Here is a 72,089-nt window from a genome sequence, read left to right on the forward strand (position 1 = left end):
GTTGAAGTGGATTATGTTATCCTTGTCCATCCTGTTGCTTGTCATTCGGCCCACCCCTGTTTTATCACTTACACTATCACCCAATGGCCCGATCATAAACCAGCCGTAGACTTGTCATTCTACACCCTGGAAGAAATGTAGGCCTAATATAGTGATATTGGTACAACTGTAATATAATGGAGAACTTTAATAAAAGTAGCCCTACAGTGCCATCTTGTGTATGGAAAAAAGGACAGCAGGGTTCACTTTCATCAGCAGTTTTGTTAGTTTTCACTCCTACCTACTTAATTTATAAAGCATCATGATGTAATATGTATCTATTAACTGTTTCTATGGTATTTATGAACACTCTATAATTGATTAAGATGTGCATAGAGTCTTTCCTTTCTATCTTCCAGACAGTTATTTGCCTTTTAATTTAAACAGACATAGTGTATCATAAAAAAGCAGTACGTCTCTAATAGTAGGCTAGGCTACTGTTCAAAGAGCACTGACTGTTGAACACAGCTAACATGGGTCAGGCCGGGCCGCTGGGTTCTCTGTGTTACTGGATCAGGCGAGTTCTCCTTCCTCTGAGAATCACGTGACTGTGAGTAGCGTGCCACAGCCCCAGCTCGCACTGCGCACCCGCCCCTTGAGAGGAGGAAAACAACATGCGCTAGACAGGAGGCTGGAGGAGCTTCCTCTGCCATGATATCATCAGCATGGTCCTCCTCTTCCATGAAGGACTGAGGAACAATACTCATTGATAATATATGTTTATTATTACCCCTGTATAAATGTGTATGACATGTACACGTGAATTAAGGAAAAATACAACAGGGTACCTGACCAATATACAGTATGAGAGCAAAGGTTGTTGGTGATGAACTAATGATACTATAACCTTCCCAAATACCATCACCGGACCCTCATATTAAAATGCATTACATCCATATAGGTACAGGCATTTGTTCTATTTGACTTTTTATTTAAAAAAATATATCTCATTATATGAACAAATAATAAACATATTAAACATCATTATTATGACTACCTATCAACTGTAGCATTTTGATAAATGAGTATTATCCACTAGTTATTAGTAGCTTAGTCGCATATGTAATAGTTGACTTATAGTAATAGTATTCTGATAGTATTAATAACGTTAGTAGTAGCCTTATAGTAGGCGTGTAGCCCTAGCGCGTAGAATCATTCATAAACTACATGTGGGCTATCCAAATGTCCATATACTTTCAAGTCGCACGCGTTTTACCCCAGTCCAGCTACCAAGCACAGAGTGATCATAATAAAGACGTCACTCTCTAACTGAGCCAGTGAAGTGCGCAGCTTTTAACTGTACAACTTCAATTTCAGCATGCTTGCGGACGACATAGGAATCTTCGGATCCCATCGGCGTGTGAACACAAATACACGGACCCTATTATTTACTCCGCGTCTGTAGCGAAGAAATCCGTATTTTATGGTGGATTTCAAACGGGGAGTTGAACGCTTTAGTGGCGAGCTCAAGTCGCTACAGATAAGAGGACACGAGGATCCTTAAAGGTATTTCTAACTGCGACACTGTATCAAAACTGAACATGTGTGCGAGCATCCCAGAGAAGCGCATTAGAAATATCACATTATAATGTTGTTGGTTGGGCGTAAAACTAACATAATTGAAATGGATAGGCGATGCATCAACGTATGTGACTTCTGTTATCGACTGTTGGTGTTGGATTCTAAGGGTGTAGGATTCTAAGGCTAATGTCTGGTACGGTTAATACGACTCATTTGCCCTGAAAACGAAAAGCCTTTACGCAGCGCCACATTTATGTTGCTTCTCACCAATCCCACAGCATTTTTGTGGGATAGGGTTATAGAATTCTGCAGAAGAGGTTATGAAATCCTGGAAAAGTGTACTACGCACTTAGCTGCTCTGTTTTCATATTGGTTTTCAGAAGAGAAACGCCCACTTTTACTGATGTTGTATGTGTAGGGGAGAACGTGTTTTTCAGACTGCCATTTAGTCTGGGTATATGACAAGTTAGACGTGCTTGCGGTTTCACCTTATTATAGGTTTTACTTTATTATTATTATTGTATGATTCCGTTGTTCTAGTCCCACATGATAAGATTACGAATGGCACATTATAGCGCTGACCAGGATGCACTGGAAGGTGTTTTTTTAAAAGCCTTTTTAATGCAGTCCTTGGTACTTTTGAACAGAAGGGGGCGGTGGTTCGCTCACGCACAAGCATGCAGAAGTTTGAGTCATTCGTGTGTGTGTGTGTGTGTGTGTGTGTGTGTGTGTGTGTGTGTGTGTGTGTGTGTGTGTGTGGGTGGGGGGGCTGAATCACTTCTCTTACGGGAAGCTCTTGGAAAATTACTTTTCCAATTGCCATTGATGTTATCACATTCCAGATCCAAGTAAAAGGTATTTTTGGAGTTAGGCACAACCAATTCACACACCACATTCACACGAACAGTGATATCCTCCTTTAACACTACTTCTAACAACACAAAAATTGACCCTTAAGAATTGGTGAAATAGAAAAGTGTTCTTTAGCATGATTGACCAGGGCACTTCCATGTGTTTCGTCTTTGTGTCAGTGCCAGTAACTCCAGTCATTTCTATCATTGTGCAGGACCATGGAGAAGGCCCCAGAGGCCCCTGTCTCAGACCCAGTCCCGGCCCTGATCCCAACCCCAACACCTTGTCCTGCCTCCAACATACCCTCCCGAAGCCTGTTGGAGTGGAGGAAGAGGGTGAAGTCTGAGTACATGCGCCTCCGTCAGCTGAAACGCTTTAAAAACGCAGAGGAGGTCAAGGTAAGGATAATGAGAGGGAGAGATTGTGTGTATAGGTATTACAAACTCTTCTTACATTTCCTGTCTTTTCCAGGCCTTGTTCATGTCCAACCGGCAGAAGATAGAGGAACGTACCAACCTTCTGAACGAGGAGTGGTCCAAGCTGAGGATCCAGTCAGTTCCCCTGTCTACCCCAGGTGGAGCGCTACCCGGCAAAAAGGTGAGAGAGACAAAAGGATAGAGAGACATACAGTAGGAGGCGACACATCACATTTTCTGGCCTATCCAGACAAAGCAACGATTTCCTGTGCCAGTGAACCTCGTAGCTGCGCTTGCAATAGCTCTTATGAAACGGGAGAGCCTAGCAGATGCAACAATAGCAGTTTCATCTCGCATTGATGTTCACAGATGGATTTCTAGTTTCAACAGGAAAAAAATCCAAAATAATTTTGTAGAATTGAAACAAGTCCACTTTCTCTTGGTCACAGATGGACAAAATCACTTAGTGCTTAAATATGAGGTTGTAACGACTCTGCAGCAAATACTTAAATGCATGTCATTTTGTCTTCGATACATTTAATTGAAATACTTTAGAATTCCTTTCATTCCTATGGAGGACTGCTCCTACTGGGGAGTGCCAATATGGCCGACCGGTGGCTTCAAAGCCTCTCAATGGCCAATACAGAGCACCAGCAATCCAGGAGTTGTAGACATTGTTGGTCTGCACACATTTGAACGGTGTCTCTGGTTTGCCCAGAGAATGTGTGTATGATCACATTTATTTTAGAGTTATAAGAAAGGTGAAATCTTACAGTGTCGTTTATAATTTGACTGTTACTATATTTAGAAAGCATTTCAGTAATTCCAAGCCCTATTGTGCCACTTTTGTTGAATAGGAAAAAAATGATATCAGATTTTTCATAATATTTGTGCTATGTACTTGAGTTTGTGTCCTCAAAGGGGAGTACACCTCGGCAATTTATAAGGTTAGTTCTAGACCTTTCAACATTTTTGCAGCACTACCAGTTATTATTTATGGCCATCTCATGAAGAAGATTTACTTTTGTGTATGTGTATTTAAGGGGAAAACTACATTTTGGCCAATAACTAGCCCTTTATAGCCCATTCTGACTCCTGCCTCACTAACGAGGCCAGGGTCTGCTCTCCCATCAGGCCGACAGGACCGTGATGTTTCATCCCTTTTCAGGGAGATGCTGAGCTGCCAAAAAAAGGGTTCATGAGGCTGCCTTACTGAGGTCAATAACTAAACTTTCTCAGAACCTATGATGAAAACAGCCTGGAGGCAGACAGAGCAGCATCTTGTATTCCTGAAACTCTCACTATGCTCTTCTCTAGTGTCTTGGTATTTGTTTCCTAGTTCATTTCAGAGTAGTGTCAGTGGATATTGCATTGTCTTTATTGATTTGGGTAATAGTAGCCTACCTGTTGGTTATAATCCAGTGCTGGTCTGTCCTCCTTTGTCATACTCACCCATCTGTCTCTGGTCCAATCACAGTTGTGCATGGTGGAGTTTGGCTTCCCAGCGTTTAAAGCTCAGGCGGTTGCCATGCGGCCCCTGACGACCGTGGCAGGAATCCCCTTCATGTACTCCTGGTCCCCTCTGCAGCAGAACTTCATGGTATGGGGCTTTCCCGACAACACACACACATTCAGTATACACTACCGGTCAAAGGTTTTAGAACACCTACTCATTCAAGGGTTTTTCTTTATTTTGACTATTTTCTACATTGTAGAATAATAGTGAAGGCATCAAAACTATGAAATAACGCATATGGAATCATATAGTAACCAAAAAAGTGTTAAACAAATCTAAATAGATTTTATATTTGAGATTCTTCAAATACCCACCCTTTGCCTTGATGACAGCTTTGCACACTCTTGGCATTCTCTCAACCAGCTTCATGAGGTAGTCACCTGGAATGCATTTTAATTAACAGGTGTGCCTTCTTAAAAGTAATTTTTTTGAAATTCTTTCCTTAATGTGTTTGAGCCAATCAGTTGTGTTGTGACAAGGTAGGGGGGTATACAGAAGATAGCCCTATTTGGTAAAAGACCAAGTCCATATTATGGAAAGAACAGCTCAAATAAGCAAAGAGAAATGACAGTCCATCATTACTTTAAGACATGAAGGTCAGTCAATACGGAACATTTTCAACAACTTTGAAAGATCCTTCAAGTGCAGTCGCAAAAACCATCAAGCGCTATGATGAAACTGGCTCTCACGAGGACCGCCGCAGGAAAGGAAGACCCAAAGTTACCTTTGCTGCAGAGGATATGTTCATTAGAGTTACCAGCATCAGACATTTCTGCCCAAATAAATGCTTCACAGAGTTCGAGCAACAGACACATCTCAACGTCAACTGTTCACAGGAGACTGTGTGAATCAGGCCTTCATGGTGAAATTGCTACAAAGAAACCACTACTAAAGGACACCAATAAGAAGAAGAAACTTGCTTGGGCCAAGAAACACGAGCAATGGACATTAGACCGGTGGAAATTTGTCCTTTGATCTAGAGTCCAAATTGGAGATTTTTGTATCCAACCGTCATGTCTTTGTGAGACGCAGTGTGGGTGAACGGATGATTTTCGCATGTGTATTTCCCACCGTAAAGCATTGAGGAGGAGGTGTTTTGGTGTGGGGGGTGCTTTTAACCAGCATGGCTACCACAGCATTCTGCAGCAATATGCCATCCCATCTGGTTTGGGCTTCGTTGGACTATCATTTGTTTTTCAACAGGACAATGACCCAACACACCTCCAGGCTGTGTAAGGGCTACAGTGGGGGGAAAAAGTATTTGATCCCCTGCTGATTTTGTATGTTTACCCACTTACAAAGAAATGATCAGTCGATCATTTTAATGGTAGGTTTATTTGAACAGTGAGAGACAGAATAACAACAACAAAAAAATCCAGAAAAACACATGTCAAAAATGTTATAAAATGATTTGCATTTTAATGAGGGAAATAAGTATTTGACCCCTCTGCAAAACATGACTTAGTACTTGGTGGCAAAACCCTTGTTGGCAATCACAGAGGTCAGACGTTTCTTGTAGTTGGCCACCAGGTTTGTACACATCTCAGGTGGGATTTTGTCCCATTCCTCTTTGCAGATCTTCTCCAAGTCATTAAGGTTTCGAGGCTGACGTTTGGCAACTGGAACCTTCAGCTCCCTCCACAGATTTTCTATGGGATTAAGGTCTGGAGACTGGCTAGGCCACTGCAGGACCTTAATGTGCTTCTTCTTGAGCCACTCCTTTGTTGCCTTGGCCGTGTGTTTTGGGTCATTGTCATGCTGGAATACCCATCCACGACCCATTTTCAATGCCCTGGCTGAGGGAAGGAGGTTCTCACCCAAGATTTGACGGTACATGGCCCCGTCCATCGTCCCTTTGATGCAGTGAAGTTGTCCTGTCCCCTTAGCAGAAAAACACCCCCAAAGCATAATGTTTCCACCTCCATGTTTGACGGTGGAGATGGTGTTCTTGGGGTCATAGGCAGCATTCCCCCTCCTCCAAACACGGCGAGTTGAGTTGATGTCAAAGAGCTCCATTTTGGTCTCATCTGACCACAACACTTTCACCAGTTGTCCTCTGAGTCATTCAGATGTTCATTGGCAAACTTCAGACGGGCATGTATATGTGCTTTCTGGAGCAGGGGGACCTTGCGGGCGCTGCAGGATTTCAGTCCTTCACGGCGTAGTGTGTTACCAGTTGTTTTCTTGGTGACTATGGTTCCAGCTGCCTTGAGATCATTGACAAGATCCTCCCGTGTAGTTCTGGGCTGATTCCTCACCGTTCTCATGATCATTGCAACTCCACGAGGTGAGATCTTGCATGGAGCCCCAGGCCGAGGGATATTGACAGTTCTTTTGTGTTTCTTCCATTTGCGAATAATCGCAGCAAATGTTGTCACCTTCTCACCAAGCTGCTTGGTGATGGTCTTGTAGTCCATTCCAGCCTTGTGTAGGTCTACAATTTTGTCCCTGACATCCTTGGAGAGCTCTTTGGTCTTGGCCATGGTGGAGAGTTTGGAATCTGATTTATTGATTGCTTCTGTGGACAGGTGTCTTTTTTTACATGTAACAAGCTGCGTTTAGGAGCACTCCCTTTAAGAGTGTGCTCCTAATCTCAGCTCGTTACCTGTATAAAAGACACCTGGGAGCCAGAAATCTTTCTGATTGAGAGGGGGTCAAATACTTATTTCCCTCATTACAATGCAAATCAATTTATAACATTTTTGACATGCGTTTTTCTGGATATTTTTGTTGTTATTCTGTCTCTCACTGTTCAAATAACCCTACCATTAAAATTATAGACTGATCCTTTCTTTGTCAGTGGGCAAACGTACAAAATCAGCAGGGGATCAAATACTTTTTTCCCCCACTGTATTTTATCAAGAAGGAGAGTGATGGAGTGCTGCATCAGATGATCTGGCCTCCACAATCACCCGACCTCAACCAAATTGAGATGGTTTGGGATGAGTCGGACTGCAGAGTGAAGGAAAAGCAGCCAACAAGTGCTCAGCATATGTGGGAACTCCTTCAATACTGTTGGAAAAGCATTCCAGGTGAAGCTGTTTCAGAGAATACCAAGAGTGTGCAAAGCTGTCATCAAGGCAAAGGGTGGCTATTTGAAGAATCTCAAATATATTTGTATTTGTTTAATACTTTTTTGGTTACTATATGATTCCATATGTGTTATTTCATAGTTTTGATGCCTTCACTATTATTCTACAATGTAGAAAATAGTCAAAATAAAGAACCTGCATCACATCCATAGGGCGGCGCACGATTGGCCCAGCGTCGTCCGGGTTTGGCCGAGGTAGGCCGTCATTGTAAATAAGAATTTGTTCTTAACTCACTTGCCTAGTTAAAAAAAAAAATAATAATAATAATAATGTTTTCTAGGTGGAGGATGAGACGTTCCTCCATAACATCCCCTACATGGGAGACGAGGTGTTGGAGCAGGACGAGGCCTTCCTGGAGGAGCTCATCGACAACTATGACGGTGTCCATGGAGACAGAGGTGACCTACCTACCTAGACTAGGGATATCATCCTTTCTGTCCTGTTTCGATTATGCACACTGTCAGCCTGATCTATCACGGAGTTATATTATTGAAGACGTGGGGGTTAGGCGTGCTCCAGGATGTCATCGGTACAGTACGTGCGTTGCTGTGTGCTGCTGGGGCAATCTTAATTGTTTAGGGGATATGTGCTGACGTATATTGCCTGATGTCATCAGTAGGTGCTGACATGTTGACTGTGTGGTTTGTCTCCCAGAGGGAGGGTTCATCAACGACGAGATCTTTAAAGAGTTGGTGGAGGCCTTGAGCCAGTACTCAGACCAGGAGGAGGAAGAGGAGGAGGAGGAGGAGGAGGCGGCGGAGGAGAAAGGGGGGAAAGAGGAGGAGGAGACAGGGGTGAGGAAGAGCAATGGGGAAGGGACTGAGGAGGCCAAGGTGGGGCCCACAGCCTTCTTCAGGAGGAAGAGGAGGAGTGTCATAGAGGGTAAGTGTCCTCCAGAGTCTTTTGACTGAAAGATGTAACCACAATTAACACAGTTGTTCATATCTCCTAGATGTGATTGGATGCTTATCTAACAAAAGGCAATACGTGCTGTTTTCTATATGAGAGTCACTGGTTTTACTATGCTGGACTATCTGAAGTGAAAGTGCATGCTTATTTGTATTTGCTATAGACTTGTCCTCCTACTCTTACCAGTGGCATGAGAGAACAGCGGGTACAGGTCAGGTTGATCACTGTGACTGTACTGTACCCCATGTTGTACAGGAGCCAGCAGGTCGCTCTGTCCCAGCACGGTGGCACTGCCTGACATTGTTTACATAGACTGTCCCAGGGACAGACAGGGTGGATGGGGTAACATGTTTGGTCATAACACCAATACAACACGACCAGGTTCTGGTTACAAGGCCCTTTGACCTCTGGCACATAGAGAGCACCAGGGATTATGGGAACTGGTGGGGGGGGTGACACTCACATAGAGAGATACTGTGGCATCAGACACTGTCACTCAGTGTCAGAACACATCAGTATGATAAACACCCATTGGTACTCTCTCAATACACAGAGCACATGGACAAACAGTCCTTCTCAATAGGCTCGGGACTTTGCTATCGTTCCAATATGATTGCTTACATGGCAAAAAGTGCAAATACAATTACATCTCAATGGGAATTTGGAACTAGAAAAGGGGTGGTTGAGTTGCTAATTATCTTCTCTTTGCTTTTCTTCTCACTACCTTCCTTAGTGAGGGATTTGGCTGCCAAAAAGAAGATCCCGCATGATAAGATATTCACGGCCATCGCCTCAATGTTCCCCTACAAGGGTACGACGGAGGAGCTGAAGGAAAAGTAAGAAAAGTGCCCAACAACTGTGCTGTGCTTAGCCGAGCGTTGCTTAGTGTTCACCATGGAGATGGGAGCTCGCAGGGACATGCTAATAATGCTCTCTGCCTTCTCTTCTCACACTCAAATGAAAAGTTGTTCCATCCCCGTCTGAAAGGCCTTTTTCTTATAAAATACCGCAAACTAAACACTCTCATCCAAATCCACCTGCAAATGAGCATAGGCCAGGGGTCGGCAACAGGGCCCCCCAAAGCTTTTAGTAAAACAAAGAATAATGATGTTTTGTTTTTCGTAAAAAAGAAAAGGACTGTAAAATCACCAGGAATTCAACAAAATATTTGTTTCATTTAGGAAATCTGTTCCCAAGTATTCCCACAAAAATAAAATTTGACTTGATCGTGTCTCAATGTAATCAAGGTATGAAATTATTGTTATTTCCAAATGCAATTTCTTTTTGGGCTTAGTTGTGGTCTATTTGCAATGTACAAATTATTAGAATTATGTTCCGGCCCCCCAACCATCCGCTCCGACAAAAATCGTCCAACGGCTGAATCTAGTTGCCTACCCCTGGCATAGGCCTACTTGAGTCAGAATACAGCTACTTACTGTAGTTTCCCACTTCTACTGTATATCATGCCATATACCATGCTCATACAAAATACAATCCTAATACAAAGTTATATTATGCATGGTAAGGCTATGTTTTGTTTTATCCCCTTCTTCCCCAAATGACACCTCCCTAGGTACAAGGACCTCCTGGAGCCCCCCAGCCCGGTAAAGCTGCCCCCCCTCTGCACCCCTAACATAGACGGGCCGTTCGCCAAGTCTGTCCAGCGGGAGCAGTCCCTACACTCCTTCCATACGCTGTTCTGCAGGCGCTGCTTCAAATACGACTGCTTCCTCCACCGTAATGTGTCCTATGGGTTTACTCTTTTCTTTCAGTTTCTGTATCTCTCTCTAACTCTCTCTCTCTCTCTAACTCTCTGTGTTTTTAACCTATTGACATCTGTCAACATGTGGCTTTTCCTCGATTTTTGTTTTTCTTTTTTCTCTCTGTCTCACTCGGACTCTCTTGGAATCAACACATCTCTAGTGTTATAATAAATGCATTATTACTAGCCAGGACAAACATATTTTCACGAGTTCACTAATATCATCAAAATCAATGAATCGTAGCATGTTTTTGGGCTCATTCAGTAGTTTTTACCTGATAAAGTAGAATTCAGTTTTAAAATAATTTTAAAAGTACCGTTTGTATTCCTTGAAAAACGTTGAAAATGACACTGTTGCTGCTTCCTATTGTCATGGCTTTTTGATTTATGGCCGAGTGTCAAAACACGGGTTTTAAATGTCCAAATTCATAATCAATATGCTGAAATACTTGTGATATTTTGAAGACCAATACATAAAAGTTACACCCTACACACATGTTCAGAATACTTGTATTTTGCTAAATGGTTAGTGCGTTGGGCCAGTAACCGAAAGGTTGCTGGATCAAATCCCCGAGCTGACAGGGTAAAAATCTGCCGTTCTGCCCCTGAGCAAGGCAGTTAACCCACTGTTCCCCGGGCACTGAAGACGTGGATGTCGATTAAGGCAGCCCCCCACACCTCTCTGATTCAGAGGGGTTGGGTTAAATGCGGAAGACACATTTCAGTTGAATACATTCAGTTGGACAACTGACTAGGTATCCCCCTTTCCCTAAATTAGCACCTTACAAACTGCACACGTACTAATATTTACCGAGCGGTCACTCAAGAATGCAATTGATTAGCTTGTCCTACTGTAATCAATAGCGCACGCATATTAATCACTCACATCGATATCGTATTGAACTCAATAGAACTGGGACAATAACCGTGGTGATATGTACCATTAGCACTCTTCTACCAGACGAACCTCAATGAACTTGGGTATACAACATATATATGTCGAATGATGACAACCTGTCGTAGCCATTTATCAACGTATTTCTCTGTGAGAAAATGATTTTGGTAGATGGCCAAAGCGGAAAAGGAAACACTTTTTGGACTGGATAATTTCAACAAAACACCACCTCATCATCGGTTTCCAATAGCAATAGAGGTTGGCTTTCATTTGAATGATAGCTTAACCCTCAAATCCATTAATTCATGTAATGCCAGAGCGCTCAATTCTTTTCTAGCCACCGTGGTCTGAAAATGACAGCTGCGTTCTAAGTCCCACTAAGGACTGGCGTGTATGACAAAAACAGTGGCAGTGTCCAAAATATCTGATTATCAGCTGTTGTCAAACACACGTTGGTCTCAAAATGATTCTCTTCCTCAATGGTGTGCAGCGAATTCTACTAGATGAAAACCCCAAATTACTATGACATCCTGGCATTTAAAGCATTCAACATTTAAAATACTATAAAACGTTCTATTTTTGCATACCCAAAATGCCTACTATTTAGAACGCAAGTATGGGTATTGATCTGTTTTAAGCAATCGATTTTGTGAGATCCTGATGACTATAAACTGTAATACTAACATCACCCATCTGAGATAAAAAAGATGTGTATTTCCTGCAATTCTTGTGTGGTTAAAAATGTTACTATGTGTAATGTAGTAACACATTCTGTCCACCATTGGGAAATTAGCATAATGTAACCTAATTAAATATGTCAAAGTAATTCAATATTTTAATATATGATAATAGTACATGTAGCAGACACACATTTTTACAACAATGACATATATTTCTTCCTACTCTAACCATGGAGAGAATTGATATGCTCCTAAGCACAATTTAACCAGGCGCTCTAGACTATAGTGTCCATAGGGTCTGTGCAGCAGGCAGAATGTTTTACATCCCTAGTATTAGTTCTACTAACATACAGTATATTGTTACTATCAGTATACTAATAGTATGTGTCTTTCCAGCTTTTCACGCTACGCCCAATGTTTACAAAAGGAAGAGCAAGGAGATTCGCATGGAGACAGAGCCCTGTGGTCTGGACTGCTTTCTGCTACAGGTGTGCTCAGATCCTCTACATGTCCTCTGTGTTTAACTGCCCGACAACAGACAGACAAGCCAATGATGACACTCTGATCCATTCATCCCTTCTTTAACACTCTCCTATCTCTTCATTTCTGTCCCTCTCTTCCTCTCTCCCTCTAAAGAAAGGGGCCAAAGAGTTTGCGGATCAGGAGATGCCCCGCTCCCAGAGGTCCCGGCGGCGGCGGCGACAGCCACGCCCTCCCAGCTCCAGCTGCCCTGGCCCGTCAGGCACCACTGAGGAGGCCAAGGAGGTGGATAGTGACCACGAGACCACCAGCTCCTCAGGTAGCTTGGGGAAACACTAGCATTATAAGGGACAAGACAGACCAACACAAACGTCAGCGGTGCGCAGTAGAGCACCTGCTGGGTGTCGACAAACGGTGGCGATTCAACATGTAGAACCGTTGGAAAATGAACAGAAAATGACGACCGATGTTCTGGGGTCAGAGGCGATAGGACGGCCACCCACTGCGCACGGCCGATGTTCATGTTAGTCTGTCTGGTCCGTAAGTACTTTAAGAGACAAGTATGGGAAAGACTAGCTTCTAAAGTACTATTCATAGGTTGCACCTTCGTCACTCGATCGCATCATGCATCTAAAGTCAATCTGGCGACATCAAAATTATGACAAAAGGTTTTTCTTTATTTGCCTTCTTTTTTAGTTGCATTGTATTTCTAAGCCACTGTAATTCCCCAGCTAGCAATGAGGAAGCGGTCCTCTTCCAGGCGTTCGGAACTGATTGAATTGGCCCGGTGTCGGACTCGGCCCGGAATCAGAATGAATGACTGCCCAGAATTGGCCCAAGTACATCGGGCCGTTTCCATCTACCAGAATTCAACCGACTTTGCCGGCATCTTACCAGAATCCCCGCAGAAGCAGCCCGATGCAAATGTGAATAAATGTATACAAAATTACCCGATTTTAGTAATTTGAAATATTACTATTATACATTTTATACATACAAATTATACCCATCCACAAAAAAAAAAAATTGTGTCTGGTGACCGTGTCAGCATGCATGCGCCTGGCCCGCCATGGGAGTCGCTACAGCGCGATGGGACAAGGACATCCCGGCCGGCCAAACCCTCCCCTAACTCGGACGATGCCTGTAGCAACGCAGTCTGCACTACGATGCCGTGTCTTAGACCGCTGCACCACTCGGGAAGCTCCATCCACAAAGTTTTTAATGCTTATCAATTGCCTTGCATAAGTATCAAAATACTAAAATACTACACAGGACTCATAAAGAATTTTAATTAAATGTTAATTGTATTTTTTGATCACAGAAACAATGAGAAAATATGGAAAAATAAATAATGAAATATTAATTCTATAAAGGAGCCCGTGTAATCATCTGCCAAAGAGTAGCGTCAATTGGCCCGAGGCCCCAAGTAATACATTTGGACCAGATAACTCTCACCGGAATCGGCCCGAGCTCAATCCCCGCATCCTAGCCATAAGCAATACTGGCGAAGGCGGACTCTCAGTCGGAATCTGCCCAGATCCACTGTGCTAGCTGGGGCACTTTTGAGTACATTTTCATCAGCGCTCATTGACAATACATTGAGTAGGATGCTCAGTTGGGCATCAGTCCAAAACGAACGTTCAAAACAATATTGTGACGAAACATGCTACCATGAATAGGAGACTACCAGCTTCCTATCTTTTTAGGTGGGAGAAGACTAATGCCTCAGCTGCTATGGTACTACAGTATATCTGTCATACCTCAGTGTATTAATGACAGAATGGCTCGACTAAGTTCCCCATGATGCTCATCTGCCAGAGTGGTTCATGTGTGCTGAATGCAGTACATCAGAAAAGAGAACATTGGCCGAAGAAGATTTTATTTTTTTAAACCATTCACTCGCTCTCCAAACACAAGAACCCAACCACGGTTTTCAGCTCCAAAACCAATAGATTCTTCACTCAGCCTCTCCCCCTGGTTTCCTCTTTCTGTTGACAGATTCATGTGGAGAACAGTGGGAGGGAGAAAGCACAATCTCCTCAGGCTCTCATTTTCTCTGTCTTAATCATTCACTCACTCTCTCTGCTGTCTCTCTCTTGCATTCAGTTTGGAAGGAACTAATATCTGTACTGTGATGTCACTGCAGCTCTTCATGTTGAAGACAGACGACTGAAGCTGGTGGCCCAGCGGCCGTCCCCTCTAGCTCAAATCATGTGTAAAAACAGATTGATGAGCGGACTAATAAGCGTTCCCCAGTCATAGCATGTGGTCACAGTAACACAGCCTTGAACCTGTTGCCAAGCAACATGTTGCTCTCTGCCTTTGGCAGTGGGTAGTATGTGCATGAGTCTCAAATCCCCCCCCCCTCTGTGCGTGTGTCTGTGTGCGTGCGCATGTGTGTGTTTTTGCGTCCGGTCAGAGAGCAACTCTCGCTGTCAGACCCCCACCAAGCTGTGTCCGGGGGAGGAGCAGGTGGAACCTCCTGTCCAGTGGAGTGGGGCTGAGGAGTCTCTGTTCAGAGTGCTGCACGGAACCTACTACAACAACTTCTGCTCCATCGCTCGCCTCATCAGCACCAAGACCTGCAAACAGGTGAACCACCAAGATCCTACACCCACCGGATGTTCATATACTCTATTGATACGCCAGTTAAAGCAAGTCTCCTGGACAACACGCAAATGACCGAAACACATTACAGACTAGTACGAAGTGGTGCTGTGACTGTGTTATAGTGTGTTGGCATTGATACAAGTGTCGTAACACATAATACTGTGTGGGAAATTGGGATGATTACAAATGGAATGTAAACAACACGCCGAGTCATAAATTAGGACTTTTACGAAATGTACATGACATCTTTGTTATTCTCAGAGACTCTGTTACGGTCTCCGGGCTCAGACGGCTTATAGCAAACGGATCCCTTCCGAGCTGAGGTATTGTGGGGATGTTATGTGTCTCTACTATGGGGGTGTTATGGGAGTATTGTATGGGGAACATATTAGGCCCTCTGATCAGATTTACAAAGCTATTGAGAGACACGTTCAAATCCTCCAAAACAAAACAGAGAGACAAAGACCGAGAAACAAAGAGGGCAAAGCGCGACGACAGAGATCCGCCACAGACATCGCAAAGTAGCTTTGCCCCCTGCAGCAGCAACCCGGCCCCCAACACAACGCCAGTGTGACTCTATAGCATGGCCCTGTTACCCCTCAGAGAGCCTGTGGTTTGGCTGGATAGAAACACCGCTGCTACGAGCTTCCCAGTCCCTCCCTCTGCGTAATGTGTGTCTGTCTGTTTTAGGGAGGAAGCCAAATCTGGTTTTGGCAGGCAGAAGTGGTTTGGGGCTTTGCGGGTGTGTGTGGGGAGTGGGATGGCGGGGAGGTGTGTGTGTGTGTGTGTGTGTGTGCGCATTACGCTGAGATGGTGGTGGGTTCTGATAGGGGAGGAGAGGGCCGGGTGTTTTATGGAGTAATCACATACAGCGATGCGCTTCCCAGCTTAATTTGAGAGACACTCAACTACACAGTGGGACCAATTCCAGAACCACACAACATTCTGCATAGCTGTGTATAGTTGCCTCATATCTGTGTGTATGCGTGTAGTGAATGCGTGGACAAATAGGCCTGCATGTGTGTGTTTAATGTGTGTGTTCCCTCTCTTCTTCAGGTGTATGAGTTTGCTGTGAAAGAGGTCCTGATCCATCGTGTTCCGTTGGAGGATGGTGGCAACTCCCCTCAGAAGAAGAAGAGGAAGCACAGGCAAGATGGCCGCCGACTTTTACGCTCACGCACTCCCAGTCCCTGTTGCAGCATGACCTCATAGGAATGTAGTGAGAATGGACCCTGATACACAGATCAGTGGGAGAAAATGATTAAACCGTGCTGAAAATGAAAGTAACTGCTCTTTTTCAAATACCTTTCTACAGAAATAGACATGATTATTGAAAGTGTTTTTCATTTCTTTCTGTAGGTTATGGGCAAAGATACAGCTCAAGAAAGGTGAGTTCTTCACTTGACTGAAGTATTGAAATAGTCAAATTAACATTGTCAAATGCATTTCTTATACACTAATTAAGAATGATGTATCTGCTCATTGTATAATTAAAGCCTTTGTCCTCTCTAGATAACTCATCCAATCAGGTGTACAACTACCAGCCATGTGACCACCCGGACCACCCATGTGACAGCTCCTGTCCCTGTGTGATGACCCAGAATTTCTGTGAGAAGTTCTGCCAGTGTGAGCACGAGTGTGAGTGTCACCTTACCCAAACACGCATCCACTGCTACCACCATGTCCTAACACACACACACACACACACACACACACACACACACACACACACACACCACTTCCCAACTCGGAGAGACCATTTGCAGAAGTCCAAGACATATCAGTGTAAAAACAGCCATATTTCAACACGTACTGAACATTCCTTCCACTAAACTGGCTGTGGTAAATGTGTACAACAATTACCTGTACTGACAGCGAGAGGTTTCACAGCTCAACTCTGTAATAGGAATGTGTTCACAGGACAATTCTGTTGAAGACTAGCTCTCTTTTACTCGGTGGATAAAAAGGCCCTTTTGACAGGCCATAATAGACAGTGGAACAGTGTGTAAGACGATCCTACTCCTCGCTGTGTGTTCGCAGGATAAGCTGTCCTCTGGCAGGCAGGGTTTGGTTAGCTGCATGGGCATCTGTTCAGCATGGGGCCGTGTTCACAATGCTCTGACACATTCATCCCAGGAGAAAGGAGCCAGAACCGCTGGGCCCACGCACTTCCACAAATGGCCACAGGGCGGAAGGAAGGAATGTTGAGAGAGAGCTTGGCTCTGAATTCACAGCTTTGGCTCATTTTGTGTTCTAATAGAAATGCAGTTCTCCCTCCCCTTCCCTGGTTCTGACAGGAAGCAGCGTATGGAGGGTTTTATGATTGAGCTCCACAGCCCTGGAGAGGAATCAAAGAGATGTGACAGGCACGGTGCCTGAGCTACAACATCCATCCCTACATTTATACGAGACAGACCGCTATGACTGAACACTGCTCGGTGATGCACACACACGGCCACACAAACTGTAGGGAGGAAGACTTAGGAAGGAGGAGAGACAAGACTAATGCTACTACTCTGGTTATGGAGTATTGTCCTCCAGCTAAACCTGTTGGAGAGGAGAGGGACATTTAAGTTGTCTGCTGCTCGTTTTCCTTCTTCCTCTGCCCGGAAGGCTTTCCATTACTCTCAGCACAGCTGTATTTCAGCATAGCTGCCAGCAGAGGTCAGTGATTGATGAGTTACATTACAGAGCAGCAGATTTTTTACCGTTGAGGCAGCGTTCATTAATGAAAATGCAGTTGCCGTTCGCCACACAGCCACAGAGAATTCTGTTACAAAATAGTTCTCTAGTCCACTGAGGCATATAACTCATACTGCCTCTCTGTTACCGCAGTATGTTTCTATGCTGTTTCTAAAAGCGACTATAAACCTCTCCGCTGAACGTTCCCCTGTCTGACTCTGAACACTACCCTGGGGTGTTATGATGTTCTCCAGGCCAGAACCGTTTCCCAGGCTGCCGCTGTAAGACCCAGTGCAACACCAAGCAGTGTCCCTGCTACCTGGCGGTGAGGGAATGTGACCCAGATCTGTGTATGACTTGTGGAGCCGCGGACCACTGGGACAGCAAGGTAGTCTCCTGCAAGAACTGCAGCATCCAAAGGGGGCTCAAGAAGGTAGGCCAGTGGGTCATGTTCCAGTCCAAAGGAATAGAAAATAGAAGCTGGTTTTACAGGTAGCTTGATAGCTGATGATGTGCTGTATCTGAATTCAGGTCAGAGTCAGAACCCATATTAACATGCTTATGACTTGCTGAGGAATAAAAGGCACAGTTGTATTATTCCGGTGTTGTCTTGTCATTTTATGTAAATGTCAGCCAACTTTAACCTCTGACCTCTAACCTCTGACCTCTCCAAGCACCTCCTGCTGGCCCCCTCAAATGTGGCAGGGTGGGGCACCTTCATCAAAGAGTCAGTTCAGAAGAATGAGTTCATCTCGGAGTACTGTGGAGAGGTGAGGCTACATAAAACTGTTGAACGTAGCTTTCGTTATCATGTAATGGGGTATAGTTGGGCGTGGGTTTTATACGGTATCAGTATGCGTTTGTATGAACGTCTTTGTATTAATGTATAAAACATTTAGTCTGACCATCACACTCTGAAACTGTCTGTGTCTGCAGCTCATCTCGCAGGATGAGGCGGACCGACGGGGGAGGATCTACGACAAATACATGTCCAGCTTCCTCTTCAACCTGAACAATGGTAATAATGACTCTTCAACACTCTGATGACGCACAGTTAACCCTTTAAAGGACATCACAGTCGCTGTGTTCTGTGATCGCTGAGCCGACACTGTTCCTGTTATGTCTCAACAGACTTTGTCGTGGACGCCACAAGGAAAGGGAATAAAATCCGATTTGCGAATCACTCGGTGAACCCAAACTGCTACGCTAAGGGTAGGATCACATAGAAAAATTCAACGCCTGTTTTGTGGGATGATTTGGTTTGGTGACGTGTACAAATCCGTGATGTGATGGCTGTTGTTGTTGCAGTGGTCATGGTGAATGGAGACCACCGCATCGGGATCTTTGCCAAACGGGCTATCCTACAGGGGGAGGAGCTCTTCTTCGACTATAGGTAGAGCCATGTGGCCATGGGAACACTGGAGCCTTCGATACAATACGGTATCGCAGTCCTTCTTTGGTTGTCTCTGATATTTGTGGGATGACTTGCAATTTTTTTTTACACTGATCCTTCACACTGTCCTGACTCTCTCTCTCCTGCCCCTTACAGGTACAGCCAGGATGATGCCCTGAAGTATGTGGGAATAGAGAGAGAGGTCGACGTGGCCTAGCATTAACCTGCTGCATTTCAACCACCCGCACTGACCCCTTGCTGACTGACCCCCTCCCCCGCCACCTGGTAACGCTTCTGCTCCTCCCCACAGTACCACAACAAACAGAAGCTCTGTTGGCCTCTGTGAAACATTCACCGTAATGGAGGAGAATTACAATCCCCAATCTATGTTACTGACTAGTCCCCCATTGACAACAGTGCTGAATGGTTTTCTTCTCCCTTGGTGACAATTTCCTTGTGCTACCACATCAGTGATATCACTTCCTCTCTGTATGACGCACTTCCCCACTGCTTTATCACTCACCTAGCGAAACTGTGTACGTGAAGCTTCTGGAACGAAACAAGCAATTAGAATGGCAACAAAACCTACTATCTACAGTATATATTCAATGTATCGCTTATACTGTACCATCAGCCTCACGGCATTGTTGTTATTTTCAACAGGAAAACATGCTGTGTGTTATTCTCTCTGTATTTTTGTTACTGTACTCACATCTATTAACTATTGCTTGTCCTCTCAATGAGCAATGCTAGCTTTTAGCCTACAGTGTATCTATTAACAGTGAAAGACAGCGCATGTGTTGTCTTTTGGTTTAAAATGAACTGTAAGCACATTAGCAAGATAATTAGCTTTTATTTTCAAATGCAGCTCTATGGAGGAACTCAGTATCCTGTCTTGCTAACTTTGCTGTTACTCAGAAAAAGCCTCTTCCTGGTAGCTTTTGGAGGCAATGCTAAACTCATGATAATGCTAAAGCTCTGTATCTGACCTGTCTCTGTGGCTATAGCATCAACACCACCCCTTCATACATAGCGAAATAACTTTCTGTGCATTTATATCAATGTTCTTCAAAAAATATGCCGTACCGTACGAGAAACCGACTAACTGAATGTGAACTCTGACGTGGTGGTTGATGGGAGATCTCATTCCTCCTTTAGTTTGACAACTAGTCACCTGTGCCATTGGTACTCAGTGATATGTATACTTTATGAAGAATTTGCCATTCAGTTTACATGAGCGTCAGCTCTTCTAACTCCAAAAAGACTATATTCGTATATAAGAACCATGAACACTATAGTCTTCCCTGAAAAAGCTGTAAGTGCCAAATGAATCTAAACTGAAAGAGAAGGGTTGTCATTATGATGTTTGTACTGTATATAATGGACAGGACTGTGTTACAGGTAACCATTTTACGGTTATAATCGTCACGGGAAAATAAAATAGGAAATATAAGGTTTTTTGACAATTTAAATTTTCAAGTGCCCCACCTGGATGTTGTGTACATATAACCATCCATCTGATCATGTTGTCACACTTTATAAAAGTGAATTGTGGAACTGACATCCAGGTCTGATATTCACCCAGGATTTTATCCTTAAGTCCAAAACATTTACACCCATGACAAGATGAGATCTTTCTGCACGGAGGTGACTGAAACAATATGGAATTTATCGTTATGTACAACTTATGCCTATGAAAATAAAACTTTTAACTTTATACATTATTACAATATGCATCTTGTCGTTGAGTACCATTGTCAGTCAGAGATAATTCTGGTTTCCTCCAGGGATTAAATGTGGAAGTGGGGGAGCGCTATTTGGGGGGGGTGGGGGGCTAGGATGAGTCAGGGTTGAACATACCCTAACCTCAACCACAACCCTAAATGTATCCTCAACCACAGCCCTAACCCTAGCTTCTTGTCCACATCCTGGTTCAACACTACCCCTAACCTCAACCACAACCCTAAATGTATCCTCAACCACAGCCCTAACCCTAGCTTCTTGTCCACATCCTGGTTCAACACTACCCCTAACCTCAACCACAACCCTAAATGTATCCTCAACCACAGCCCTAACCCTAGCTTCTTGTCCACATCCTGGTTCAACACTACCCCTAACCTCAACCACAACCCTAAATGTATCCTCAACCACAGCCCTAACCCTAGCTTCTTGTCCACATCCTGGTTCAACACTACCCCTAACCTCAACCACAACCCTAAATGTATCCTCAACCATAGCCCTAACCCTAGCTTCTTGTCCACATCCTGGTTCAACACTACCCCTAGCCTCATCCACAGCCCTAAATGTATCCTCATCCACAGCCCTAACCCTAGCTTCTTGTCCACATCCTGGTTCAACACTACCCCAAACCTCAACCACAACCCTAGCTACTATATCCTACTTTACTCTTTGAATACCATGAGGTGCTGGAGCTTGGCTTCAGGTAGAACCAACTTCATTTACCCACTGGTTTCATCTGAGGTGTTCCAATTTTTCTCTATACCAACATGGATTTATTATGACTGTACACCAGACAGACACATTGTGCCTTTGTTAACAGGTAAAGGGAAACTACACCATTTGAATTTCCTTCAGGATTCTTTATTGATGTGTCAGTTTGGTTTTGCTTTGATTAACATAGTAATGGTCATTTACAGTGAAATTATTACAAAACAAAACCAACATAACAGAAAGGGAGAAGAAAAAAAAATCCACGATTTCAGTGTAGTCACAAACACAAAGTCCTGCAGTCGGTCACCACCTTCAGCAGGGTTTTAAGAAACCTGAAACATCTGGTTTTCAGGGAAACAGTATCTTTAACCTAGCTTCTTTTCCCCCTGAAAACCAGATGTGGGGACCCCGCTCAGGCATTTATTTTACACCTGCTACATTAGGTCATACAGTCACTAACTGTCTGGTGCCTCCTCTTGCAAGATTCTATAGGGTAGCGACCCACAGAGGGGTCTGATCCTCTTAGACTCCCCTGCCTGCTCCTCCCTCTAGCCTGGCCCTAGCTCTGTCTCTAGGCCACTCCTCCACTGTAGGGAACAACACTAGTCTGTCATATGATGACACCCTGCTTGTAGGATGGACAGAATCCTCGTCTCCTTCAACCTTGTGCTCACTCCCTCAACCCCTTATTCAATTTGAGTCTCCTTTACACAGAGAACCTTAGCTGCTCACCCTGGCAGTTACCCTATAGGGATGGCCAAGTTTATCCGTGGCTAAGTTGATATTCCACTATTAGAAAAAAAAGGTGCTATATAGAACCATAAATGGTTATTTGGCTGTCCCCATAGGAGAACCCTTTGAAGAACTCTTTTTGGTTACAGGAAAGGGTTCTACCTGGAACCCAAAAGGGTTCTCATATGGGGACAGCTGAAGAACCCTTTTTTCTAAGAGTGTAAGGTAGGGAACTTGCTATAGACTGCCAATCGCACAGATCTAAGAGCTGAGGGTGTCATACAGTGTAGTCAAGTTTGTGGTCATACGCACATCCTTAAAAATGCTGATATTTTGACCTGATGAAGATCCGGTTCGGATCGAAACGTTGTCAATAAAGCGATGAAATGGGGGTCATAAACAATGTTCTGGCCTTCCTGTTCTTTTCAGTGTAGTCCCTGATTACCAAAAGCTGTAGAGCAACATCCGAGTAGGGAGGAGCCTGTCTGGACAGCACCCAATCACTATCTGCTCACTGTTCTGCTATTGGTGGACGACAACAAGTGAGTTGGATCATTCACATCATCAGTGCAGAGACTATCCTCATCATCAGTAGGGAGGGTTAGGTGACAAACAGAACTGTGAACACACAAACCAACACGTCTACTGTACATTCAATCACACACACTCCAGGGACCACGCATGGATGGACTAGCTAAGGTGTGGCATCGCAGTGATGCTAGGCAGGATGCGCATGTACTGTGGTCCATTTCAAATAAATGCATCGCAGCGTAGACATTTACATAATATATCAATAAGTCGACTATTTCCCTAAAAAGACTTCAAAGCACATTTGACCCAGGTTGTTGACTGGTCTAATATGAGCTCTGTAAGACGTGATTGTCCATCTCTGTACAAAAACACATAATTACTATTTCTCCAGAGGTGGAACATGTTACTACTCTAATGGCCCAATGCTAACATTTATACTATTTAAAATGGTACATTCTTACAAGTATGGCTTGGGAAAAAGCCAGGCATTGCCAATTCTATATTATAATTGATTGTAATTGTAATGCTTTTTACCATCTTGTCTTAACCGGTTGTCCTCTTTAACAGGCTAAACCAAAGATGTTGAAATATGTTCTGTGATGTTTTCAACTGAAACATCGGGAGGGTACTGTATTGTCCACATCCTGAACATGTGAGAAAGCTATGCTGAATAGTTTTCTGTGTAATGAGTGTACATACCATACGGCGCACACACAGAGAGGAGCAGAGCAGGTCTTGCTGCAGAGCCTGTCCATATTACAGGGTCATGATTAGGATTTACATTCAAACCTCTCAGCCTCCACTCATTTTCAACTGTTTCATACAAACCATAGGAATAAAAAAGTCGATAAACACCTTATTCATATATTCACGTGTACATATTACGTCTAGGATCCTAACTGCTGCAAGTTGCTGCGAACGGAACAGACACAAAAAATATCTTTAGGTGATCTGAGCTGGAAGCGTCTGATTTTATTGCATTTCATTGCAAGGTGCGATCATCATGCTCTATATATGCATAGCTTATGATTTTCAAAATGCTCTTATGTTTTCTCTCTTTTTTTCCTATGATGTATTACTGCTTTAGCTTCAAAGGGCGCTGGGTGATGATGTCAGAGACCTAAGCTTTGGTTACCACGCCACACATTACATGGGTCCAATGATGTTTCACCTACTGGGAACATCTTCCCTGACCGTAAACTCACCCACCGTCTAACCTGAAATCGTGACTTTCCAGACAGGGAAATATCATTGGACCTAAAGGAAGAGAAGCACCATAAGAAGCACCTACCCACTGGGCACAGACGTCAATTCAACGTCTATTCCACGTTGGTTCAACGTAATTTCATTGAAATAATGTGGAAACAACGTTGATTCAACCAGTGCCCAGTGGGTAAGAAGCAACAGCGGCGGGGGCGGCACAGCACAGTACTGTCCTACAGAGCAGTCAGATGCAAAAATAGTCTAGTGTGGTGAGAAGAAGTACAAGACTGGCATTGACATTGTTGTGGTCCTCTATACAATATGCCAGAGTGTGTGTTTGCATGTCCGGATGTTCATGCGGAGCAGCTCTTTTCCTGAAAGACATTTGTAATGATTCCTGACCAGGCTGGTCGACAGGGCTGCTGTTGGTAGGGGCCCCTCCACGCCGGGGCCTCTGAATCTGAAATAGCACCCAGATTTCGGCCCCATGTTCACTAGCTACTGGAAGTCAAACAGAAAACGAAGCTTGGAATGAGGATTAATAGCAATAAGGAGTCCTGTCCCTGGTTCGGTACAACATCTCCATTCCCTTTTCTGCAGTGCACCAACGGTCAGTCTCACACTAACATGATAGCACTACCTTTGGGAAACGGCAAACTACCACGGCTTCTTAGCGCTACCCAGCCATTTCATGTTACTCTGGGGATTCTGAACAAGACTATGGCGATCGTCTTATATTCCAAGCCAAATGTCACATGTATTCAGTATGTTTTGTTGGTCGTACATGACTGCTTAATTGATTGGTTGGGAATCGGTTAGGAATCGCAGAGCATACTGCAATTGGCCAAGCTGCTATCTAATGAAACTAACCATTAATACATGTTCCTCTTTTGTATAGGTATGCAATTTCATAGGCTGCAATACAACAAATATATGTTTATATGCCTTCCGTTATTCTTTAGATATGTCATCTCAAAGCTTAGAGCTCCATGCTTTTTATAGTTTCTTCAATTGGTGTTAAGCAGGAAATACTGTTTGCAGATGCCAGATTGTGCTTGTTGTTGTTGTTGCTGCGGTTGTTGTTGCTGCACCGTTGCAGCATCTCTCTGCGGTGGATCCTGGCTCACTAGTCAAAGGATGGGGCGAGTGGGATAGTTTGGATGTCTTCATCAAAATGGCTGCAAGAGTGGATTGTCGGAAAGAGTTACACAGTAGATGGCATTGATCTATCAAGTGATCTCAGTAACAGACCTAAAAACCAGAAGAGGCTGCTGAATACGTGTTACTGCATGTGAAATCTAATTCCCTCAGTTTAAGTCTCAAATCCTGAATGAACTCATGGGGTTATTTCTGATCTCGTTTTGCTCAGTCGAGGCACTTCAGTTGGTCAACCCTTCAATACAGTGTGAGCTTGGTCGGTCGTCACTCACACAATACGGGCTTGATTTGATCTCCGAAGCCTGCAAAACTATGAACCCATTACAAAAACAACACTACGTCGAGCACCAGGCTTAAGATAACACATACCTGGGGAAAGGAAAACAAAACCGAAAAGTAAATCAAAAAGTTCAAGGAATTCTAAAACATAAACAGGTATTGTGGTTGTTGTAAGCCCCAAAACCGCCCCACTTCAATCCCTCCCACCCCCTCCTCCCTCCCACCTTCCCAGCCTGAGGTTAGTCACTCCGAAAGTCTTCTTCTATCTCTGGAAATCGCTTCTTCTCCAGGGTCCCTGTCAGGGGCCTGGAGCTGCTGCCTCCAGGGGACTCCAGGAAGTTCTTGGGCTCGTTGGTGTGGTAGCTGCCCTTGTACCGGTACAGATAGATGTAGATGCTGTACAGACCTATGAACAGCAATATCACGGCCGCAATGACGACAACTAGAGAGAGAAACACACACAGTCAAGGTGTGGTTAAAAAAACGGTGTGTAGCAAACAGCTGAAAATCCATTGTTCATCACAGTAGGGTTCTATGACTCACGTTGGAATTGCCACTGTGAGAAGATATACCTGTATCTCGATGGATGATACAAATATCCCTTTCAATCAATATCATTATGACTCAGTTGGTTCTCTGCCAAACTAACTTAACTTCCCTTTAGAGACAAGAGGTATAATTTCTTATACAGCCATATATTGTTATGAGGGAGCCATCCATCTCAAATGATGTCCAGTAACTGGAGGTCGGCAAGGGGACAGCAGGACCGGCCCAGACATCAGAAATCAAACTCACACGTTCTGTGTTTCCATAACACCCCTGCACAGATTTATCCAGTACATTAAGCTGAAGCATATATCTGTGATGAATAGTGGAGGGAGGAGCAGCTCTAAATATAGTTGATCCGGTGAGGATCTCAGACAGGGATAGAGTACAGACTACAGACTCTCTGAGCTGCTGTCTAGTCCTGGGCTTCCTTCGCCTCTCATATTCAGCAGACACAAGAAAATATCCTTCTTACATTCCAGCATTTGTTCTGGTACATGTCACATTTTTTGCTTTTATCGTGAGGACGTAAAGCCTATTCTGGAATCTGATGGTCTCAGATTTTAGGATTAGGGGATTTTAGGAAAATGAAAATGAGAATTTCAACTACTGCCGATCTGTGTCAGTAGGGGAGAGAGAGAGTGAGCAAAAGAGAAAGATAGCGAGAGAGAGAGGTAGCAAGAGGAAGAGAGAGAGCGGGAGAGAGAGAGAGAGGTAGCAAGAGGAAGAGAGAGAGCGGGAGAGAGAGGTAGCAAGAGGAAGAGAGAGAGCGGGAGAGAGAGAGAGAGAGAGAGGTAGCAAGAGGAAGAGAGAGAGCGGGAGAGAGAGAGAGAGAGGTAGCAAGAGGAAGAGAGAGAGCGGGAGAGAGAGAGAGAGAGGCAGCAAGAGGAAGAGAGAGCGGGAGAGAGAGAGAGGTAGCAAGAGGAAGAGAGAGTGGGAGAGAGAGAGAGAGGTAGCAAGAGGAAGAGAGAGAGTGGGAGAGAGAGACAGAGAGAGAGAGGTAGCAAGAGGAAGAGAGAGTGAGAGGAGGTTTAATCTGAATCTTGAGGTAAACTAAGGTCAGGACTCACAGATGGCAGACGATAGATGAACACTTATACTTGTAGATTTCACAAAAATCATCAAAGTATAGTTTCATGAGAAATGATTCACATTATTGTGAATCGTAAGCAGTAAAGACTTACCTGTCAACCAAAACAGGCCTAGGTCATCGTGGATATAGATGTATTCTGAAATGAAAAAATACATCAATTATGTTATTATGGGGAACTTATACTATCATCACTAGGTCATGATTGCTGATGGGATATGCAGTCCCATGTAAAATAGATCTACTGATGGCTTCTGGGATATGTCGTCTCACCTATAGAAGTGAACCAGTGGTCCGCCTCCCAGGGGACATAGCCATGGACAGGAGGGAAGGCCCCACAGTTAGACTCGGAGACGAAGCCCTGCACGGTGACCGGCGGTTCCGTCTCGTTCGGCCGGAAGAGGGTCTTAAGAGGGGCGTAGATGTTGTACCTCACCCCAGATATACAGCCCACCAGACCAGGACTGTTATGCCTCTGGATCTCATAGTCAATGTCACCCACCTCTGAGGGGGTTAGAGAGAGGGACGGAGGAGTTACAATGTGCACATCCACCTCAACTAATTCCCAAACTTACAGTGGGACAACTGATACCTTACTTCCATGGGTAACAGTTTATTTGGATAGTCCATCTGTAGATGCTCTACAGACTATCTACTAATCCTTATCTTAACCCTAAACTTAACTCTAACCCTAACCTTAACTCTTACCCTAACCATTATTCGAACCCTAACCTAAACCTAACCTTAGCAAGCAGTTACTTATCAACAGATAGTTTGTTGATAGTATGACCATCTGTAGAGCACCTACAGATGGACTCTCCGGACTATCCAAATAAAGTGTGACCAAATCAATTCTCAATAGGAAAGCAGAAATGTTTCAGCTGGGGGGGTGAAATTTAATCTTACCCATCACTCTCCCCAGGAAGATGTTCTTGGGCGAGTCAAACCTGCCGTCCTCCACTAGGGTGATCTTCTCCACTATCGGCTCCATGTAGTCCACCTAGGAGTTACACACATCAACACAAACACATTGATATTCACACACAACCATAAACATGTCAACATGAACAAATAAGTCAAAGACTGAAAATACACAAATGCACACCACTTACAAACCAAGTAAAGTGGTACCAGACAATCCTGATTTGTGATTGACTTTGAAACTGTGGTGAAGGAGGTAGGTAGTGTTAACAGGTGTAGACATTGGGGTGGAGCATCAGCGCACCTGTGTCCTGATGGTCCTGTTGTGTCTGGTTATGTTGACGTAGTGGGGGTATCCATCTGCCAGGTTCCTGAAGGACAACTGGTACTTGTGGGTAATCAGCCCCAACCTATACCTCATGTCTAAGGTTCCTGTGGAGGGAAGGTGCAACAATACACTCCACAGTTCATAATGTAAGGCATTAAAACATATTTCCATTAACTATTGTGAGGAGTATGGCTTGCGGCTGCTTCGCGTGATGTATTGTCGTCTCTACCTTCTTGCCCTTTGTGCTGTTGTCTGTGCCCAGTAATGTTTGTACCATGTTTTGTGCTGCTACCATGTTGTGCTGCTGTCATGTTGTGTTGCTACCGTGTTGTTGTCATGTTGTGCTGCTACCATGCTGTGTTGTCATGTGTTGCTGCCATGTTGTTGTCATGTTGTGCTGCTACCATGCTGTGTTGTCATGTGTTGCTGCCATGTTGTTGTCATGTTGTGTTGCTACCATGCTGTGTTGTCATGTGTTGCTGCCATGTTGTTGTCATGTTGTTGCTACCATGCTGTGTTGGCATGTGTTGCTGCCTTGCTATGTTGTTGTCTTAGGTCTCTATGTAGTGTTGTGGTGTCTCTTGTCATGTGTGTTTTGTCCTATATATGTATATTTTTAAATCCCAGCCCCTGTCCCCGCAGGAGGCCTTTAGCCTTTTGGTAGGCCGTCATTGTAAAAAAGAATTTGTTGTTAACTGACTTGCCTAGTTAAAGAAAAAAAGTGCAGTGATATATTTTTGTCCAAGTCCTATCTTGCTTTGTGTTTCCACTCAAATAAATTGGATGACTAAAGAACATACCACAGGAGGTTGGTGGCACCTTAATTGGGGAGGACAGGCTCGTGGTAATGGCTGGAGCGGAATCAGTGGAATGCCATTCCATTAGCAACCTTCCAGACATTATTATGAGCCGTCCTCCCCTCAGCAGCCTCCTGTGGAACATACAGTAATCCAACTTCAATCAGTGACAGTAAAATCTTCATTCAAAAGCCAGTTCAATTCGAACCCTCTCTGCCTTGAATCTTAACCATAATAACCCATAATGTTAAAGTGCTCCTCCCTGCTGAGCGTTCCTACCATCTTTCTTCAGGATGACAGCCATGTAGTCCTGGACGAAAGAGCTGATGTAGAGCAGTACAGCCGGCGTCTGGAAGGTACTGAAGCTGAACTCTATCTCATCACTGGTGTCGTTGTAGCCCAGGCTGAAGTTGTGGTAGTGGGGGTCCAGCCAGTTAGCCCACCACTCCTCATTGGTCGTAGGCTTCTTTCTGATGTTGTAGCGCAACCATGAGCCTATCTCAAAGTAGGCCCCAATGTCTAAGGGGGTACAAACAGGATCAAGTTGAGCTAAATGCCTATTTCTATTATGACACTTTGTGGTTATCGTCAACACTGTCAAAATAAATCAAGGTTTTTGTTACTGTAACCCAGTGTGCTTAAGGCAGTCTTAGTGATTCTGGGGCTCCATGAAAAACCGAGGTAACCCAACCTGTGTAGAGCTCACCTTTGTGGCAGTAGAATCCGTCGAAAGCAGTGTTGCCGCAGTCACAGGTGTAGGCTGCGTAGCCCTCGATACACTGGGCGGCGTTTCGACACGGTATGGTCGCGTTCAGACACTGGCCCGTACAGTTCCGCCGTATACCCTGTTCCTCATTCGCTTTGCCTTCCAAGTCAAGGGTTACACCGTTCATTCGTAACCCTCGGAGACAGCCCAGGAATGGCCACAGCGTGCGATTGGCTGCGCCTGGATATATTGAGACACCATCAGTTAATCATCACATTGTAAAGTTTAGCATTTTGGATTAAGACGAATAAATAAGTGTTCGTTATAAGAACAACAAAAAACCATCTGTTTCCCGTGCTGTAGTGCTGTTGACACTCATAGGACTGGACTACATCCACCAATGGGAGAAGTCCAAAATCCTTGTGGACCACCACCCTGCCCTCCCCAGCCACAGCAGCCAGGTGACGTACCCACGAGGAGAGGGTGGGTGAACTCCATGGTTACAAAGGTCTGGCCAGGGAAGCGTCTCACAGCCCATGGCTGGTAGTCCACCTTGATCCTGGCCAACTTGACGTTGAGCTCTGCCTGGACAAAATGCCACTCGTTGTCGTTCAGAGGCACCGGCGAGCGTAGCGTCACGTTGAGGATGCCGTCTCCCACCATGAATATGAAGACCAGGTTCTGGGTGGCTGGGAGAAGGATGAAGGAGAGACAAACCAGAATGAGGGATGAAATATATTATAGAAATAAATACCTGCAAAATATTGATAATATAATTTCTAACCCTTTTCATTCATCAAGTTATTATAAGTTTCACTGCAACAAAACATTTTGAAAATTGTAATTCGGAAATGTTGTTTCCTGCCTTGGTCCTATGTGGCTCAGTCGGTAGAGCATGGCACTTACCGTGCCAAAGGTTGTGGGTTTGATTCCTGCTGGAGCCACCCATATGTAAATTGTATACACGCATGACTGTAAGTCACTTTGGAGAAAAGTGTCTTCTAAATAGTGTATATTATATGAGTAATTTCCTGTGATTCACACTAGGTAATCTGTGGTTATTTACTGTTGAGCTCAATGCGTATGAAGTTACGGAGCCAGTCGTCTGAGTTCTCCAGGAAGACTCCGTGGGGGCGGTAGGTTTTAAAGTGGAAGGAGATGTCGACGGTGCTGCCTGGCCTGAAGGTGGGGAACTCGATGTAGGTGGGCTTGGTGAACGATATGGTATTCCAGATGCTCCCTGTGAGTACAAAGAGGCCATGAGATCCAAACCAGAACCTCGATAAACAATCATTTGACAAATTATATACCGCAGAATGGATTTACTACAACTCACTGTCGCCGTGGCAACGTAGGGGCCCGAGGCTGATTTGGGCCTTTGACCCTGTCCTGTTGGTGTCCCCCACCACCACCTTCCTCACTGGGAGGTGGTCCTTCCACATCAGATAGCCCTTGTCTGAGTACCTGCACAACAGGTTCCATTTGTACAGTAATGTATATCAATCTATGGAAACACTTTTCTAAAAGTTATAGAAAAGAGTATTTCAAATCCTTTCTCTCTCACCACTGGCGGTAGTCAGCGTCACAGTTACAGTGAAACCTGGCGTCAGTGCAGGTCTGGTTTATAGCACAGCCACACTTCCCACTCTCAGGGAAAGCCCCGCCCCAGTACTCATGACTCTCGTTATTTCGACCAATCCAGAAACTGTACGGTCTCCCATCTGAATGACATGACGATAGAGCAAAGTAATATGATTATTATGATTTAATCATTGAAACGTTCTATGATATATATACAAATAGGTACAGATTCAGGTGCTTTCAATAGCTACCTTTGCCCATAGGCCCTAACCACTCCTACTCACTGGGCGTGTTGAGGATGCGTGACTTGTAGCAGGAGTAGTCGATCCACTGTTCACAGTACATGGAGGTGTTGGCCAGTGCTGTGACATCGTCCCAGGATGCATTCCAGTAGTTGACGTCTCCTATGTAAGGACGGTCCACCGTGCTACCGGTCACCTTGATGCCGTCGATACGGTCATGCATCACTATCGTCCATGCCTTGTCGGCTTTGTCAACAGACAAGGAAGGGGTTGACATTAAAGGGTAAAAATGTATGATTGTGTAAGAGAGAGAGAGAGAGAGAGAGAGAGAGAGAGAGAGAGAGAACCAGCGAGAGACAACGTGAGAGGAAAGCACATCTACTACTGAGGAATCTGTTTTTGTGCCATGCTGTGTCCAGAGATCTGATATTATCACAGACAGCTCTAACGCAGTAGACCCTGACTAATCTAAGGGATTTACATGGAACCTACAGTATTAGGTTTTGGTTAATTGGATTGGATGGAGAATACTCTGTCCCCACAACCAATTACTGATCTGGCCCCAAACTGGTTCTCCACTGTCCTTGTTGGAGTTCATTATTACATGATCAACATCCAACAGATGGCCCTGCTGTCTCCTCTGCTGCTGCTGTTGCCTTTTCATTCCTCATGGAACATCGAGTCAGCATTCACCTCAACCTGAACACAGTTTAATATCAGGGTCTCTGCCTCAATATGTTCAATAACAGTCCATTTCTGAAAGGTACTGTAAGCACTGACTACCGTTATGTTCCATATGCACCATGGAGTCATGTTGGTCAGATGGTATAATATAATTGAATACTAGTACATTTTATGAATGTAGAAAATACATTTGAAAAGCCAGTTACTCACATTTCATCGTGCAGTACACCTCGAATGGTTTCAAGGGTCCGCTCAGGTCCGGATCTATGGTGTAATTCCCTGACCAGGATTTGCCCGTAAGTCTGTAGGCCTCACACGACTCTTTGTAGACCGCTGTTGGGGAAGAGAGAAGCAGAAGTAGTGTTTTAACTTACACCAGCAAGGTTTTAATGACGACATGGGTCCGTCTCACACTACATTAGTACTCGCAAACAGCATTAGGCTCTCTCAGGAAATACTCACACATATGGCACACCTCCCCTTTGTAGCCTGTGTTCTCACACAGACATATGAAGTCATCCCAGGACTGGATGCATCTGCCCTCGTGTTCACAGGGGTTTGGAGTACATCTAGAGAGCATACCATGCAGGAGTGTGGGTAAAAGTGAAATGGGGCATGTACAGTGCATTCGGAAAGTATTCAGACCCCTTGACTTTTTCCACATTTTGTTACGTTACAGCCTTATTCTAAAATGGATGAAATGATTGTTTTCCCTCAACAATCTACACACAATACCCCATAATGACAAAGTGAAAACAATTTTTTTTACATTTTTGCAAATTTATTACAAATAAAAAACAGAAATACCTTATTTACATAAGTATTCAGACCATTTGCTATGAGACTCAAAATGAAGCTCTGATGCATCCTGTTTCCATTGATCATCCTTGAGATGTTTCTACAACTTGATTGGAGTCCACCTGTGGTAAATTCAATTGACTGGACATGATTTGGAAAGGCACACACCTATCTATATAAGGTCCCACAGCTGACAGTGCATGTCAGTTCAAAAACCAAGCCATGAGGTCAAAGGAATTGTCCGTAGAGCTCAGAGACAGGATTGTGTCGAAGCACAGATCTGGGGAAGGGTACCAAAACATTTCTGCAGCACTGAAGGTCCCCAAGAACACAGTGGCCGCCATCATTGGAACCACCAAAACCCTTCCTAGAGCTGGCCGCCCGGCCAAACTGAGCAATTGGGGGAGAAGGGCCTTAGTCAGGGAGATGACCAATAATCTGATGGTCATTCTGACAGAGCTCTAGAGTTCCTCTGTGGAGATGGGAGAACCTTCCAGAAGAACAACCATCTCTGCAGCACACCAACAATCAGGCCGTTATGGTAGAGTGGCCAGATGGAAGCCACTCCTCAGTAAAAGACACATGACAACAAAAGGCACCTAAAGGACTCTCAGACCATGAGAAACAAGATTCTCTGGTCTGATGAAACCAAGATTGAACTCTTTGGCCTGAATGCCAAGAGTCACGTCTGGAGAAAACCTGGCACCATCCCTACGGTGAAGCATGGTGGTGGCAGCATCATGCTGTGGGGATGTGCAGCAACGCTCCCATTCCAACATGACAGAGCTTCAGAGGATCTGCAGAGAAGAATGGGAGAAACTCCCGAAATACAGGAGTGCCAAGCTTGTAGCGTCACACCCAAGAAGACTCAAGGCTGTAATCGCTGCCAAAGGTGCTTCAGTAAAGTTGGGTCTGAATACTTATGTAAATGTGATATTTCATTTGATTTATTTTTTGCTAAATATTACAAAAACCTGTTTTTGTTTTGCATTATGGGGTTTTGTGTGTAGATTGATGAGAAGAAAAAATTATTTAATACATTTTTTGAATAATTCTGTAATATAACAAAATGTGGGAAAAGTCAAGGGGTCTGAATACTTTCTGAATGCTCTGTACACTAAGTACACAAAACATCTCTTTCCATGACATAGACTGACCAGGTGAATCCATGTGAAAGCTATGATCCCTTATTGATGTCACTTGTTAAATACACGTCAATCAGTGTAGATGAAGGGGAGGAGACAGGTTATCAAAGGATTTTTACGTCTTGAGACAATTGAGATATATGGATTGTGTGTGCCATTCAGAGGTTGAATGGGAAAGATAAAATATTTAAGTGCCTTTGAACAGGGTATGGTAGTAGGTGCCAGGCGCACCGGTTTGTATCAAGAACTGAAAAGCTGTTGGGTTTTTCACTGTTTCCCGTGTGTATCAAGAATGGTCCACCACCCAAAGGACACCCAGCCAACTTGACACAACTGTGGGAAGCATTGGATTCAACATGGGCCAGCATCCCTGTGGAACGCTTTCGACACCTTGTAGAGTTGAGGCTGTTTTGAGGGGGAAGTGGGCGGGAGATGTAACTCAATATTAGGAAGGGGTTCCTAATGTCTGGCATACCCAGTGTATTTTGTTCGTTATACGGTAACAAGAAAACATTATTTGGGTGGTGAGAGAGTATGAAAGGACATGAGAGGGTTGAGAGAGGATTAGGTCACTCAATATCTTTCTCTCTCTTTCTCTCTCTCTCTCTCTCACACTTTTCTGTAGTCCTCTGGCAGGTTTTATTTACTGTATGAGGGAAGATTTAAGGGCTGTGGTCGGCTCTGATTGGGGTGGGCTTTGTCTGCAGCCCCTCAGCCCTTAGCATCAACTGATAAATTACTGTACAGGTCTTTCGTATAATTTACACATATTGGTCTCAATATTGATTCTCAGGGTCACTAAGGGTGTTTCCACACATAGTTTTAATCTATAGTTCGAATCAGAGTTTGATTATTTGTTACATTGTATTTTTTCCATTTGGTCAGGTTGGTTTCACATTGGGGAAAAAAAGCTCATGTTAAATCCATCTATGATTATCATGAAGCATCACTTGTGTGACCCAATGTTCGTATTACTTCCAACAACATGAGGTAGGAAACAGCGCAATAGCTGATCTAACTGTATTGTGAATAGCCTTTATTCAGTCGCCTGTAGGCCCGGTTTAGCCCCCGTCTCCCCTAATCTGCATCGGATGCACTCATAAATGTATTGCTACTGACAGAATGTTTCAGAGATACTGTATCAAGTTATGATGCTGTGTGCATTTCATCAAATACTCGCAGTCAAACAACCAATAATACTGCATAACTCCTAAATTGAACTCTGGTGTGTTTACCACCTTAGTTCGGATAATTTGGTCTCGTGTGAATACTCTATCTGCACTAGGGAAAACACTAAACAATGCACCGTGGTTCGCTCAAAAAGAGTGGTCTCGGTCCGATTAAATTTGTACCACGGTGCGGTTCTTGCAGGTGAGAACGCAGTACAGACCAAACAGGAAAAAACCCAGTCGGGCAGTATTATTGGTTGTTTGACTGTGAGCATTTGATGAAACGCACCCAGCATCATACTAACTTGAGATATTTGAAACATTCTGTGAATACCAGTGCATTTATGAGCGCATTCGATGCAGATTAGGGGAGACGGGGGCTATAACGGGGATATACAGTAGGATACTGAATATAGACTATTCGCGTTGTAGTTAGAGCGGCTATTGCGCTGTTTCCTGTTGTTGGAAGACCAAAGCGAAAATAATATGAAGATTGGGGCACACAAGTGATGCTTGATGATAATCATAGATGCATTTTTGTCCAATCAATAAATGGTTACATGGACACGTGGTTTTGGTTAGGAATTTTAGTTTGTTTGATATTTGGCAATGTGAAACCAGCCGAGCCAAATGAAAAGAATACAATGTAACAAATTAACGAACTCTGATTCGAACTATACATCAAAAACTATGTGTGAAAACACTCTGAAACACCAGGAAAGCAGGAAGACTCGGAACCACCAAGGTTGACTGCTCCACATACATAGTCATGCTGATACCCTCGTGAAACAGAGAAGGCACTGAGAAAGTATCCTAAATCATAAAGCAGATGAATATGTAACATACTGATGTAAGCATGTGACAGGAATACAAACTAGTACACAATGGTTTTGAACACAATGGTCTTTGCACATGATTTTGGAGAGAAATTGGCGCTCCTCCCGAATCTTTTTCATATAAAAGGAGGGGAGAAGTGGAGGAGGAGAAAGGAGTGATTGTAGAAAACTGTGGACTGAAGTTTAGTGTTACATGTGATGGTCTTACATTGACATTTTTCTAAAATGTTGATCTCGCAAACGTTTTGCAGTGAGAGAGGTAACATGTGGCGTGGCCATCAACATACTTTATACCGTAACATGGATCCTACTCTGATGTAAATAATCCTCCCTGTCCAGGCAGGTGCATTCAACTGAGCATAGCCCCTGTCATCAACCGGTAGTAAATCTCCTGGAGGTGTCTGAGTGTTATAAATCCCACGTCTGCCATGGGGGCTGAGATGAGAGGCCTTCTCAGAATGATTAATCCCTATAGCAATGAGCCGTGACTCCTGTAGCAATGAGCCTTGACTCTGTCTGTCACATTGGTCCATCAGGCATCAGGATTCCAACACTATCTCTGTACTCCACTGATATTACAAGGCTGAATATAGTGTTTAGAATGCATCCAATCAGTTTACCCATGGATTCATCATGGATACTGTATGTAACCTTTGCCCTTGTGCTACTACTGTCTAGCCCAGGCCTGGGGAAAGGCCGGGCCCGGGGCGTGTGCAGCCCACGACCTGATTCAATACGGCCAGCGGAATCATGCTCAGATAACGTAAAAAATTTATTTGCGATAGTAAAGTTTTGAAAAACGTATTTGTTATTCAAATTAAAAGCCAATGAATACTCACCTTCTGTGTAATGATTTAGCTCCCACCGCTTGTAGGACATTTATTTTGAAGGCACGTATAAATAACGACTGCAAGAGGACAGACAGTGACTGACAGGCTGACACACACGTCACAGTTACAAATAGTAGCTAGCTAGAAATTGTGAAAAAATGAGTTTTTCAAAGATTTCAAAGAAAAGGAAAGTAGACAATGAATGTAGGGTGTTTCAGCAAGAGTGGACATCGAAATATTTCTTTTTTGAGGTATCAGGGAAAGCTGTGTGCTTAGTGTGAAAAGAGAGCATCGCTGTTTTGAAAGACTACAACTTGTCCCGACACTTCCAGACGAAGCATGCAGAGAAATATAGGAATATGTCTTCTGAGCAGAGGGCAGGTGTATCGAAAGTTGCTTTCTCAGTTGCAAAAGTAGCAAGGACTTTTCACAAAACTGCATTCAGCAAACGACAGAATTGCGAGAGCTAGCTATGTACTGTCCCACAAAATTGCTAAACATAGCAAGCCATTCGCTGTGGGTGAATTCATTAAAGAATGTTTAATTGACTCTGCAGCAATACTTTGCCCCGACAAGAAAGATCTGTTTTAAAATGTTTCCCTGTCAAGACGAACATTGACACGGCGTGTTGAGAACATCGCAGAGAATATGAAAAGCAGTTGAAGGCAAGGTAAAGGATTTCACCCATTTCTCCTTGGCCCTGGACGAGAGCAGTGATGCATGTGGCACGACGCAGTTGTTGATATTCTTACAAGGCATAAGCCCAGACTTTGAAATTACAGATGAGTTTGCTTCAGTGCAGTCAATGAAGAGCACAACCACAAGGAATGATTTATTGGAGGAGGTTAATAAGTGTGTGGCAAAGCTGGGACTGAGTTTTGAAAAGTTATCCAGTGTGACCACTGATGCCCAAACTTGACAGGAAAAAACATTGGCCTTTTGAAAAGGATACAAGATCAAGTAGCTGAGCTGAACCCAGATCAGAAGATTATTGCATTATTCATCTGGAGGTGCTCTGTAAATGTGCTCTGAAAATAAGCCATGTTGTGGATACAGTCATTAAAGTGGTAAACTTCATAAGAGCAAAATCTTTAAACTGCAAGATAAAGAATGATTGGCTGATTTTGCCTTCACCATGGACATCATGGCCCTCATGAATGAACTGAATTCCAAACTAAAAGGGAAGGGCCTGTTTGCACATCAGATGTACAGCCTTGTCAAAGCCTTCAAGGGAAAATTACTCCTCCTGACCTGCCAAGTAGAAGCCAATAATCTCACCCACCTTCTGACACTACTAGTCTGTTCCCTATCAGATGACCAGCGGGAGAACTATATATCGCTGCTGCGTGCTTTGAACGGTGAGTTTTCTTGTCGTTTTGAGGATTTCAAAGTGTTGGAAAATGACATGCTGTTGGTTTCCTCTCCTTTCACCTTCAATGTGGATAACGCTCCCACTGACCTGCAACTTGAGCTTATCGATCTTCAGTCCGATGCAGTGATTGGAGAACTATTCAAAACAATGTCACTGACTGTCACGCCCTGACCTTAAAGCCTTTTTTATTCTCTATTTTGATAGGTCAGGGTGTGACTTGGGTGGGCATATCTAGGTCTCTATTTCTTTGTTGGCCTAGTATGGTTCCCAATCAGAGGCAGCTGTTTATCGTTGTCTCTGATTGGGGATCATACTTAGGCAGCCCTTTTTCCCACCTGTGATTGTGGGATCTTGTTTGTGTGTAGTTGCTTTCTGCACTGCATATAGCTTTACGTTTGTTTTTGTATTTTGTTGTTTTTCCCAGTGTCATTTTTATTAAAAGTAAAATGTACGCCTACCACGCTGCACCTTGGTCCAGTTCTTCAGACGATCGTAACACTGACGAGGTTCTATACATCTCTTGATGAACAAAACTTTCCAAAGATTTTGAGTCATGCTCAGAAGATGTTTGTACTGTTTGGGTCAACCTATGTATGTGATCAGACATTTTCAGTGATGGAATATAACAAGGCACAGATCATCTCTTACTGACTCTCAGCAATCCTGCGTATAGCGACGTCAAGCTATACCTGACTTCACTGCTCTAGTCAATGCCCTTCAGAGACTTCACTCCTCACACTGATTGAGTAGTTTAAAAGTAATGTTGAGCTCACTCTCTCTGTCTTGTATTTTTGTGTATACCCGTTAACCTGTTATGGCTAGGGGGCAGTATTTTCACAGCCGGATAAAAAACGTACCCGATTTAATCTGATTATTACTCCTGCCCAGAAACTAGAATATGCATATAATTATTAGCTTTGGATAGAAAACACTCCAAAGTTTCTAAAACTGTTTGAATGGTGTCTGTGAGTATAACAGAACTCATTTGGCAGGCCAAAACCTGAGAAGATTCCATGCAGGAAGTGCCCTGTCTGACAATTTCTTGCCCTTGTTGATTATCTCTATCCATTACAGAGGAACTCTGCTGTTACGTGACACTTCCTACGGCTCCCATGGGCTCTCAGAAGGCGGCAAAAAGCTGAATCGTGGCTTTGCAGGCTCTGGTTGAAAAAAAGTAGCGCGTTTGGGTAGTGGCTGGTTACAGTACTGTGAGACTCAGGCGCGTGCCCGCGTCGACCCCATGCTATGTTTTCTTTCGTCTGTTTACCTAAACGCAGATTCCCGGTCGGAATATTATCGCTTTTTTTACGAGAAAAATGGCATAAAAATTGATTTTAAACAGCGGTTGACATGCTTCGAAGTACGGTAATGGAATATTTAGAAATCTTTTGTCACGAATTGCGCCATGCTCGTGACCCTTATTTACACTTCGGATAGTGTCTTGAACGCACGAACAAAACGCCGCTATTTGGATATAACGATGGATTATTTTGGACCAAACCAACATTTGTTATTAAAGTAGCAGTCCTGGGAGTGCATTCTGACAAAGACAACAAAGGTAATCAAACTTTTGTAATAGTAAATCGGAGTTTGGTCAGGGCTAAACTTGGTCGGTGTCTAAATGGCTAGCCGTGATGGCTGGGCTATCTACTGAGAATATTGCAAAATGTGCTTTCACCGAAAAGCTATTTTAAAATCGGACATATCGAGTGCATAGAGGAGTTCTGTATCTATAATTCTTAAAATAATTGTTATGTTTTTTGTGAACGTTTATCGTGAGTAATTTAGTAAATTCACCGGATGTTTGCGGGGGTATGCTAGTTCTGAACGTCACATGCTAATGTAAAAAAGCTGTTTTTTGATATAAATATGAACTTGATTGAACAAAACATGCATGCATTGTATAACATAATGTCCTAGGGTTGTCATCTGATGAAGATCATCAAAGGTTAGTGCTGCATTTAGCTGTGGTTTTGTTTTTTGTGACATTATATGCTAGCTTGAAAAATGGGTGTCTGATTATTTCTGGCTGGGTACTCTGCTGACATAATCTAATGTTTTGCTTTCGCTGTAAAGCCTTTTTGAAATCGGACAGTGTGGTTAGATTAACGAGAGTCTTGTCTTTAAAATGCTGTAAAATAGTCATATGTTTGAAAAATTGAAGTTTTCGGATTTTAGAGGAGTTTGTATTTCGCGCCACGCCCATCATTGGATATTGGAGCAGGTGTTCCGCTAGCGGAACGTCTAGATGTAAGAGGTTAACAAGAGTTCTGTCCGTGGTGCTGAATGCACAGTGTACTTTTCCCTCCGTGTAGTTCATTGCCTGTTTAATAAAGAAAATGCCTACCAAAAGGAGAACATGGATGTGGTTTATTTCTGTGCATGTTAAAAAAGTAAAATAAGTAGCATATCTGGACGTGATTTACAGTTGATATATCTGTCAATACAGTCATACACATGATGTATAATCCTGTAATATGATTCTGGCGCGCAATGGCAAAAATATATTCTAATCTGACCCTCCATGGAAAAGAATTGCCCAGGCTTGTCCTAGCCTGTTGCAAACAAACCATTTCACCGTAGTATCTTAGTCTGTGCCCCTCTGCAGACCTCCTCCTCCGTATATATGTCTCTGATGCCCCCCTCCCTCTGCTCTGTCACTGATGCCCCCTACCTGTCAGTGATACCACAGGTGATGCCCCCTACCTGTCAGTGATACCACAGGTGATGCCCCCTACCTGTCAGTGATACCACAGGTGATGCCCCCTACCTGTCAGTGATACCACAGGTGATGCCCCCTACCTGTCAGTGATACCACAGGTGATGCCCCCTACCTGTCAGTGATACCACAGGTGATGCCCCCTACCTGTCAGTGATACCACAGGTGATGCCCCCTACCTGTCAGTGATACCACAGGTGCCCAACAACAGTTCAGCGTAGCGTCCCCAGCGTCGCTGCAGGATGATGTCGATGTCCACCGGCTCGTTGTCGATAAAGATCTGCTGCATGCAGCCGTGGAAGTGGTTCAGCTTGGTCTCACACTTCCTGATCGTGTTGTTAGTCTTCGGACACCCTGGGGATCAAAGCACAGAGAGAGGTGTGAAGATATGTTCCTATTGGGTTGTCATTTTGATAATGAGAACATCAAAATGGTGGCTAGCGGTTAAGAGCGTTGGGCCAGTAACGGAATGGTCACTGGTTCAAATCCCCAAGCTGACCAGGTGATAAATCTGCTGATGTGACCTTGAGCAAGGCACTTAACCCTAATTGCTCCTGTAAGTCACACTGGATAAGAGTGTCTGCTAAATGACAAAAAAAGTCAAAAATTAAAATTAAAAAAATATATAAAACAAATGATGTAGATGAACAGTGTTCTGGTATATAAGAACAAAAGTAGTGCACTATAAAGGGAATTGGGTGCCATTTGGGACGTACCCCAGTTCTGGTCAACAGCTCACTTCCAGTGGTTGCTATGTTGATGTTGGGAACAGTAAAGTGAAGAGCCAGAACAGGTGTGGTGAACAGCTCACCTCCAGTGGTTGCTATGGTAATGTATGTTGATGTTGGGAACAGTAAAGTGAAGAGCCAGAACAGGTGTGGTGAACAGCTCACTTCCAGTGGTTGCTATGGTAATGTATGTTGATGTTGGGAACAGTAAAGTGAAGAGCCAGAACAGGTGTGGTGAACAGCTCACTTCCAGTGGTTGCTATGGTAATGTATGTTGATGTTGGGAACAGTAAAGTGAAGAGCCAGAACAGGTGTGGTGAACAGCTCACTTCCAGTGGTTGCTATGGTAATGTATGTTGATGTTGGGAACAGTAAAGTGAAGAGCCAGAACAGGTGTGGTCAACAGCTCACTTCCAGTGGTTGCTATGGTAATATATGTTGATGTTGGGAACAGTAAAGTGAAGAGCCAGAACAGGTGTGGTCAACAGCTCACTTCCAGTGGTTGCTATGGTAATGTATGTTGATGTTGGGAACAGTAAAGTGAAGATCCAGAACAGGTGTGGTGAACAGCTCACTTCCAGTGGTTGCTATGGTAATGTATGTTGATGTTGGGAACAGTAAAGTGAAGAGCCAGAACAGGTGTGAACAGCTCACCTCCAGTGGTTGCTATGGTAATGTATGTTGATGTTGGGAACAGTAAAGTGAAGAGCCAGAACAGGTGTGGTGAACAGCTCACTTCCAGTGGTTGCTATGGTAATGTATGTTGATGTTGGGAACAGTAAAGTGAAGAGCCAGAACAGGTGTGGTGAACAGCTCACCTCCAGTGGTTGCTATGGTAATGTATGTTGATGTTGGGAACAGTAAAGTGAAGAGCCAGAACAGGTGTGGTGAACAGCTCACTTCCAGTGGTTGCTATGGTAATGTATGTTGATGTTGGGAACAGTAAAGTGAAGAGCCAGAACAGGTGTGGTGAACAGCTCACCTCCAGTGGTTGCTATGGTAATGTATGTTGATGTTGGGAACAGTAAAGTGAAGAGCCAGAACAGGTGTGGTGAACAGCTCACCTCCAAAGAAGTAGCGGTCCCCTGTGCGGACAGTGAAGGGGTTAGTGATTTTCAGCGGAGAGCCCTCCTCCTCATCTATGGTGATGGACAGTAGGTTGTCCCTGGCTGCTACGTCTACCGTGTGCCAGAAACCGTCATTCAAACGGTAACCTGATGAGGAGAACACACAGAAACAATATTAAAACAGCTTTAGATGTAGTGAATGAGCAATCAGTATGAATGCAACATAATACAGTATTCATTTGCCAAAGCTGCATCTTCTACCTTCTCAACAAATGTTCTGCACATTACTTATAATTTATAGAAGGGTAAGAATTTATTAACGAGGCAGGGTGAGTTCAGTTCCATATTTTGGCTCACCTGCTGCGAACTGTAGTTTCTTCTTGCCTGGCTGAAATAGTGTGACATTGACCTGTCCCTCACTCAGGCCCAGCTCCAAGGCTCCCAGGTCGTCAGCGAAGCGTGTGAACATCAGCAGGCCTGTGTAGTCCCAGGAACGGAACTTAAACTTCACAAACATCCGAGGCTTCCTGAAGAACCCAGGCACCTGTAGGTAGTTGTTGGGCCCGGCGAAGGTCATGGGTTTCCACAGGATGTCACGGCACGCGTAGTGCATTTTCTTCTGAGAGAAAAAGAATACGAGGAAGAGATAATTGCATTTACAACAAACTACGAAGAAAGATTAGCAACATCACTGTAGGTCACAGGTAAATCGTGTGTGTGTGTGTGTGTGTGTGTGTGTGTGTGTAGGTAAACGAGTATGTGATGCAGAGGTGAAGTCTGATGAGAAGCTACACCTGCCGAGGGATGCGTATCTCAGGCTCCTGGTCCTGGGCCATGTTGATGACGTTGATCCCGTTGATGAAGACGTTCTCCAGGCAGCCACGGAAGTTAGGAACCTCTGGGAGGTGGGGCACATTGGGCTCAATCACTCCGCCCACATACATCTGGGAGAGTACCAGCAGAGGAATGAATTAGATAAATGTACCCTTATGATCAATGGAATATTATACTCAAAGTCACACATTTATTTGTAGGTAGTTTTTTTAAAAACCTTTATTTAACTAGGCAGGTCAGTTAAGAACAAATTTCAATGACGGCCTAGGAACAGATCATGTGTATATCAACAAAGTACACCCTGAATGACTAGCAGGCGCCAGGTAAATAGTAGGCTGATCTCTGTCTACGACCATTGACCCCTTCAATGACCACTTCCTTCCTGTCCTTATGGACCACTGTCACAAGCCTGACTCCAAACTCTCCAGGCCCACTACCTTCTAATGTTCAACAACAAAAAACATGTCCAGACACACTTTAGCGTCTAGTTCTACGACCAACCTGAGTGTCCAGGTCTATGTAGGTGAAATCTCCTTTGCTAATGGCCGTCTCAGTGTGGGCGTCCACTGTGAAGTTGACCTGTCGACCATAGCGCTTGATGGTGACGTAGTGCCAGTGCTGGTCATCTAGTATGTTGCCAACGGTCATTGTGGTCCGACCGTCCACCTGGTTGACCGTACTGCTTCCTTTGATAGGAGAACGGAAATGAATGACGTAAGAATTAGATAGGATGATGGGAGTACTGCTGGGTAAAACTCATTCAATAATCAAGTTCGCTATAGTTCAAGCTATAGCTATACTGTATGCCGTTTAGCAGATGCTTTCATCCAAAGCGATTTACAGTTACGCGTGTATACATTTTTCTATCAATGTTTCCTTTGGAGAAGGTGAAGCTGAAGTAATGGCTATACCAACCTGAGTTCTCCTCACAGATACAGAAGCCTAATGTCTACTTCAGCAGTAATGGAGGATTGACAGGGATATTCATGCCCTGTTTTTCATCCAGTAAAGAGAATTCAATCTAATCTAGGAAACTGAACCCCTAAGTCATATCCCAGTCTATCAGATTGTATAATCACCCCACAACATGAATATTTATGTTCCATTAAGCATTTCATTGTATCCTGTATCTTGTGTTTATGACAATAAACAGATTGAATTTCCTTTGACTTCCTTTTATTCGATTTGATCCTTCACAGACCAACAAGTCAGAGTGCTTCTTATCTGTCCTCCATCCATGGCATACAGCACTCTGACCTGTTTAGAGTCTCTGCCCAGCCGTACCCCACGCATTCCAGCTCCTACCTAGTCCGATGGTGAGGACGAGGCGTCCTTTCCTCAGCTCCAGGGTCAAGATGTCTCCCTGGACTCCCTCACTGTGTAGCAGCAGCCCGTCCTGCTCCAGGGTCTTAAAGTTCACGGCAAAATGGTCCTGCAGGGTCCGGAACCTCTTCCCTGGGAACATGTAGGCCACCGAGTCGTCCCCGTTCATCTGCATCACGTAGGAGTCTGGCCGAGAGAGAAGGGGAAAGTGGTTAGATGTTAGAGGTTGAATGGCACATTTGTGATCCTATGAAGATTAAAATGGTTGAGAGGCTCAAAAGCGTTCCTGTGATATGGTGTAGATAGATGTTTGATAGATACTGTTTGAAGTTGGTCTCATTGAGTTGTGAGGGTTGACTCAATTGACTGTTGAGGTTAGTTACTGACTGTTAACTGTGTTAGTTGCATGACTGTTGAGTGTGCTATCTTGAGATTTCAGAGAAGACTCCTACAGCAAATTATAGTTCCAATGATTCTGGAAGATGTCCTTACCGTAAGCACAGCCAAACACCTCCAGCCTGACGCCAATCTTGCCTCCGTTCTCTGTGTTCCACCCCAGGGGCAGGAGGCGGATGTGTTTGGCTGTGAAGGCGTAGTGGAACACATTCCTCTTCACCTGGTGGTAGTTCCAGTTCCCAGGCATCGTCTGTGCACAGCAGAGAGAGAGAAAGAGAGAGAGAGAGCGAGAGAGAAATAGAGATAGATGGGGGGAGAGAGAGAGAGAAATAGAGATAGAGAGAGAAGAAGAACAGTTATTCATTCACTAATAAACAGATGAAAACAGATTAGTGTTGTCAGACTCTCTCACTGAGGGATAATGTGGTAATGTTGTCTCTACTTACTGTTACTCTGTGGTGAACATTTCTAAAATGAACATGAAATCAAACAACACACTGGTTGAATCAACGTTGTTTCCATGTTATTTCAATACATTTCAATGAAATTACGTTGAAACAACGTGGAATAGACATTGATTCTTTGAATTTTAATGACTGTTTTTTTGATCTGACAGACCTCAACCTAAATGGATAGTTCACTCAAATGTCATAATTTCATAACAGTCACTCCTAGCCAGTAGACAACTTTCAAGCTGATAACAAATCATAAATCATTTGAGTAAATTATCCCTTTAAACCCCCCACCCCCTCCCTACCGAGTTCCCTCCTTTCATAACGTAGGGTGTCCAGGCATCAGGGCGGTCACCATAGAGAAGGGTGTACTTGGTGACCCAGTCATAGGAATTGAAGGTGCCCTGAGTGGCGATGGCCTGGATGCGGTACTTCCTCTTCAGATCAATCTGCAGCCAGGGCTGTCTGTCCTGGGGGGACGGGGACCAGCCACTGCTTCCTGGAGGAGGAACGCAACACACACACACACGTCATCAACCAGAACTCACACTCTGACTTCATTACACACAAAACACACACATAGATATTGGCAATATTCACACACTAGCCATGCACACACACACACACACACAGACACACACACACACAGACACACACACACAGTTCTCATCACACAGAACACACACATACTGTAGATAATAGGCAATATACACAACATAAATCATCCAATCACATACACAACACCAAATAGTCTACATAAAGACATAAACCAACAAATGAATCAATGAAGTAGAAAACTAACCATACAATTTGGCAAAGTTGGCCGAGTACAAAAAGTGATATCTGGAAGAGGCCAAGAAGGAGTTGGCATAGAGCGAAGATACCAAGGGATCAACACATTCATCTAGAACAAAAGATGAGAGAGAAGAGGCGGTTAAAGACAGAGATTACAGTAATACTCAGACTACACAATACATCATTCTCCAAAACCGTTCAAATCACATGATAACATCAGGGATTTCAGCTGAACAGAACCCAACATGTCGAGTGGTGCCTCTCCTCACACAGATAAGGGACAGACGTTGGATTGCAACTAATTAGGCACTGCATAATCTGTCCTGTAGCTGGGCACAAGCTATGAACATTCAAAAAGTCTGATTGCATTCAGAGGCAGGAAAACAAAAGCACAGACGAATTAGGCCTCTCTGTGGTGTGCAGTAATAACCCTTCCAGAATATGACCTCCCATCTGCACAGTGCATGGTGCAGTCATCTGTACTGCTACAGTATAAAATGGCTCCTTAAGAACAGGTGGAGCTATACTGATGAATCTAACCATCAATCCTCCCAGATAAAGATCCAGAGACCTAACTAATGTCTTTATTTCAGCAGTAATGGATGGGGGATTGAGTCAGGCATGAAATCAGAAGCCAGTAAGTATTTTTCCACTGTGCCTGTGAGATGAATGATCGTTATCAAGAAGAGAACCTCCACCCGTCCCCTTTTTATTGAGCTAAAGAAATAAATGGAATATGCAGAGGGCTTTCAGCTTTGCAAACACATTTGGAAATGAACAGTGCGAGTGTGTGTGTGTGTGTGTGTGTGTGTGTGTGTGTGTGTGTGTGTGTGTGTGTGTGTGTGTGTGTGTGTGTGTGTGTGTGTGTGTGTGTGTGTGTGTGTGTGCGTGCGTGTGTGTGCGCGCGTGCGTGCGTGCGTGTGTGTGCGTGTGTGTGATCACATACATCTGTTTTCCATGAACTACTATGCAGTTAATGAACGGCGCTACTGACTGAGGCCTTGTCTGTCTCTCAGGGAGATAGCTGGTGTTATTCTACGGGTGCCTAGTGGACAGATAGCAGCAAAATAAATCAGAGGCGTTCCCTCATCGCCTCATCAACCGTCTGTCTCATCCGCCGTCCCCCCCTCCTCGATAAATACCCTCAGCAATTAGGAATCACTATAATTCTGCCTAATCTTGTCACTGGCACAGATAAACCCACTATGTCCTCGCCACGACCACTAGAAAACACTGCCTTATCTTCTGCAATGTCATAACATGTCTGTTACTCCTCCGCCCAGCTCAGAGTCATGTAGATGGGTAGAAAAGGAATAGATAGAGGGACAGTTGGACAAACCGACTGAGAAGATGGAGAGAGAAAAAAATACAAAGACAAACCCAAATCTCACAGTACAAAACCTGGGGAGGCTAAAACAATGCCCCCCCCCCCCAACCCGCATGTCTTGGAGTAATCCTCTCTGTGCCACGGTTGTTGTTTAAAACTAGTTTCACCATTGTAGCTTCTATTAATACAGCGTTCTCTGAGGTCAAACCGATGAGGGAGGGAGACAGGGAGCGACAGAGAGAGGTCGAAACCAAGGGAGACGTTTGCAGAATTAGTATTCAGCCTGCAGAGGGAGGGAGGGAGGGAGGGAGGGAGGGAGGGAGGGAGGGAGGGAGGGAGGGAGGGAGTAGACTCATCTATTAGAACACCTCTTGAAGAGGGAGAAAATAAATGGAGACAGGAGCGTCGGAGCGTAAGAGCTCAAACAGGAACAACTATCAGGGGATAACCTCAGCTGAAGAATTAAACCTTATCTCTGTACTCTCCACACTACCCCACAGTACTCTCCACACTACCCCACAGTACTCTCCATACTACCCCACAGTACTCTCCATACTACCCCACAGTACTCTCCACACTACCCCACAGTACTCTCCACACTACCCCACAGTACTCTCCACACTACCCCACAGTACTCTCCATACTACCCCACTGTACTCTCCATACTACCCCACTGTACTCTCCATACTACCCCACAGTATATGAGACAGCATCATTGAACTGGTCAGGAAGAGAGGTCCTTGTCACAACGGTCATTAGTACACTATGCCACTCACTCTGAGCCTAAACACCTTCCATTTCATTTCCCACTGTCAAAACAGCTCAATCTGTCACGGGACCTTCAATGCTGTCATCCAAGGACAAGTCCATTCAGGTGGAAAGAAATCAGCTGAGCCAGAGACATGTGCTGCCTTTGACCTTGAGTGTTATAGTATACGGTCTCTGTCTGGGTATCTGAGTCTGGACTGGGTGACCTTTCTGGCCATGTCCCCTGATCCTCTCCTGCAGACATTACAGAATGAGAACTCACTGTTAATGAAGTATGTGATGAAGTACAATACTCTGCTGCCTGTAGTTTGTTAGTCAAGTCAACAACAAAGCCTATAACTAACCCTACACTAATAGAAGTTCAAGTTTACTTCCAGTTTAAGGTACATAACTTCCAGTTTAAGGTACATAGATTTTTGTTAATTTCTGTGGCGAGCAGTGTAGAGGGTTGTGTGGGGGGGGGGGGGGCAGTGCCCCTGTGACAACAATGTTGGACCCCCTTGTGGCCCCCCTAAATGTGGAGTATGAAATAATTTTTACGTAACTAATTTTTGCTATCGTACTTTTTTTTACATCCGTTATTAGACAGTGGCAACGATGATGATTATGAACATGGTCTTTTGCCTGCTAATGCCTGCAATGCAGTGAAGAAAACTATATGACAACAATAACGTCTAATGTAACTGGCCCCTCTAACAGTACAACTGGCCCCAGCTTTGCCCCCCCCCCCCAGTTGAAATGGTCTAGAACCGCCACTGAGTAAAGACAGAGAAAGCAGAGAGCCAATAGGACTGCTGTAGGTTAACCCAGGGCTTGCCACTCAACGCCCACCCCCGACTGAAAAGATGCTCTTCTCTCTTCCTCTCCCCCCTCCATCCGACTCCAAACCTCCCTCTACCTTCTTCTCTCTCCTCACATCACCTATCCCTCCATCTCACTCAGCATGCCTCTTCTCTCTCTCTCTCTCTCTCTCTCTCTCTCTCTTGAGCCAAAATCATGAGGGAGAGCCTTACCTAACACCTTCCCTCTCTCTTCCTCTCATTTTATCTCAAATACCTCTCGAGTGGGTGTCGCTGTGTCGCAGTTACTAAAGGATGTACCCAGAGCTTATCCAGAACATTCCACCCCCCTCTCTCTTCCTCTTCTTCTATCTCTCTCTCTCTCACTTTCTTTCTCTCTCTTCCTCCTCTCTCTCTCTCCCTCTCCATCTCTTTCACTCTCACCCCCTCTCTCGATCATGCTACTTCTCTCTCTCACCCTCTCTCTCCCTTTCTCCTACCGCCCTCTCTCTAACTCCCTCTATCTCTCTCCTTCTCTCTCTCTCTTTCTCCAACCTCTCTTCCTCTCATAAATTGTATTTAAGGGCTTTATTGGCATGGGAAACATATGTTAAAATTGCCAAAGCAAGTGAAGTAGATAATAAACAAAAGTGAAATAAACAATACAAATTAACAGTAAACATTACACTCACAGAAGTTCCAAAAGAATAAAGATATTTCAAATGTCATATTATGTGCAAATAGTTCAAGTACAAAAGGGAAAATAAATAAATGTAAAAATGGGTTGTATTTACAAAGGTGTTTGTTCTTCACTGGTTGCCCTTTTCTTGTGGCAACAGGTCACAAATCTTTCTGCTGTGATGGCACACTGTGGTATTTCACCCAATAGATGTAGGAGTTTATCAAAATTGGGTTTGTTTTTTCGAATTCTTTGAGGGTCTGTGTAATCTGAGGGAAATACGTGTCACTAATATGGTCATACGTTTGGCAGGTTAGGAAGTGCAGCTCAGTTTCCACCTCATTTTGTGGGCAGTGTGCACAAAGACTGTCTTTTCTTGAGACCCAAATCTGTCTACAGCCGCCTTTCTCAATAGCAAGGCTATGCTCACTGAGTCTGTACATAGTCTCTCTCTCTCTCTCTCTCTCTCTCTCTCTACACCAGCACCAGGGGTTCTCTCAGTCCATCTATCATTAAGGGAATGGCTTGGCTCAGTTGGCTATAAGTGTGAAGAGCTGCTGCCGGCTTATCAGAGATGCTGACGCATCAGTCTAGTGTTACTGTGGGGTGGAGAGACTGCAAGGGGCTGGGGCTGTCTGGGCTGACACATCACAACTGCTGTGCATATTGAAACAGCCTCCTCCGGACACATCATGCAGTGGTCCATGATAAATGACGTACAGTGTGATGAATATCTCTGCTTTTTCATGTATGGTTAGGAGCCAAGAATCCTAATGTTAAATGCCAGATTTTTTTGTATTGGGGTTGTGTGGCACACAGAGTGGAAGGCAGGTTGGTGCGTGTTAGAGTACAGACTGAATTATTCATAGCCAAAGTCAGGCCTCACAGTGGGGAGTGTCTGCCTGGCGACACGGAGGACAGAGGGAAAGTTAAAAAAAAAACTAAATATGAAAGACATCAAAGCCCCAAAAGATCTCATATACAGGACCATCATCCCACAGCCTCCTGCATCTGTCTAAGAATAGAACAGAACAAGGTTTCCACACTGGTGCACCTCTATCCTCCATATCAATTCCCCTCACTCACTCACTCACTCACTCACACTCACTCACACACAGCCACACACACCACAACACACAGCTAGTCTCTGTGAGGACTGGAGATGCATGGGCAGCACACCAAGACGGAACGACACACATCAGTGCGCACACACACAAACAGATATATACACATTTTCACAGTAATAAACACATACATGCACACACGCCACAGGAGGCTGTTGAGGGGAGGACGGCTCATAATAATGGCTGGAACGGCGCAAATGGAATGGAATCAAACACATGGAAATCATGTGGTATTTGATACCATTCCACTGATTCCGCTCCAGTCATTACCATCAGCCCGTTCTCCACAATTAAGGTGCCACCAACCTCCTGTGATACACACACACACACACACACACACACACACACACACACACACACACACACACACACACACACACACACACACACACACACACACAGCAGGGCAGCTGCACGGGCGGTAGCATAGTAGGAGTGTTCCAGCAATGCTGTGTGATAGCCCCACCCCAGATGAGGACGTCCCAGGAATGGAGTCTCCGCTCTAATCTGACTCAGTTCCACTGTGTACCTCACATCCCATCCACAGCAGATGTAGAGTATATGCCTGGCTGCCTGCCTGCCTGACACAGCCTGAGTCGTGGGCACTGCCTCATATGCCTGCCACCACCCAGATACACAGGCCGGCAGGCCAAACTACAGGGGGTAAATCACCACAACACCATCACAGTAAACCTGTCAGCTTCCAAACACCGTGGTGTGATACTACACCCCTAATAGCCAGTACTTACAACCAACTTCCCTCAATACTGAAGGCATACAGTAGTAACACAATAGACCACAGAACAAAATGCCAAATACTCTACTGGTATAAACACATCTAGAAAAACTGACCAGTGTGGTTACCCCAACACACACACGGATTCCATAACACCACCTAGTTACCCAAAATGGAATCCATGTGAGACCACAACAAAAAGTACACGTCGCACCACATGACCATAACAAGTGTTCACAACATATTTATACAACCAAATGTACCATACATGGACATACAGTACAACTCACCACAATATCACACCCAAATGCCCCAGATATTTCATTCCCACCTTAATCAGTCTATCTGATAGTCCAGCAGCGCAGGATAGCCTGCCTGTGTGATCCTCTTACAGTAGGCTAACACCGCCACAGCACCAAGATGGCACTGGGGCACTAAGTATTCACTAGTAATCACTAATACAGCCTAGAGAGAGAAAAACAAACTACCTGCCCTGTTTACTGTACTGTATGCACTGATATGAAGTGAAGTAACAATGTTTTTCAGAAGTTTAGACCTTTACATGGTACATTCATATATCATGGTGTCAGGTGGTCCTAGCCCCCCCCCCACCTCCACCCCCCCCCCTCTCTCCCTCCACCCTACCTCCCTTTCCCTCCTCCTCCACCCCACCCTATCTATTAAAATACTGCTTGGTGAATCACACTGCTGCAGCCTTTAATTCAGATCTTCTGAGGTAATTGTTTCGACAGTGATTTATGGAAAAGCACACCACCAAGTTTTTCTCCACATGCATCTCAAATCCACCTCCCTACGACCTTGCATGTTATACCCTGCTGTACAACCACATCAAACGCGACTATAAAAAAACGATATACATCATTGATCACGGAATTCCTGTTAGAATTTTTTGCCGCGTCATGCGTGTTCCTAGATGAAGGGGACGTTTTGCTCGCGTACAGGTGATGAGCACACACTCTGCGAAAGTACTGCAGTGGGGTGGTCCCGCACGCAGCAGGCAGGTTAGGATACGGCTCTAATCATCCATCATCCATCATCCCACAGAATCCTGCAGCTTTTACAGATAATAAACCACATTTTCAGAGCCATCATTATCACACAGTTTGGGATGTTCTCTACGACACAGTGGTAATTTGGCATGACCGTTACAGAGTGTTAGAGAGGTGGGCGGGAAATGAACCATGCGAAGCAGGAAACTTGCACGCTGGCGCGAGAAAGCACTGCAATGCAGAAAGCCCAGTACGAGACTGTAACCGCCGCGCGCCCTCAGCCCGCAGGAAACATGCCACTTGACTTTCCTCAGAATTCAAAGCAAAAACATATAGAATATGCAACTGTGTAAAACATAGCAGCCATCGTTAACCCTTATACAATGTTTTGATGATTATTGGTCATTTTAAATCAGATGTTCTGCCCTTCAAAGATTAGATGCACCTATTGCCCAGAGGTTTTGGCCACTTCTTTCCTGATTCACATTTTTACAATGAATCCCTTTTTATGTCAATATTGTTATCAATATGCTGCATATACAGGCTTAGGCTATTTAATTAATATGATAGCAATAGGCTAGCGAAGGACAAGACACTGACAGAAATGACCATTACTGTTTCACAAGACTTACGTGATGAGCATTCTTGAACACCCCAAAATAAAAGGCTTATGCTCAATATTTTGCAAATCATCCTTTACAGAGGACACGCGTTTCCGCACATGCTATGTTAATTAGATCGTAGATTGTGTTCTCCTATCCACAGGGCACGGTAGCATCCTTTCACCCCCCTTTTCCCAACTTTAACTAGCGCAGTTTCAACTCCTCTTCCCGGGATCTCGGGTAGCCTCTGCCGGGGCGGGGACGCGCATCAGTTACTGGTGCTGATGCTGCGCTTCACCGAGACCGCGCACTGCTAGGCTATATTTTATGTAAATTGTTTTCAATTAAGGTCACATATAGGGGACACATTTCCAAGTGATCATTGTGATCACTTTGTGGATGTGAGATACTAGCAACGCGTGCTTTGACACTGTGACTTCAGTGGGTCCTCCAGAATTCCGCGTAGTTTTGGTCCAGAAGAAGGAAGGTAGGAAGGAAGGGGTGGGAGAGAAAAAAGAAAAAAACTTTTTTGTCCAGCAAGCTACTTCTGTTTCCCAGTAGATAATTTTAACGCTATACGTTTGACTTTGTCGTCAATAGTTCCGCAAATATACCTAGTCACTAGCTTAGTAGCCTAGGATTTATGCGATTCGTTTTACCGTCGTAGAATAAGGTTGTTCCTTTCCCGCATCGTTACACTCGTATACCGCTTTGGTTTGGCATCTCCCATATTCCATCAGTGGGCTTGGCATGCGGTACTTCTCACGGCCTCGCACTGGTCATAGGCGCACTGAGCCTATCAGAGAGCATCATCAATTTGGTCAAAAGCCTCTTACTCCCCTGAGACCAAAAGTCTGACAACGATTCTGACTCTTATAATGTCTGCCGTTGCTCCCTAGTTATGTGGTCGAGAATAATACTGTGCTGTACAAGAGAGAGGAGCCTACAGTAGGCTACACCACAACCAGTTATGTGGAGGACTGACCTTGACCTACAATAGGGCCCTGAATAGGTACCAACAAAATGACAAGAGACTGATAATGTGTGGCCCGGGTTAGTGACTGCCAGTTTGTGGTTGATGCTGAGACAAGCAGAGGCAGAGAGGATAGGGTGGGGGCGGGTTGGTAAGATTGACTGGGGGATTTATCTATGAAATGCGTGGCACACTGGCCATCATATCAGATTGGCATTTTGTAATCTCTCTGCCTCCACCTCCCCCAGCAATATCAAAACATACTATATACCTTTGGAAATTGAATATATGAAGCGTATACTCTCTAAGAAGATGAGGAGGAGGAGGAGTAATGGTCTAGAGGTGTTTTTCTTCCCACTAATTGCTTGTATATAGAATAATCATTGTGGTTTTAAAATGCATGTCACATTGATTGGATTGGTTCTCTCAGCAAAGCACTGGTTGGTCAACAACAGTGAGAAAAATAGAATGATTGGCCGTACGGCCAAGGTAGTTTAGAAAAAAATATAAAAGTCAGCAATGAAAAAAAATAGCACACACACAAACACACACACACGCACACACACACGCACACACACACACACACACACACACACACACACACACACACACACACACACACACACTAGAAAGTGTTAATTTCTCTCATTCACACACAGGTGTATACATTCAGGTTGGGGTCAGGGGTCAAACTGAATGCAACATCCATCTTGATTACCATCTGTTTCCAGGGTGACCTTGACCTGTCTCTTCTTACAGTTTGTTGTGACTTTTTAAAACTCTTAGTACAGAACTCCAAACTGTTAACATTTGTAACACAGCCAGTCTTACATTCAAAACCTTTCATTGTGCATTCATTTTGTTTGGAGACATCTTTCACCTCACAACCATTGATACAACATAGAAGTTTACTGTGAATGTAATGAGTACATTCGTTTAATCACCAAAACACAACATCATGATATCTTCTCAATGCAGTTATTTTAACAACCCGTTAGCAATAGCACAAATGTAAGATAAATGTTGCGAAATTGCTATTTGAATGTAGATGCTACGGTACTGTACATTACAGTACATTACACTGTTTTCACATTAGGCAATACACTTGTACTACCCATTAAAAGTGACTGAACATCACATTTCCATAATTTATATCCCATGTGTGATCAAAGGTGTGATCATTGAAGACATCTTTCACAATATCCACTGTATATACAAAAGTATGTGGACACCCCTTCACATTTGTAGGTGTATAACATCGAGCACACAGCCATGCAGTCTCCATAGACAAACACTGGCAGTAGAACGGCCTTACTGAAGAGCTCAGTGATTTTTAACGTGACACCATCATAGGATGCCACCTTTCCAACAAGTCAGTTCGTAAAATGTCTGCCCTGTTAGAGCTCAACTGTCAACTGTAAGTGCTGTTATTGTGAATTGGAAACGTCTAGTAGCAACAGTGTCTAGGCCGCGAAGTGGTAGGCCACACAATCTCATAGAACGGGACCGCCAAGTGCTGAAGCGCGTATCGCGTAAAAATCGTCTGTCCTCCAAACGTCAGCACAATAGTCTGGAGCTTCATGAAATGGGTTTCCATGGCCGAGCAGCCGTATACAAGCCTAAGATCACCATGCGCAATGCCAAGCATTGGCTGGAGTGGTGTAAAGCTCGCCACCATTGTGGAAATGCATTATCTTCACCATCTGGCAGTCCAATGGACAAATCTGGGTTTGGCTGATGCCAGGAAAACGCTACCTGCCCGAATGCATAGTGCCAACTGTAAAGTTTGTTGGAGGAGGAATAATGGTCTGGGGCAGTTTTTCATGGTTTGGGCTAGGCCCCTTACTTCCAGTGAAGGGAAATCTTAACGCTATAGAATACATTGACATTCTAGACGATTTTGTGCTTCCAACTTTGTGGCAAAAGTTTGGGGAAGGCCCTTTCCTGTTTCAGCATGACAATGCCCCTGTGCACAAAGTGAGGTCCATACAGAAATGGTTTGTCAAGATTGGTGTAGAAGAACTTTACTGGCCTGCACTGAGCCCTGACCTCAACCCCATCGAACACCTTTTGGATGAATTGGAACGCCAACTGCGAGCCAGGCCTAATCACCCAACATCTGTGCTCGACCTCATGAATGTTCTTGTGGCTGAATGGAAGCAAGTCACCGCAGCAATGTTCCAACATCTAGTGGAAAGCCTTCCCAAAAAAGTGGAGGCTGTTATAGCAGCAAAGGGGGGACCAACTCCATATTAATGCCCATGATTTTGGAATGAGATGTTCAACATGCAGGTGTCCACATACATTTGATCATGTAGTGTACCTTAAAAAAAGGTAGGGGCGTGGATCAGACAACCAATCAGTATCTGGTGTGATCACCATTTGCCTCATGCAGTGCGACACATCTCCTATGCATAGAGTTGATCAGACTGTTGATTGTGGCCTGTGGAATGTTGCCCCACTCCTCTTCTATTGCTGGACATTGGCGGGAACTGGAACACGCTGTCATACACGTCGATCCAGAGCATCCCAAACATGCTCAATGGGTGACATGTCTGATGAATATGCAGGTCATGGAAGAACTGGGACGTTTTCAGCTTCCAGGAATTGTGTACAGATCCTTATGACATGGCGCCGTGCATTTTCATGCTGAAACATGAGGTGATGGTGGTGGATGAATGGTATAACAATGGGCCTCAGGATCTCGTCGCGGTATCTCTGTGCATTCAAATTGCCATCGATAAAATGCAATTGTGTTCGTTGTCTGTAGCTTATGCCTGCCCATACCCCCATGGGGCACTCTGTTCACAACGTTGATATCAGCAAACCGCTCGCCCAAACGACACCATACACATTGTCTGTGGTTGTGAGGCCGGTTGAACGTACTGCCAAATTCTCTAAAAAGACGTTGGAGGCGGCTTATGGTAGAGAAATTAACATTCAATTATCTTGCATCAGCTCTGGTGGACATTCCAGCATTCAGCATGCCAATTGCATGCTCCCTCAAATCTTGAGACATCTGTGGCATTGTGTTGTGTGATAAAACTGCACATTTTAGAGTGCTATTTTATTGTCCCCAGCACAAGGTGCACCTGTGTAATGATCATGCTGTTTAATCAGCTTCTTGATATGCCACACCTGTCAGGTGGATGGATTATTTTAGCAAAGGAGAAATGCTCACTAAATGGGATGTAAACAAATTTGTGCCCCAAATTTTAGACAAATAAGCTTTTTGAACATATGGGTCTTTTATTTCAGCTCATAAAACATAGGACCAACACTTTATATGTTGCGTTTATATTTTTGTTTAGTGTAGCATACTGGTCTATGACTGGCCAAGTGGATATTAATTAAACCATAGGGACTTTACACTCTAGTCTATGTTACATGACAGGCCTTAATAGTTATTGAAAGTAATGGATCAACTGCTTAACAAACCGTTTCATAGAGCCTCAACGCACCGAAATGTCCCACAGACATCATACCTAAATGTCCCACAGACATCATAACTAAATGTCCCAGACATCATACCTAAATGTCCCACAGACATCATACCTAAATGTCCCAGACATCATACCTAAATGTCCCACAGACATCATACCTAAATGTCCCACAGACATCATACCTAAATGTCCCACAGACATCATACCTAAATGTCCCACAGACATCATAACTAAATGTCCCACAGACATCATACCTAAATGTCCCACAGACATCATAACTAAATGTCCCACAGACATCATACCTAAATGTCCCACAGACATCATAACTAAATGTCCCAGACATCATACCTAAATGTCCCACAGACATCATACCTAAATGTCCCACAGACATCATACCTAAATGTCCCACAGACATCATACCTAAATGTCCCACAGACATCATAACTAAATGTCCCACAGACATCATACCTAAATGTCCCACAGACATCATAACTAAATGTCCCACAGACATCATACCTAAATGTCCCACAGACATCATACCTAAATGTCCCACAGACATCATACCTAAATGTCCCACAGATATCATACCTAAATGTCCCACAGACATCATACCTAAATGTCCCACAGATATCATACCTAAATGTCCCATTCCAAAATACGTTTTGAAGGCAATGATACTGCCTACTGAAATTGACTACAATTTACTTGATCAATGTATTCATTTGTATTCATGTAATGAGTTGAAAATATTATGTGTTGGAAATAATGTCTGTCTAGGATTCGTTGCATTCTTGTGTTATACATCAACTGACCACCAGATGTCACCTGAGGCTCAATGTTAAAGCTCAGTCAGAGAGGGACGCAGGCTGTGACTGCTGCTGTCCACATCTCACCCTGTCTATTCATCACTAGACTTTATTCTCCCCCTCGAAAATGTGCCTTTTTACTGACACTAGGAAATGTATGAAAACTGAACACACTGAATGAATAATGTGCAAATAGCTACTGGGTCAATATGCTACTTCAAAATCCCAAATGACCATTCTCATAAGTATTTCATATTCCTAAAATGATCATTTTTATAGTTTAGCACTTTTTTCACTCATTCTCTCTCTCTCTCTCTCTATCTCATTCTCTCTCTCTCTATCGCTATCTCTCTCTCTCTCTCTCACACACACACACACACACACACACACACACACACACACACACACACACACACACACACACACACACACACACACACACACACACACACACACACACACACACACACACACACACACACATGGTCCAGTGCTGCAAAGAAGGATCTAGAAAAACTGTAGCTGGCCCAATACTATGCATGCCAGTCTCTCTCGTAAGTATCGTTTCTTGTTTTTATAGGAAACATTGTGTGTTGACACACACACTTACCCCACCATACATTTCCTTTTCACAGCCCCCAAATCAAGTGAACAGAAAACCTGGCTTTAAAAAACAGATAAAGCAACACCTCACAGCACAGCGCCTCTCGCCTGTTTTACCTAAATATTTTGTGTGTATGTACTGATATGTATGTACCAGTGGAGGCTGTTGAGGGGAGGACGGCTCATAATAATGTCTGGAACGGAGCAAATGGAATGGCATCAAGCACATGGAAACCATGTGTTTGATGTTGTTGATACCTTTCCCAGACATTACTCCATGCCCGTCCTCCCCAATTAAGGTGCCACCAACCTCCTGTGGTATGTCGTGATATGTATTGTACTGACATGTATTTACTGGTATGTATTGTACTGGTATGTATTGTACTGATATGTATTGTACTGATATGTACTCTACTGATATGTACTGTACTGATATGTATGTACTGATATATATGTACTGGTGTGTATTGTACTGATATGAATTGTACTGATATGTATTGTACTGATATGTATGTACTGGTATGTATTGTACTGATATATACTGTACTGATATGTATGTACTGATATGTATTGTACTGATATGTATGTACTGGTATGTATTGTACTGATATGTACTGTACTGATATGTACTCTACTGATATGTACTGTACTGATATGTATGTACTGATATATATGTACTGGTGTGTATTGTACTGATATGAATTGTACTGATATGTATTGTACTGATATGTATGTACTGGTATGTATTGTACTGATATGTACTGTACTGATATGTATGTACTGATATGTATTGTACTGATATGTATGTACTGGTATGTATTGTACTGATATGTATGTACTTACATGTATTGTACTGGTATGTATTGTACTGATATGTATTGTACTGATATGTATGTCTAACTGATAGTCTACAGTAGATGCTACTGAATGCAAATGTCACATATCCAAATGTAAATCATAAATGTTTGATTATTTATGTTCTGTATTATGTAAATCATAAAAGTAGGCCTCTGGTGGACCCCAGGAACAGTAGCTGCTGCTATCGCAACAGCTAATGGGGATCCTAATAAAATACCAAAAATACCAAATACACACACAAAAACATACACAATACACAACGGGGGATGCAGACAAGTCCGACACACACCCAAATGTTCCCTAGAGATAGTTTCACTGATCATGGATGAGTGCTAGATGTCATGAAGATGGATGGAAAGAAAAACGTGGTATGATGAGCACGTTCTTCATGTACATTTACATTTAAGTCATTTAGCAGACGCTCTTATCCAGGGTGACTTACAAATTGGTGCATTCACCTTATGATATCCAGTGGAACAACCACTTTACAATAGTGCATCTAAATCTTTTAAGGGGGGGGGGGTTAGAAGGATTACTTTATCCTATCCCAGGTATTCCTTAAAGAGGTGGGGTTTCAGGTGTCTCCGGAAGGTGGTGATTGACTCCGCTGTCCTGGCGTCGTGAGGGAGCTTGTTCCACCATTGGGGTGCCAGTATATGTGTATACTGTGTGACAAACAAACAATAAAGTTACAGTAAATTGAAGATGACCTCTGTGTGTGTGTGGGTGTGTGTGTGTGTGTGTGTGTGTGTGTTTGTGAGCAAGTGTGTTTCCATCAGAGAAAACTGAATGTCTCTCTTTATGATGTTGAAGTGTACTACACATGATAGCTGGGTGCTTTTTGTAGACAGGCATTTCTCCGGCCCCCACCCATGGGAGCCACGAGGACCCCACACACCGGTGGTCTGTTGTCCATCCACCTGTGTGACCTCCACCAGGATGACTCAGTCCCAGCTGAGAGCATGCCCAGCAGGGGGCATCCAGACTGGGATCCCACCTGGTGTCGGGATCCCACCTGGTCCAGCCACACTGTTAGCTCAACTGGTGCCTCCTGGACAGCTGCTACAACGAGCAGAGCCCGCTCCAACAATCAGGACTTAGAGTGGACATAGACAAACAAAATAAGCAAGCAAACACGCTTAAAAGAGTGATTTCCTAGCCATCCTAATAATAGTTTTCTTTACAATTCATGAAGTGTGTACAATGCAACAGATATCTCACAAGTGCATATCCAGCAACTTCCTGAAAATGCTTTGTGAAGTTCCTCTTACGTGAAATAACTTCCCCCTAAGTAAAGTTTCCCCGATGGCACTGAGAGGAACTAATCCTTTTTTGTCTTTTCAGCCAGAGCAGTAGAGGTAGGGTTATAATAAGTCTTGGCCAGTATTCACTGCTCTATCATCACATTCCACTTTACTATGTTGAAGTGCCATGACAGCAGCATGGTGAGGTTCACTCAGGTCACGTGACTGGGGAGTGTGAACACTGTCTGGGTGTCACTGGGCCTCCACCAACACGCTGCTAATGAAGAACCACTTCATCATCTTTCTCTTACACACTTGCACGTGCGCACACGCACACGCACACACACACACACACACACACACACACTCGCTCTGTTCATTTCCAAATGGGTTCACAAAGCTGAAAGTCTTCTGCATATTCCATTTATTTCTTTAGCTCAATATTAACCGTTCACACACACATCTCCAACAAACACTCAAACACAAGGAGACGATGGAGACGCACTGGTAGCTTCACAAAGACGGCAACACCTGCACTGAGTTTAAATACCAACAGCTGTGCCCTACTGGAGCAAGAGCTGAGGCTCTTTTGTTCCCACTGTTTGTTGCCAATCCCACACACATGCACGTTTGCGCGCACACACACACACACACACAGACTCATGCACACTTCCCCCTGCCTGGTACTACCTGCCTGGTCCTACCTGCCTGGTCCTACCTGCCTGGTCCTACATTTCCCCACACGCCAGACAAGCCATACATGTTTAGTCTGTCTGACAGTTTGTTTGCCCACTGTCTTCTCTTGTTGTTGCCCTGTCTTCTCTTGTTGTTGCCCTGTCTACTCTTGTTGTTGCCCTGTCTTCTCTTGTTGTTGCCCTGTCTTCTCTTGTTGTTGCCCTGTCTTCTCATGTTGTTGCCCTGTCTTCTCTTGTTGTTGCCCTGTCTTCTCTTGTTGTTGCCCTGTCTTCTCATGTTGTTGCCCTGTCTTCTCTTATTGTTGCCCTGTCTTCTCTTGTTGTTGCCCTGTCTTCTCTTGTTGTTGCCCTGTCTTCTCTTGTTGTTGCCCTGTCTTCTCTTGTTGTTGCCCTGTCTTCTCTTGTTGTTGCCCTGTCTTCTCTTATTGTTGCCCTGTCTTCTCTTTTGTTGCCCTGTCTTCTCTTGTTGTTGCCCTGTCTTCTCTTGTTGTTGCCCTGTCTTCTCTTGTTGTTGCCCTGTCTTCTCTTGTTGTTGCCCTGTCTTCTCTTGTTGTTGCCCTGTCTTCTCTTGTTGTTGCCCTGTCTTCTCTTGTTGTTGCCCTGTCTTCTCTTTTTTGTTTGATGTTGATTGCTGACTGTAGCACTTGACAGTTGCAGCTGGGACGAGAGGGTAAAGGAAAACACATCGGATCAGGTGACCGAATGTGAGAAAGGACTGGTTTGAGTGATGGGAATTCAACTTAACACAACACAAACAATGAGTCTGAGTATACAGTACGAGACTGTTTCCAGTGCAGTTTGTCAACAAAGGACACCTTGTGCCTGTGGAACAAGATCTTAGATAACAGACACAATGAGGTGGGAAACCCTGTGAATTCACTTGGTTTGGTCTCACTAACACTGTGTTACTACAAAGTTACTACAGTTTTTAACAATCACTTTAGCACTAATTTCAGAACCTTGTAGTCATTTTTCAAAACTCTAGACACAAAACTCAAAACGGTCATCACTTGTAACACAGGCTGTCCAACGTTGATAACATTGCACTGTGCAATCATATCTTTAAAGAAACGTTGCACTTGCAGAATCATTGGTTCAAATAACTTGTAATAAGGTTACAAGGAGAGCTGCATTATATGATCCAATACGAGGTCTGCGTCCCACCACACCATCTTCCGAAATAGCCACACACATGGTGATGTTGGCCCCACGTTGTCCAGGTACTTGGATGGTTGCCCGCTGGCCAATGAAATTCCGACCTCTCCTCCTTGTCTTGGCCAGGTTGAAGCCTGCCTCATCCAAAAAGAGGAATTTGTGATGGTTTTCGTCAGCATCCAGCTCCATCACCCTCTAAAAAAAACATTTTGGAAAGAAAATGACTGATTACAATGATGCAGAATTTTTGGGGAATTTTTCACAACAGGCATCTTGAAACTGAACATACCTGAACATACTCAGTCCTCAGTTGCTTCATTCTATCTGCATTTCTTTCTAAAGGCACACGGTATAGCTGTTTTAGAGACATCTGGTGCCTTTTCAGTATGCGTGCAATAGTCAGCAAACTTATGGCTTCCACATTGTTGAACATGTCGTCATTGTCCAAGATGTGCAGCTGAATTTCTGTAAGGCGAATATCATTTCTGACCCAAACCAAATTGACCACAGCCCGCTCTTGTTGGTCAGTCAGAATTTTTCCTCTGCTTCCCCTATTTGGCCAAGTCTCGATTCTGCAGGGAAAATGACAATAAGAACACATTTAGTCACATCACCTCCTCTGTGGTACACATTGGCATGCAGTATACAGTCATTTGACAATTGAGAGTAGCCTAATGTTTAGTGCATGCTGAAGACTTACCGGTTCTCACTGAGGAAAGTTCTGATGATTGAGGCCACGGTTGATCTTCTGAGGTTTGGTTGAATCATTGTAGCTGCCTCAGTTATTGTCATGCCATGATTTACCACATGGTCTACAACTATTGCTCGGATTTCATTTGACACTCTTTGCTGTTGCTGCCACTGTCTTGGTCCGTGGCCTTGTCCTCTACCACGTTCCCCCACACCTCTCAAATGAGGCCCACGACCACCTCTCAGAAGGGGTGCTTGTCCCCTGCCATTCGTCTTCCTCCTCCCACTGCTTGACCTCTATTGTGACCTGGATCACCTGCCGGCTCCATGTTATCGCTATATTGTTGTATGTGGATACGACTCATTTCACTATATACTCGCACCACAATGTGAAATCAATCATCACTAACGAGTTGGCAGTATTGGAAAAGCAATTACAAGGGCCTGCATACATACTCACTGGCCACTTTATTAGGTTCATCGACATGTTAACGCAAATAGCCCGCTCCTTCGAACAGCGAATCATGTGGCTGCCTACAACTCAATATATAGAGTATATAGAGTAGAGCGCTTTAGATGTTGTTCGACCAAACATTAGAACGGGCGAGATGCGTAATCTAAGCAGCTTTGACCGTGGTATGATTGTTGATGCCACACATGGTGGTTCCAGCATCTCAGAAACAGCTGCCCTCCTGGGATTTTTACACACTACAGTCTCCAGAGTTTACAGAGAATGGTGCGATAAACAAAACACATTCAGTGAGCGGCAGTTCTGTAGGCAAAAACACCTTGTTAATGAGAGAGATCAGAGGAGAATGTCCAGACTCATTCAAGCTAACAGAAAGGCCACAAATGCTCAAATAACAGCTGTTTAAAACAGTGGTGTGCAGAAGGGCATCTCTTAACGTACAACACCGTGAATAATTCAGGCTGTTGTGGAGGCAAAAGGGGGTCCAACCCAGTACTAGATAGGTGTACCTAATAAAGTGGCCGGTGAGTGTACAGTCATGTCAAATCTGAAAACATGGTCTGGAAAGTGGTACATGGGACCATAGAAACAGTGTCTGATAAAGAATGATGATGAAATATTACATCCATAGATAATGTAGTCCAATTGGTTCATGTTCCACAGTAATTGGTGTCAATGGATCTCGTTATCCTGAAACTTTCATGATCTAAACATGAAATATAGTTTCCATAAAGCTATGCATTAAGAGTAATGCAACAGTGTGAAATGGTAATACTTTGATGTTAAGTTGTGTCATTTTGAACAGGTGATTTTAGTTCAATGAACAAATGATCTTATCTGTATGTGTATTGTATTGAAGCATTTGGAAAAAGTGTTAGAGTTTTGAAAAATGTGCATTTTTATCATCGGTTGTGAGTTTTGTGTCTAGAGTTTTGAAAAATGACATCAAGGTTCTGAAATTAGTGCCAAAGTGATTGTAAAAAACTGTAATGAGACTCAAAGCAGAAAGGCTTGAGGTGATCCATGGGTTCACCAAACATATTTACTAGGAATCTCCCACACCAACCCCCTCAAACCACCCTAGACACACACACACACACACACACACACACACACACACACACACACACACACACACACACACACACACACACACACACACACACACACACACACACACACACACACACACACACACACACACACACACACACACAGGGTTGGCCAGACAGTCCTACAGGCCTTTTCTCCTTCACCCTGGGCCAGTGCTGATTCCTTTTTCTTGGAGCAGAGAGCTGAGCTCCAGTAAAGTACCTCTGGCAGTACGGCCTGTCCTCTCAGCACTGCAGATGGCCCCCACTCAGCTCAGAGGGGGGAGTGCTTCTCTGGAATGGCTGTAATTCCTCTATCAGGCCTAGCAGGGTAGGCATACTAGTGGCAGAATATGATTTTAAATGGAAAGTAATCATGTGATGTTTCTTTAATCCAAGCAGGCTTGTGTTGCACCAGTTGTTTGGAGGTCAAACCCACATTGAGTCTGTGTTAAATGTCTGACACTGCAGTCTGTTCCTGCATGATGAGAGAGAGAGAGAGACAGAGAGAGAGACAGAGAGAGAGAGGGAGAGGGAGAGAGAGAGAGAGGGAGAGAGAGAGAGACAGAGAGAGAGAAAGAGAGAGAGAGAGAGAGAGACAGAGAGAGAGAGAGAGAGAGAGAGACAGAGAGAGAGACAGAGAGAGAGAGAGAGAGAGAGACCTCCCAGTGAACGGTGGCCATTCTGACTCTTCTGGTCAGCCAAAGAAAAATAAGGCAATCAGCATTGATTGGTGGGGACATTAAGAGATGGATGTTGCTCCTAGCATTTACAGAATGAACCCATGAGCGGTTCCTGAAGGAGACGGCAGTGGTGTGTGGTATGTGGTGTGTTTGGAGGAGGGTGCAGTAATGAAACACTGCCCCGCACATAGCAGGGTTCACCCTCCGCCCAGGAAACTGTTGCTTTTGGAGGTCACGGCGCCTAGCAACAGTCTGGATCTGGGCCTCAGCAGAACCTGAGACAACACACACACACACACACACACACACACACACACACACACACACACACACACACACACACACACACACGCTTTCAGTATATACCTGGAAGACATGCTGACGTGCTTTTCAACCTTACTACCTTACATTGAGCTAAACACTCCCACAGGCAGAGCCAAATCAAAGGAGCAGAAGTTTGCAAAGGTCCTCTGTGAAGGTTCTTTACTAAGTTTGAGGTATACACAGGTATCGTATTAGTCGTGCTGGGCAAAGGGTTTCCACTGAATCTGCCAATGTTTCTGACATGTCCATCATTCAGCAACACCCTGTTGTGACTGCCAGTCAACACATTCCCCCAGCGTGTATACATGTAGACACAAACACACACACACACACACACACAGTCACACACACACTTACAGTACACACACACACACACACACACACACACACATATGCATGCTCACACACACACGCGCACGCACACACACAAACACACACACACACACACCCACACAGGTCGGTCCAGAGTTTTATTTTGGCAAAGTACCACACATTCTGTTTTCTGAGTACTGAGCACACAGTCAAAGAGCCAAAAATAGTTCAAGGACCCTGGCCATCTGCCCAGTCCCTTAACTCTCAATAAGTTATCCTCTCTCCTCTCTGAGCCTGCTGAGCCTGTTACCCTCCCTTGATTCTCAACGAACCTCAGTTTTACTGCCTCCTTCTACCTCTCCAATGTCCACCATGCACGTAAGAGTGGCAATGCATGCACACTAACTCCAAAAAACGATTTGAAATGCTGTTTTGGCTTTTGAGCAGTGAGCCTTGCCCGAGGACAGAATAGACGGAGTGTAACTGTATTGAACTGCGCAGTGTGCATTCCATCAAGCCTTATCTCTCCAGCCTTTTCCCTTTAATGTGAAAATACCAGGCAATATGAGGGCGTCTGGCCTCTGTCTCTCCTCACTGTTTGTTTGGCTTTTTCCTTGTTTTGTCTTCTACCTCTTCATCGCAATCCCAGCATCTCTCCTATCCCGTTATCCCTCCTCCCCTATCTCCTATCTCCTATCTCCCTGTTTTTTCTCCCTCGTTTTGTCTCAAGGCTGTGAAGTTCTTTCCTGCCTGTTGTTTGGTTTAAAGATTAAAGTCGATGATAAGGGAGCTTAAGCTTTTGTTTCTTGTCTTGTTTTCATTTTTTGGTCAGTTGAGGAATTAGTGCCTATGGAATATTCATCTATGTATGAGTAACGGGGGGGTAATGGTGTAAAGTCCTGTTATGTAATTCTACTGAGGGCACGCACGTCTTCGGTGTCCTTGATATAACCTTATACTTAATCCAAAATACTTACAGCACTGTATACGCCTACTGTAACTCAGCTCAGAGAAAGATAACATGTTTTGTAAACTCAGATTAGCTTTTTTATTTTTCAGGAGAATATCGTTTAAAAGGAGATAAATCAATGTTTCCAGACTCCTAAAAGAGTTCAACAGAACCCAGGGAAAAGTATTAAATGTTCCCTACTCTGACTGAAGGGGCGGAGGGTGGGGACAGAGATTTCTATTGTAAGTTCTAAACTGTCCCTTGTATTATTGTCCAGAGGGTGAGGTAGCAAAACGCTTGGTTAGTTTGTGTATGCTCAGTCAATACACACACAGCCAGTCAGTTCAGCTCCTGTCCTCCTGTGGACATACACCACAGTGGCCTGCTTAAACAGAAGAGGCTCTTTAAAGCAAAACATTCCTCACGCAGTAAACTCCCATCTCTCAACACAACACTAGCAGTGTACCAGTAACACAGTATAACACAAAGTCTCTTCCAGTCCAATTTGAGGGATGTACTGGTGTGACAGGCAGGTGTGCTCAGTGTAACAGGATGGTAGTGCTAGGGGTATTAATACAGTACTGAAGCCAGAGAGGGGTTGTGGGTTAACTTGGGCGAGGGGGTCAGAAGTTTAAACTGGGAATGTTTCCCCTTCTCGCCCTGCCCTGGCCCTGACACCAGTCCCTCTGCTCCACCACAGGCTCCCTCTCTCTCTGGGAACAGATGTGCCCGCGGCGATGGTTCAAAACCCCATGATCCTCCACTGCTAGTTAACATGACCCCTCAGGCTGACCAGGGAGACCTGCTGTACACACACACACGCACAAGCATGCGTTACACATGCACATACACACACAACATACACTGATTACACTCACAGTCCACATCGTCATTCTTTAATTCTCTTTTTTTCCATTACATGGCCTTTCTGTCACATAGTATTGGGTGGTGCAGCGGTCTAAGGCACTACATTTCAGTGCTTGAGGCGTCACTACAGACACCCTGGTTCAAATCCAGGCTGTATCACAACCGGCCGTGATTGGGAGTCCCTTAGGGCGGCGCGCAATTGGCCCAGCGTCTTCCGGGTTTGGCCGGTGTAGGCCGTCATTCTAAATAAGAATTTGTTCTTAACTAACTTGCCTAGTTAAATAAAGGTTATATATATATATATATACACTGCTCAAAAAAATCAAGGGAACACTAAAATAACACATCCTAGATCTGAATGAATGAAATAATCTTATTAAATACTTTTTTCTTTACATAGTTGAATGTGCTGACAACAAAATCACACAAAAATAATCAATGGAAATCCAATTTATCAACCCATGGAGGTCTGGATTTGGAGTCACACTCAAAATTAAAGTGGAAATCCACACTACAGGCTGATCCAACTTTGATGTAATGTCCTTAAAACAAGTCAAAATGAGGCTCAGTAGTGTGTGTGGCCTCCACGTGCCTGTATGACCTCCCTACAACGCCTGGGCATGCTCCTGATGAGGTGGCGGATGGTCTCCTGAGGGATCTCCTCCCAGACCTGGACTAAAGCATCCGCCAACTCCTGGACAGTCTGTGGTGCAACGTGGCGTTGGTGGATGGAGCGAGACATGATGTCCCAGATGTGCTCAATTGGATTCAGGTCTGGGGAACGGGCGGGCCAGTCCATAGCATCAATGCCTTCCTCTTGCAGGAACTGATGACACACTCCAGCCACATGAGGTCTAGCATTGTCTTGCATTAGGAGGAACCCAGGGCCAACCGCACCAGCATATTGTCTCACAAGGGGTCTGAGGATCTCATCTCGGTACCTAATGGCAGTCAGGCTACCTCTGGCGAGCACATGGAGGGCTGTGCGGCCCCCCAAAGAAATGCCACCCCACACGATGACTGACCCACCGCCAAACCGGTCATGCTGGAGGATGTTGCAGGCAGCAGAACGTTCTCCACTGCGTCTCCAGACTCTGTCACGTCTGTCACGTGCTCAGTGTGAACCTGCTTTCATCTGTGAATAGCACAGGGCGCCAGTGGCGAATTTGCCATTCTTGGTGTTCTCTGGCAAATGCCAAACGTCCTGCACGGTGTTGGGCTGTAAGCACAACCCCCACCTGTGGATGTCGGGCCCTCATACCACCCTCATGGAGTCTGTTTCTGACCGTTTGAGCAGACACATGCACATTTGTGGCCTGCTGGAGGTCATTTTGCAGGGCTCTGGCAGTGCTCCTCCTGCTCCTCCTTGCACAAAGGCGGTCCTGCTGCTGGGTTGTTGCCCTCCTACGGCCTCTTCCACGTCTCCTGATGTACTGGCCTGTCTCCTGGTAGCGCCTCCATGCTCTGGACACTACGCTGACAGACACAGCAAACCTTCTTGACACAGCTCGCATTGATGTGCCATCCTGGATGAGCTGCACTACCTGAGCCACTTGTGTGGGTTGTAGACTCCGTCTCATGCTACCACTAGAGTGAAAGCACCGCCAGCATTCAAAAGTGACCAAAACATCAGCCAGGAAGCATAGGAACTGAGAAGTGGTCTGTGGTTACCACCTGCAGAACCACTCCTTTATTGGGGGTGTCTTGCTAATTGCCTATAATTTCCACCTGTTGTCTATTCCATTTGCACAACAGCATGTGAAATGTATTGTCAATCAGTGTTGCTTCCTAAGTGGACAGTTTGATTTCACAGAAGTGTGATTGACTTGGAGTTACATTGTGTTGTTTAAGTGTTCCCTTAATTTTTTTGAGCAGTATATATATATATATATATATATATATATATATATATATATATATATATATATATAAAATTAAGGATATTCCTCAGATGGAACTTCCAGTCAGGTACTGTAGTTAAAGGGCTCCACTATCCAGTACATAATGGGCCAATAGCGCCCCTCTATTCACCAACTAACTGTAGCCTCATAGCGTAACCCTCAACCATACCTAACAGCAGTAGGGTGAAGGGTGGAGAGATGAGATGGGGGTTAAGTTCAACGCTTGACCCAGTGGGGACTCAGGAAATCCTGTAGGAGATTGGGTTGAGAGGTCAATAGGGTAAAGTAGATAGTCTAAATCCCTATTTCAGAGGAATGAGATGACCCCTGACCTTTGAACACTGGGACTGCATCTGTAAGATGATGGTTGTAGCTAACTCTTCAAAGACAGATCTCCTTCCAAAGGAACCACCCTCCCTCCTTTCACAGCGTCGACCAGTCGTAGCTTCAGTTATTGGCCATGTATTGTTTGCTGTTGAAAATCTAGATGGATCCAACTTTATTCAACTTCTGCACCTGTAAGTAAATACCACAATTTGCACCAATAAATAAGTAGGCCTACCCCTCTCCAATCCTAACCTATCAACCGCTCCAATCCCTGACAAGACCGTAGGGTCCACTAACTTACACTGACTTTTAAAGCTTCACTGAAACGTTGATGTTAATAATCAGTCAAGTACACCCTCATAAGACGTGTGCAGTAATCCTACATGTAACTGGATGGTGCACAGAGAGACTGTGAACAACAGGGCCTGCTCTGCTCTGTCTCCCATCAGCCTGACATGTGTGACTTGGGTCTATTCTACAAAACGTCTCCCTTGGAAACACCAAACCACCAATGTCAACAAATGGGCTGGGGCGGCCGTGGAGAGGAGAAGAGAGGAGCGGAGAGGTAGGAAGACAGGAAGTGGGTGGGATCGGCCAACAGAAAGGCTTGGGGGAAATATTTGATTAATACCCCACCAGGAGAGAGATAGAGTTAGTGAGTGGGTGGGAAAAGGAGTGGAAACAAGAGTAAGAGATATGTTTATGGCTTAAGAAGACAACCCCTACCCTGTCTGTCTCCCTGTGTGGACCTTCTCCCCAAAAATGACTACAAATACTAGAGCAATCTCTCCTACACACCAATGGTCTTTTTCCAGGGATAGCAGAGTCTATCCCAATCTCATACGTACCAACCAAGCAGGACCCCCATCCCATCATCATAGAGCCCCCCCCTCGCCTGCCTGAGTGAGTGGGTGTGTGCATGTGTTAATGGAGCATCATATCTCAACTGAGGGAAACTGAGAGGCAGGAGAGAGGGGGGCCTGAAGGAGGAGAGCAGGGGGAGAGGAAGACAGAAGGGGGAAGGGGAGTGATGGGGGTAGCGAGAGAAAAAATGAGGGGGGCTGGGTGAGACTAAGACAGTTTGGAAAGAGACTGTAAATGAATGGGATCAATC

The 72,089-nt window shown here is 44.3% G+C and overlaps 2 protein-coding genes across 4 annotated transcripts; one reads left to right on the forward strand and one right to left on the reverse strand.

The window, feature by feature from the left end:
* The first annotated feature begins 1,249 nt into the window (after window positions 1-1,249).
* LOC106601045 (histone-lysine N-methyltransferase EZH1) lies at window positions 1,250-20,571 on the forward strand. Of its 2 annotated transcripts, none has more exons than XM_014192922.2 (20): window positions 1,250-1,545; window positions 2,627-2,810; window positions 2,884-3,009; window positions 4,306-4,428; window positions 7,717-7,834; window positions 8,091-8,318; window positions 9,079-9,181; window positions 9,919-10,082; window positions 12,079-12,170; window positions 12,319-12,481; window positions 14,582-14,754; window positions 15,829-15,920; window positions 16,132-16,160; window positions 16,285-16,410; window positions 17,709-17,887; window positions 18,129-18,224; window positions 18,391-18,472; window positions 18,586-18,666; window positions 18,763-18,894; window positions 19,004-20,571. In XM_014192922.2, exons 2-19 carry the CDS (start codon window positions 2,631-2,633, stop codon window positions 18,849-18,851), a joined length of 2,244 nt encoding a protein of 747 aa, XP_014048397.1. In that variant the 5' UTR covers window positions 1,250-1,545; window positions 2,627-2,630; the 3' UTR covers window positions 18,852-18,894; window positions 19,004-20,571. The 2 variants fall into 2 exon arrangements, with proteins under 2 accessions (XP_014048397.1, XP_014048396.1); XM_014192921.2 differs by having other exon boundaries at window positions 18,763-18,847.
* Window positions 20,572-21,432: 861 nt separating this feature from the next.
* On the reverse strand, window positions 21,433-54,321 carry LOC106601056 (contactin-associated protein 1). 2 transcript variants are annotated; one of them, XM_045715023.1, is made up of 24 exons: window positions 53,616-54,321; window positions 46,568-46,669; window positions 46,071-46,264; window positions 45,410-45,563; window positions 44,900-45,103; window positions 44,096-44,280; window positions 43,555-43,704; window positions 43,118-43,376; window positions 42,758-42,907; window positions 41,145-41,319; window positions 32,559-32,665; window positions 32,307-32,429; window positions 31,455-31,658; window positions 31,154-31,310; window positions 30,926-31,053; window positions 30,656-30,829; window positions 30,060-30,278; window positions 29,590-29,829; window positions 29,163-29,402; window positions 28,063-28,190; window positions 27,744-27,837; window positions 27,111-27,341; window positions 26,932-26,976; window positions 21,433-25,643 (listed from the first exon to the last, which is right to left on the reverse strand). In XM_045715023.1, exons 1-24 carry the CDS (start codon window positions 53,674-53,676, stop codon window positions 25,441-25,443), a joined length of 3,927 nt encoding a protein of 1,308 aa, XP_045570979.1. In that variant the 5' UTR covers window positions 53,677-54,321; the 3' UTR covers window positions 21,433-25,440. The 2 variants fall into 2 exon arrangements, with proteins under 2 accessions (XP_045570979.1, XP_014048433.2); XM_014192958.2 differs by having other exon boundaries at window positions 43,118-43,379.
* Between the last annotated feature and the right edge of the window lie 17,768 nt (window positions 54,322-72,089).

The sequence above is a fragment of the Salmo salar genome, chromosome ssa03 (genome assembly GCF_905237065.1).
Source record: "Salmo salar chromosome ssa03, Ssal_v3.1, whole genome shotgun sequence".
NCBI lineage: Eukaryota > Metazoa > Chordata > Actinopteri > Salmoniformes > Salmonidae > Salmo > Salmo salar.

Coding starts and splice junctions, on each gene's coding strand:
- LOC106601045 (XM_014192921.2), top strand. CDS start 2,631: ATGGAGAAGGCCCCAGAGGCCCCTGTCTCAGACCCAGTCCCGGCCCTG. Junction 7,835..8,090: donor CGGTGTCCATGGAGACAGAG/GTGACCTACCTA, acceptor TTTGTCTCCCAG/AGGGAGGGTTCATCAACGAC. Junction 18,667..18,762: donor CCCAAACTGCTACGCTAAGG/GTAGGATCACAT, acceptor TTGTTGTTGCAG/TGGTCATGGTGAATGGAGAC.
- LOC106601056 (XM_014192958.2), bottom strand. CDS start 53,676: ATGATTTGCAAAATATTGAGCATAAGCCTTTTATTTTGGGGTGTTCAA. Junction 31,054..31,153: donor GACGCTGACTACCGCCAGTG/GTGAGAGAGAAA, acceptor CCTGTTGTGCAG/GTACTCAGACAAGGGCTATC. Junction 30,830..30,925: donor CCTACGTTGCCACGGCGACA/GTGAGTTGTAGT, acceptor TTGTACTCACAG/GGAGCATCTGGAATACCATA.